The sequence below is a fragment of the Opisthocomus hoazin genome, chromosome 4, assembly GCF_030867145.1.
Source record: "Opisthocomus hoazin isolate bOpiHoa1 chromosome 4, bOpiHoa1.hap1, whole genome shotgun sequence".
Lineage (NCBI taxonomy): Eukaryota > Metazoa > Chordata > Aves > Opisthocomiformes > Opisthocomidae > Opisthocomus > Opisthocomus hoazin.
Window position 1 is genome coordinate 18,897,292 of NC_134417.1, and position 51,288 is coordinate 18,948,579.

The 51,288-nt window shown below is 57.7% G+C and overlaps 1 long non-coding RNA gene across 1 annotated transcript; it reads right to left on the minus strand.

Moving 5' to 3' along the window:
- Positions 1-24,623: 24,623 nt before the first annotated feature.
- LOC142361023 (uncharacterized) lies at positions 24,624-29,532 on the minus strand. The gene is made up of 3 exons (XR_012763563.1): positions 29,436-29,532; positions 28,343-28,496; positions 24,624-27,355 (listed from the first exon to the last, which is right to left on the minus strand). It is a non-coding gene; the product is annotated as an uncharacterized LOC142361023 (long non-coding RNA).
- Between the last annotated feature and the right edge of the window lie 21,756 nt (positions 29,533-51,288).

Below are 51,288 nucleotides of genomic sequence, written 5' to 3' on the forward strand. Positions count from 1 at the left end.
GGCTCCCCAGGCGCTCGCCCCTCCGGGCGCTCCTCCCTGCGCTGCTGGGTGCTCGGCGCTGCCAGCGGGACCGGGACGGCTGGCAGCGCCCGTGCCATCCCGGCTGGGCCCCGGCGAGGCGGCCATGTCCCGCCGCTCCTGGTCTCCACTTCAAAACCCTCTCCCGTCCCACCCACATCCACCACCCCTCACCTCTGGCAGCTTCAGGATGCAGTTAAACACTTCAGCACTTAAAATTTCAGGTGCTAATTGCTTAGTAATGAAAACTTTAATCACAGGGCAATTAAAACCTTAAGTAGCTGTGGGAGATCCATTCCATGTCAACAAAAAATGAGTGCCGTCACTGCTCCAGCACCGCCCTAGCATGGTGTGACCAGGAGACCCCATCCTGCAGCCCCCGCTGCCCCCCGTTCTGGGGATCCAGGGAGCCTCCCCCCCCTTCCCATGCTGGGCTGGAGGTGGCCGAGGAATGATCAGCTACCACTGTAAAACTTAAAACCCAGCTAATTTCGGATTAAGCACCATATGAAAGGGTTTTGTTATTTTAAATCTCCTACTTTCCAAATTCCCAGGATTAAAATTCCCTGCATTTATTTTAACCACATAACATTTGCAGACAAATCACTTCTCCCAGTGCAAAGTTTGAAGCAGGCTTAGGATATCAAGCCCAGCCACAAGCTTCAGGGTGGAATTGCTGCAAGCTCCTGCCCGCGGCTGCCAGCACCGTTCGCCGGCGCGTGCTGGCAGGAGAGCTCAGCCACCATTTCTGCAGGGGGAAAGGACCCAGCCTGCCGGGTGCCGGAGCCCTGGAAGGCATCGCGAGGAGGAAGGGTGGCTGGAAACCTGGCTCCTGGGCTGATTGCTGCACTGGGGATGAGGTCTTGGGGAAAATCTGATGAGGTCTGTGCGTTTGCAGAGCCGGCCCTATCCGTCTGCCGTGGGGTGCGTGCTGCAGCCATGCTGATGCTGTCCAGGTGACACTGTCCACTTTTGTCTCAGCCCTGTCTCATCAGATGCTGATGAACGCTACATAAAAGAAAACAAATAAATTAGTGATTGTGCCCTTTTCCCCTCTGCTCCGCAGTGTGCCAGGTCCAAAAGGGAAAGGAGGTGACCGGCTGCCAGGACAGCCCCGGGGGGGCAGGAGGGAAAGCCTCTGGGGCCAGGGGCTGAGGCTCGGCCCCAGCTGCTGGGAGGTGTGGGAAACATGGGTGCCTGCGGGCAGCAAACTGCCCCCCGCTCTTTATCAAAAGCAGCATCGGTGTCTGGCAAATGTCACTCTCCGGCGTGGTTCCTGGCTGGGAGGTCCTTTTCCCCCCCCCGCCTCCCATCACCTCCTTCCCCTCACTGCCCCCAGCCCACGGCAGGATGGGGCATGGTGGGACGGGGCGCGGTGGGACACACACACGAGCGGGTGGCCATGGGGCTGGGGGGCAAGGCGAGGACACCAGTCGGCCATGTCCCATGGTGCGGTCCTCACTCTGCCCACCAACCCCATAGGCAACTTTGCTGACGAGGCAATTAGCAGCCTGGCCCCATTAGTGACATTTGAGGGGGCAGCAGCTGAAATGTCATCTCAGACACCCTTTCCGTGCCTAGCCCTGACCTGGGGGCAGCCCGGTGCCCACCTTACTCACCGGGAGCGGACGCTCTCCCAACACAGAGTGATTTAGGAGCTGAATCCTGCCCTGTGTCCCAGCCTGATGCCACAGAGCCATTCCCAAGTGGGGGGATAATGACACCCAAGTGGGGTGACAAGATTTTTGGTGTTCATGCTCATATCTGAAGCATGCAGAGATGCTCGGCAGACCCTCCTGGCTGCAAAAGGCAGGGAGGCCTCGCTTGACACAGCGTGTCCCGCAGAGCCGGTCGCTCCCCTGGGCCGAGCGTGCAGGCACTGGCACCACATCCCACCGAGGCTGCCTGGGAGTGGCCGGAGGTGACGGTGATGGTGGTCACAGTGGGTCCACGGCAGAGTCAAGCACAGGGCCTGGACCCCACCAGGCCCCGCCTGTCCAGCCCCTCCAGGCGCTGCGGGCCAGGGGCAGCCCTCAGAGGAGGGGGCTTTCCCGGACCCCGAGCAGCGGCTTTGGCATCCCTCAGCCCCAGGGGTACCCCGGTCCTGCCTCCCACCCCACCTGGAGCATCCCTCGCCCAAAGCAGGCTCCGGATGCTGCGCCTCCCGTCGCCATGGCAACCCCCATCCTTGCCGGGTTGCCATGGCTCCCTGGCCCCCAGCCGCAGCCGCATCCTCAGCGTGGAGAGGACCCAGCATTTCGGGTCCTCAGAGGCTGCCACCACGGGGGATGTCGCGTGGGGCCTGGGAATGCAGGGGCGAGCTGGGGCCAGGAGGAGGGCTGGTGGTGTGCTGGCATCTCCACATCACCCTGGTACCGTGGGGGGACGAGCTCTGGGACCACCCGGGACCTCGGGGGGTTGGTGGGGATGGGGTCCCCCAGGAGCATCACTGATGGCAAGCATCACTCACGCTTTCCAGACTTGGCTCCTTCCTGCTCAGGGTTTCTCCGCTCGGTGCAGCCGCCCTGGCTCCGCAGGGCTGTGTTGGTGGGAAGACAGGTGGGTGCCAAAGCCCTTTGGTGTGGCTGCATGCTGGCAACACCAACAGCACGAAGCACGTGTGACCACCAGCCTGTACCCTGTTGTCCCCTGCCCACTGTCCCCTTGAAACACCGTCCCACCCGCTGCGAACTCCCCGCCAGGCGCTGGAGAAACCTCAGTGCGGGGCTCCTGTCGCTGCACTTGCCGCACCGGGGTTACGGCTCTGCTCGGCAGCAGCGCGCTAGCCCGGCGGGCTCCAGGCTAGCCGTGCTAAATAAACACAGCCACCGTGAGAAAAAGGCAGCCAGGAATAAATAGTCAAACAAAATAATAAGCTGAAGGAATAAACAAAGCGGGGACGTGTCCAGGCATGGCACACGCCTCCGACTTTGCGCTTCCAAGCCGGGCTCTGGCCCAGCCCCGGTGCCCTGCGGGCGGTGGAGCCCAGCTCGCTGGCAGTGCCCCAGTCGGCAGTGCCCCCCAGCCCCCCCAGTCCCTAGCCGCGGGGATCCCCTCTCCCGGCTGTGCCGCATTCCTGGGGCGCCCGAGGACGACGGCGCAAACACCCCGGGAGAGGTGCCAGGCAGCGGCCGGCTGGCCTCGGGTTTGCATCCGCTGCCCGGGCGCTCGGCTGGGGAGGGATGAGCCCAGGCTTGGCTACCGCTTCCCTCGGGGCTGGCTCCCAGTTCCCAACCAGTTTTGCTGTAGCCCTTTCCTACACTGACTGGCGTCAAGGGAGCTGCATGGCCTCCATCCCCCCTCTCCCCTCCAGCGCTCGGGAGCTTTCGTCGTTCAAAAAGTTTGCTGCAAAGCAGGCAGTGGGAGAGTGGGAAAGGGGTGGCCCCGCGGACAGGGGTCTGTGGTCCGGGGGACTGGCAGGAGTCCCCGGGGGACGTGGTGCGGCAGGGGGACCCACCGGCAGGCTGCAAATCTGGGGCGCAGACCTGCGGCTGCTCCCCCCGGACGCTGCGTGAGGTTTGGGTGGTGGTGTGGGGGCCGGCTGAGAACCTGCAAGCTCAGTGCTTCCCTGGGAGGGCAGGGGCAGCTCTCAGGACCCGGGGTGTGACACGCTGTCCCCAGCACCACAAACCTCCTTGAAAACTCTCTGCAGGGCCCTGACACTTCACCTCCCTCCCTCTCCAGCTGGCAGCCAGCGGTGCTCAGCCGGGGAACAAAGCAACACGGTTTAAAGTAGCCAGTTATTTTAAGAGCCTGCACTCGCAGTAAGAGACAAAAAATAGAAAGAAAATCAGAATAAGCGACAGAAGAGCATTCCCCGATACATACTTTCGCAGCAGTGCTTCCACGCATTTGGTGTAAAATCTGCCGCAGGCAAAAATAACTTGAAATAAAAGGAAAAATGCTGTAAAGTCCATCTGCAAAGCAGTACCTGGGTGTCCCGGTGGGGCAGGACACCAGCGACGCAGCGCTGCCAGCAGCCGGGCGCTCAGCCGATGGGATTTCGCATGCAAACTTCTCTTGTGCAGTTCCCCTTGGCTTTTCCAGCCTGAAAGCCCGAGCACAAAACAAACCGCTGGCACGCCGTGCTCTGCTCCAGCAGCCGGAGCAGCCACGGCCCCGGCACAGCCCGACTCGCCCCGGGAGCCAGCGACAGTGGAGCTGCAGCTTTGGCTTGGCCCGGACATCCTCTGTGTCCTCTGGCACAATTTTGCTGAGATTTCCAAGTGAGCCGTGTTTGATCTTTGCCTCCACACGTCTGGAGGAGCAGCCGGGCTTCTCCCCGGCCGTGGCGGGACGCTTTCCCATGCCGCTCAGCGGTGAGGCTCCAGGGACACAGCTAGCTGCAAAGAGACCGGCAATGTAAGACTTATCTCCTCGTGAGCACTATATTCCTAAAAAAAACCTGTCACGGTGCAGCCTCTCCACCGTACACCAGCTGGGATGCTGTACCAGCCACCCTGGCTGCCGTTGCGCAGGAAACGGCACCCAAAGCTGGCAGCAGCGTGGGCTTTTGCTAAAAGCCTTTGTATGCACCTTTATATTGGGGAAAACCTCAAAAGGAGAGGTAGAGGAATGCGGGATGGATTGCTCCAGCAGCCTGTGGGTGCCAGGGCCAGTTCAGCGGGCCCATGGCCGGGTGACCCTGGTGTGCCCCTGCCCACCACCTCCATGGAGCCAAGGGGGGCAGGGAGGGGCAGGGTGGTGAGGGAGGACCTGCCCACCCCACGCCAGCGCAGAGGAGGGGGCAGGGAAAGCAGATGGTCAGAGAGATGCACCTGGGGCCTCACTCAGTGCCTGGGAAGTCCTGAGATGCCCCTGGGCTGAGAGCTGGTGGCCCTGCCACAGAAGGGGACCTGCTGTCCTTCAGCAGGCGGCTGGATCTGATCCCCTTGGCCACGGTGCAGAGCAGGGAGGTTGCCACAGCTCAGCTGGCCCGGAGCTGGGGGTTATGGGTGGTCCCCAAACCAGCTGCACGCCATCAGAGAGCAGCAGCTCCTGACACAACCAGGTACTGCTTTGTCCCCTGCGATGGCTACCCAGGATGCTGCGGCACATCCCTGAAGCTTGAAGACCAGCATGCTTTTTTCCTCCGAACTGCATACCGGCCCCCAAAACACCACGGAAAACTCTCCCCACTCTGCTGGGATGCTGTCAGGCTGGGCTGGCAGGAACACCCCTGCTCAGCCCTTGCTGGGGTCCTGAACTACCCCCATGCCATGCCTGGCACTGTCCTCTCCTGCAGCAGGGACGGCAGAGCGTGGGATGGGATGGAGCCGCGGGGAACGGGGACAGGGACCAAGGAGGGGACACAGACCCAACCCTCACCCTTGGCACCCACAGAGACTCCCAAACGATGCCCTGAAGGCAAAGGCCAGGCTGGAGAGGTGCTGGGCGCAGCCCCCAGGACAAGCAGCACCCGCTCACAGTGTTTGGGGCAGGGACTCCCAGGGTGCCAGGGACCCCTCAGCCAGGGGTTCAGCAGGTGCAGCCACGGGTGCCCCATGTGCCCCCCCCCAGGTTCCTGGCCTCCAGCAGAGCATCTGGGGGAAGGTCAAGTGTTTTCTTCTTTCTCTCCCCCCTCCCTTTCCAAGATGAAGAATTTAATTTTAGTTTTTACAGCTCCTCCTAGGTGGATAAATCCCTTCCTGGCGAGTCCAAGCCCTGGAAAATTTTGTGAATCTAATGCTGGCCCTTCTGGCAGTCACTGCAGCAATTCCTGTTTCTCTCCAGCCGCACTCTGTAAAGTTTTATAGTTTCCTGGTTGTAGCTGCAAGGCCCCAGCCATGCCGAGGAGGGTGGCGGGGGGAGAGCCCGGCACTCAGGAAACTCGAGGCCAGGGAGGCGAAGCGGGGAACCGCGGCCAGGTGGGATGTGCTGGGGAGCTGGGGAGCTGCCGGGTCCCTCCATGGGCTAATCCGGGCAGGGATGTCCTGCGCGTGGGGACTGAGTCCATCGCAGCCGCCATCCCATCCCGGGGCGGATCTGGCCAGCTCTGCCTGTGTGCTGTGGGGTGGTGGCAGGGAGATGCCGTCCATCGCCCGGCATGGGGCACGTGCCTTGGGAGAGGGCAGAGCTGCTGGCGTCGCAGCCCCGCTGGGTGCCAGCGGGGCCCCACGGCAAGAACCGGCGCTCCTCTGAGACGGCTCCCTAATGAAAATCAGCTTTATATCTGCTTTATATCAGCTCGGCGCTGCTCCGGCCCCCGGGGGGGGAGGAAGACCGTGGATAGCAAGCGGTGCTACGGCACCACCCATCACCTTGCTCAGCCCCATCGGCAGTGTGGTGTGCCAGGACGGGTAAAGTGGCACCTTCGCAGGTTGGAAAGTAAGGCATGGAGGTGCTCCAGCTGGGACCAGCTTCCTCCTAAAGCAGGAGTCGGTACTTTGCTGCCCAAGTGATGGGGAGCCCGCTCCGCTCACTCCCCGCTCCTCCGGCTTTGCAGTGGCAGCTGTGCTCCCCATGGTGCCACAAGGGTGGCAGCCTTGGGAGCTGCGGGTGCCTGTGCATGGGGCAGATGAAGAGTCAGACCACCAAACCTCTTGATTTTCTTACTGAGCCTTACCTGTATTTAGCACCTTTGTATGGAAAATTTGGTCCCCGCTGAGGTCAGGGGTGAGAGGATGGGTCTGGTGGCTGTGGGAGGCAGCGAGAAGCCCCTGCTAAATGCACTATCACGGCTAAAAATCCTGGCTGGCGTTAGGCTGAATTAGGGAAGCCGTGAGAGAGAGAAGTGCCAATATTGTAATGCCATCAGCTCCGCTGGTGCTTACGCTCTGCCTCTGAATGCCGAAGTCACCGTGCTTGGCTCTGTCTGCTCCGTCGCCGAAAGGATACAGTAAAAATAGCTCAGAGAAAGGCAGGGAGCATGATGGGTGGGAAGGTGATTTCTGGAGGAAAAAACAGAGGATTAAAGCAGAGAAGAGAGGAATGAAAGGGATGTGACAGTGGTCCGCAGCCGCCCACACCAGCCCAGCGCCCCACCACAGGGTCTCATGGGGCTGCAGGAGCCAGGAGATTGCGACTGGGATGAGGACAGCTGGGTGGGAAGCAGCTTTTCTGCTGCTGACCTTGCACCGGGGCTTTCCCACATCCTCCCAGGTCACTCAGCATCCGGGACCATAGGGTGCCTGTGGATACCGGGGCACCCATGGGTGCTGGGGAGGGCTGCGGCACAAGGGGCACCCAGGGATGGGGATGCTCTTGAGTGAGAGGCACACGGGGAAATCGCTCCTCTTCTTCCCGCAGCAGCCAGGCTGGAACGTCCCCGTCCCCTCTGCCAGCGCCGTGTTGCTGGAGGACATCATGGGTCACCGAGCAGCAGAGAGACCTGTCTCACCCCTCGCGCCCTTCCCAGAAACAAGGGGCCGGGGGGAGGCGGCGAGGGGGGCCGTAAACTCTGCATTACCGCTAATTAAGCACTTGGCTGTCACCGAGGCTTCCCAACACGCCTCTTTCCCTGACACTTTTACTGTTTGGGGAAATGGTGTCTCGGGCCTTTGATGAACTCGCTATGAAGTTGAAAGGAGCTCGTGGCACAGTGCCAGGGCCCGTCACAATTGTCTCTCAGGCTGAGGATGGGAAATGACCCATTTATAAAAAAAGTGAGGTGATAAACTAGACCTGGGAAACGGGAGCCACCGACTCTGCGGATAACAGGCAGGATGGGCTGGACCGGCCGCCTCTGCCTGCCCCCAGCCCTGGCGGGCACAGCTACAGCCGGGCTGGGGTGAACCCGAGGAGGGGCAAACCCTGTCGTGCTGTCAGTGCCAGCCCAGCATCCCGTCCCTGCTGCGGTGGGGGCATGAGGGGAAGGTGGCAGGCACGGGACAGGGCATCATGCAGAGGAGGACTCCAGCAGGGCCATTTGCGAGAGGGTATTTTGGGGATGAAGCAGATTCAAAAGCTGGAAATCCAGGGCAGGGACGAGGAGGAGGAGGAAAACGCCCCGCTCTCAGGCTGTCGGGAGGAGCAGCTGCAGTCTGTGTCCCGCCATGAAGCCAGCTCGTGGCTGAGGCTGCAGCATGGCCCTGCGTGCTTTGCCTGAGGAAGATGCGGCTGAGAGGGCTATCTGAGCCCTGCCGCCCATTGCTCAAAGTGCCACCAGGATGCAGGGGCTGGCTGGGGTGCAGGTGACAGCACGTACAGCCGTGCACCCCTGCCATCCCCCCGTGGGGACCCCACACACCCCGCCTGCACAGACCCTCCTGTCACAGGGGCCAAGTCCACCCCTTGGGACAGGGTGGGCCACAGGGGCCAACTCCTGCTGGAGTGCAGAGAACCTACAACTTCGTTTCATGCAACGCAAGACACTGCCATGGGGGACTCCCAGGCTCCCCACGCCCGGAGCAAGTGAAGGTGTGACCATGCTGATGCCCGAGCTCAGGAGCCATCACCGGCAGCTACACCACCAGCCACCTTCAGGGTTCTCCCTGTCCCCCACATCTGACCCTCGCCCTACCTCCGTCTGGCCGTGGACTGCAGCTCAGCTCCGGGGTGGAAAAGCAGCCGAGGGGCTGCACCGCAGCATGGCCCTGGGTTAGCTCAGGGCAGCTCCCGGGAAGGCGGCTGGTTCCCAGTGCCCGACCCCAGGGAGTCAGGGCTGCAAAACGACGGCAGCAGCCATCCCTGTCCCCATCAGGCTGGGACGATGCTGAAGGGTTCTCCCCTCCTCAGGGCTGGCTCCAGCACCTGTCGTGGGATGGGGGACACCAGCTCTCTTCTTGCAGTGGCCGATTGCAATGCACTCCCCACTACTGGCGAGACTGCAGGAAGGTTAATGACCCCCCGTTAGCGCTCGTCAGGCCTGACGCAGCAGGTGATGGGCTCTGCTGCGCAGCTGGAGGGAGACTCTCTGGATTTCACACGTCCAAACACAACACAGCCACTTGCTAGTTAGCCTTGGTGTGTGCGAGAGGCTCAACCCTGCACAGAAGCAGCAGCAGCCACGCAGGGCTTGGGCTGCTGCCGAGGGGCTGGCGAGGGCAGTTTTGTCAGGGCTGCGAGACCCTGGGGCCCAGAGATGTCGTTTCTCACCCATTCTTGGGCGTCACCTCCCACTGCAGCATAGGCGCCCACCAGGATCTTGCCCCTTCCCTGAGGTGACACAGGAGCAGCCCTGGGCATCGCCCTCTCCTCGGAGGAGCGCAGCCCTGCACACCTCCGGGGAAGGAGCTGCGGGAGATGCCTCTGCCTGGGGCGAGCTCCCGGGCCAGGTGGGAGGGCTGGGGGTCCCTGCTGCTGGACCCCACGGGCTCTGCAGGGCAGCCTGCTTGGGCCTTTCCCTCTGCAGAAGACAGCACCTATATCCCATCCTCTAGATCCCTCAAAACCTCTCCACCTGCCTTTAAGGACTGTCCCCCTCACCCCTGCTCTTTGCCCCACGTTTTCATGGCCGCCATACTGCAACATCCCCCATACATTTGAGCCTTAATTCTTTTTAACACTATATCTATGTCTGTGTGTGAGTATACATATACATATATTTTCATCTTATCCTCCCTGCATTGTGTTTCTCATTAATTATTCACATCTCATGAAATAGGAATGAAAACAGATTGCACGATGCTGGCCGGAGTGTTCCAGGAGGGAAATCAGCCCCAAGGTTTCCTGCAGTCACTGCTGGGCTCGGGCACGAAACCCTTTGCCCCAGGCGCAGGGTGCCTGGTGCCAGGGTGCCCTGCTGAGCATCACAGAACCTGGGGACAGGGACCCTGGCTGGAGGGAGGCTGCGGGGAGCCCCTTGGCTATGTGGGGCTGGGGACGGAGAGCTCTCCCGGCCCCCAGTGCGTTTCTGCTGTGGTATGAGACCTGCTCCAGACCCCGGCCGCTGGGTTTCATTACGTGCTTTTGACTGAAAGAAATCCCTTCCCCATGGAGGTACGTGCTGACTGCGATGGAGTCACATCCTAACCTCGCCTGCGATAGACTAAATAGACAGGGGGCTGCCTCAGCCTCCCACTCCAAGGCAGTTTCCCGTATTCCTGAGCCCTCTCCAATTTTTCCACGTCCTTTCTTGAGCTGGGATGCAACGTCCGCTCCTGGTCTCATCTACCGTATACAGAAGTGGGCGCATCCTTCTCCTCTTCCACACCTTTTCTCCTTGGGCATGCACGCCCCGGCTGGCACACGTGATGTGCCCTGGGGTCACTGCCCTGCACAGACGGGAACCGCTGCTCCTGCCTCACCCAAATAGCACTTGCTTTTTAAAATAGCCCTTTTTCTCCCCTCACCTCCCTTGTTATTTAAAAATCTGCTGCATATACTTGATCTCTTCCATTTTTAAGAGGTTATCAGGAAGAGAGGGCTGAAGCAGGTCCCTCTGTGCCCTTTTAGCCTCTCACCACACCACCCTGTGCCCATCACACTTGCCCTCCGCTCCTCCACATGCTGGTGGAGCCCTGTTGATTTAAACAGGGATATTGCAATATTTCCACCACCTTGCTCCATACTCTCTGCCCATTGTAATCTTTTCTTTGCTCTTTTGACCATCAGCGTATATTGAATAAGAGCTCTTAATTGAGCTGTCTGCATTGACATGTTGGGCTTGTACTTAGTGGCTATAATTAATTTAGGACAATGTGTGTGAATTATCTTGATTAGTCTATCCAAGATGCATCATCTTGCATGGGCCCATGGTGAACGTCATATATCTTCACGCAATCCTTTCCCACAGCAGCAGAGTCCTTCAGCCTTAACTAACCTAAATATGTCACGTTTTTGCTAACATGCTGCCTTCTCCACATCATTAATGAGCTTAACAAACCACCCCGATGTTGATGCTCAGCAGCCCTCCCAGCCCTCCGCTAACCTCCTGCCACAGGGAGTAGTGACTCTGTTCCCACAGACTGGAGGTAGAAGCCAGGACCTGGTGAGGTGGAAGTGCCTGGATGCCCAGACAGATGCCGGGATGGGGGTGGCTCTGCGCGGTGGACGCTGCAGAGGGCTTTCCCACCTCCTCGTTGGGCTGGCCAGTGAAGAAACCTGCCCATGAAAGGTCTAGCCAGATCTCCTCGGTGGACTGCCCTACGGTCGGCACATGGACCTTGAGATGCACAGCCACATTTGCATTTCTTTGGGGTCTTTTTCTATGGGGGAGGTCTTTGTCAGCTTTCCATGACTGAGGAAATGCGATGGTGCATCTACTCAGCCCCGCTCCTGTTGACTCCCCTGCTCCCCCTGATGCTCTACAGCCACGTGTTGGCCACATCCTTCTGCACCCACCACTTGCCCCCTGCAGAAAGCCATTCCCGGGGCTCTCCTGGAAGCACTCAGCAGTGTCGGAGCCTGTTTTCAGGCACGGCAGGCGATCCCCTGCTCCCGCGGGAATGCTGGCACGCCTCCGGAGCCGCCACTGGTAGGACCGGTTATGCTTATGGGGACGTGTAGTGGCTCGACCTGGAGAAGGGCTGGTGCTGGCTCCCGGGCAGGCCCTTTTTTAGAAGCGGTGTGCATCACCACTGAGGCCTCCTTTGATAGTTGTGCTACAAACAAACACGCAAACAAACACACCAACCCTTCAGATATCACTCGGGCAGAAAAATACAATTACAGGGCTCAGGTTTCCAGCATCAACCTCACCCCGGTGCTTTGGAGAGCCCCAAAACCAGCAGCTGCTCAACTCTGCATCCATTTGCAGGTCTCTCTGAATCTCCCAAGCGCTGCAGAGGTATTTACCCAGTGCAACAGCGCACCGAGATGGAGGGAACTCAGTGGCCCCAGCGATGCCTGAGCTCAAGGCAGTGGGGAGATGCGGCACACAAACCTCGGCACGCTGGCAGCCTGACCTTGCCCAAACAACCGCACACTGCAGGATCCTGTTTGGGACAGACGGAGCAAGAGGAGAGAGATGTTTAGGCTAAGTCCTCGGTATTTAGCCATCGGAATTTAACCCCGCTGGTTCTGATTATGGCTCAAGAAGTTCAGTTTCCATCCCAGACCACCAGTTTTGCCCACTTAAGAGCAGTCGGTATCACCTCTGACCCCCTGGCAAGCTTTATTGCTACAGCCTGTGAGAAAGCAGCCGCATTGGCTGCCTTGTAAACCCCAGGGCCGCGGAGGGCTGGTCCCAGCAAATAAAAGCCTCACAGATGCCCTCAGCCCCTGTGCACTCCCTGGGGTCCCCCAGGGCCACCCAACATCGCCGTCCCCATCACAGGATCCCCTGTGAGTGCGTGGGAGAGGGGAAGGGCCGAAGGCAGCTGGAGCCATGTCGCTCAGCAGCGTGGTGGCTGGTCCCTGGGGAAGGCTCCCACAGGGACAGGCTGTCCCAGCTCCCACGGGGACACCCCTCGCTGGCACGGGGCTGCAGTGACATTTCCTTGCAGCAGCTTCAGTCCAGGTGTGAGCTGGTATGGTGCCATTCTCTGCCCTGCGAGCGCTTTGATTGCAGCCCCCAGCAAGCTTTCCTATGTTTCTTCTGTGACTGCTGTGTGGGGGACATCACAGTTCTCCTCCGCTCCCCGGCCCTTGGTTGAATTACCGACAGCCAGCAGAGATGGGAGGGGAGCTAACCCCAGAAGTAACACACCCCTTCCCCGCTTTGGGGGTCCCCCACCTCCTGGCCTTACTTGCAGCCTTGGCAGAGGCATGTGGGCTATGGAGGGGAGCAGCCCTATTCCTTAGAGTCTCTGTCCCCACTGCCTGGTGGGCTGGGGGCCAGTGAGGTGGCCCCAAGTAGTCCCCATTCCCGCTGGGGTCTCTCCTCACTTGCTCACCATCATCCCAGCTCCTTCTCTCCTCGAAGCCGCTCCCAGGCACAACGTGGTCCCAGGGGCTGCCCTGGCTCACCCGGGCCCTCGGCTCCACAGTGTGTCCCAGGGCACGTGGCTCAGGGATTTCTCTGCTGGCCTGGGACTTCCCTGAGGACACCACTGCTGGCACCCACCGTGCTCTCGGCACATGAGCCAGCATGAGCCTGCCCGGCTTCCCCTCTGCCAGCACCTCCTCCTCTGCATCCAGAAGTTCCCAGCTGCATCTGCTCCTCCTGCCATGGCTTCAGGGTCAGTGACCAGCACTGGTGACACCTTGGCTCCCGTGTCCCTCACCCTGGCTGCAATGCTGCTGGGGATCCTCCTCCAGACAAGCTGAAGGAAAACCTCCAGGAGCTTTCCCATTTCTGTGTGGTGAGCCAAGGCTCAGAATTTGTTTTGGAAACTCTCCCAGGGGAGGCTTTTTGGCTTGAATCTCCACCCCCCCCCTTAGAAGGATGAGGTGTGCCCAGTCTGGGCTCCCTGGTCCTGCCTGGGGTAGCTTTGGGTTTCTTCCAGGATGTTGAGTGAAGATCATGGGGACAAAACCACATACCCAGGCTGGCTTGCAGGTCCAAGGTGACATGGTACCATACATGGCCAGGATCCTCCAGGAGGGTCGAAACCCACATTGCTAACATGCACAGCATACAAATGCATGGGTGTTTAAATTAAGGAAGTTAGTCTTCCAGGTCTCCCCATGCCTCATAAAGCACCGCAAAAAGGGCACGGTTTCCCCTTTCCAGGCTGTCCCTGGAGAAGGTGCCTGGTACCAACCCACCGTGTGCTCCCCAGAACCCAGTGCTGCCCGAAATAGGGTGCAAGAGCCCCGACCTGCTGCTGCAGCCATCCCCACCTTCCTGAGGCAAGGAAGCTGCATCCCTCCCTGCATGAAAGCCAGGGGACAGAGGCACCCTGGGGCGCTTGGGGAAGGAGGCAGACCCAGCTGCTGATACCCAAAGGGGCTCAGGGCCCCAAAGCCCCCTTGGGATGCTCTTGCTGCCAGGGCTGAATCCTCCATCCCCATCGCACGGCTGGCCCCAGGACGCTCTGCCCGGGGACGCAACGCTGACGCTGATGCTCAAGACACTTCAAACGGTACCGGCCAAAGCCCCTGAGAGCAGACTGCAGGCAAGGCTGCTGGCGCCGACCCCAGACGGGCTCCTCGGGTCCGAGGAGGGCTGCGAGCGCTTGCCTCTCTATTTACATTACCAGGAATGCACAAAACAGGGGGGCTCAGGCTTGGGGGGGGGGGCGTGGGGGTATTGGCTGATTGTTCCCAGGATCCCCTTGTCAGAAACCCTCCCTGCTCCGTTAGTGTCTCTTGATATATGGCTTGCATTAGGGGATGAAAGTGAGGCATAGCTTGGGGTTTTGGCACGACAAACCCCATTAAACTCTCTCTGGGAAAATGAGTCCAAAAAGCATTTCGGGGGGTTGAGTCACCGACGGAGCTGTGAGCAGCGCTTACCCGCACCTCTGCCAGGCTGGCCCGAAAACCCAGCCAGGGCAGGCGAGGGGGGGGTACGGGGTACCAGCAAGCAGCCACAGCACCGTGCTTCACCCGCTGCCCCCCAGCACCCAATGTCCTGCCAGGACCTGGGAGTGCTGCCAGGCCCAGCCCTCCCAGGGGTGTTGGTCTCCCATCCACACACCCCTCCACCACCTGGAAATCTGGGACCTACAGGGTTGGGGTGATCTTCCCTGCTCTCCTAAAGCTGTTTTTGGGGAGGGGATGGGGACAGGACCTTTCCCCACTGTGGCAGCCCGACCTCGGGGTCACCCCGTGCCCTCCTCCCTGGGGTGCTCAAAGGGCAGCAGGATGCACCCTCTCAGCACCGTACATCCCTGGCTGCTTTTCGTTTCCCCAGGGCCAGCGGGCCAAACCAGGGGGGAGCCGGCTGAGCCCCACTCCCATGCACGGACCCGGCTCAGGACCACTGGAGACCTTGGTCCTGCCTTGCTCGGAGGTCGGACGGAGCAGGAGCAAGCTGTGTTGAGACCGAGCGATGGCAGCTCTCACAGCGTGAGCCGCTGGGTAATCCCTCTTCTCCCTCCCTGGCAGCTCAGGAATCAAAGCCATGCAGGGGGAGGCAGGGTCAGCACAGCCCTGAGCCCCCCGGCCCCTTCGCCTGTCGTTCCCAGCCCAGGGGGGCCAGGCAGCACAGCCACCTGCCTGCAACCCCCAGCCCCACAGAGACCACTCTGCAGGTGATCCGCTCCAGGGCGGGAGGAGGGGGCTACTGAAAACTTCCCGTCACCTGCCAAGGGAGAACAAAAATCCCTGCAGAGGTTGACGCAGGGGTCAAAGCAGCAGCAGGTATGGCTGAGCACAGGGGAAAGGAAAATTGCTCCCCCCCAGAGAAGACAATCCCCTCCAAAGCCAGCCCTGCTGCCTCCTGGGGCGAACCCATTCCCGCTCACCTTCCCCTCCCCAGCAGCTCTGTGTTTGCTGCTCCCCATGATAAGAAGCCACATAAATCCTTAAAAAAGTGCCCGTCGTGCAGCAGCTAGCTCATTCCTGACCACAGATGCCAAGAACAAGCAATAGGAGGGGTGGAAAGAGGGGCAGAGAAGACCCCATTTGCCCTCCTGCCCCTGCCTCACACTGTGCTGTCCTTGTCCCCAGTTTTCCTACTAAGGGACCAGGAATTTGCCAGGAACCAGGGGCAATGGGCAAGGGCAGGAGACAGAGCGGCAGCCATTGTGGTGAGCATCACAGAAACCTCTGGCTGCTCCCGAGGCCCCTTCCCAGAGAAAAGGGTGGGATCCTGGCCCCAGACCCACAGGACCTATCATGCTCCATGGGTCCAGGGACAGCATCCCAGGACAGACAGCACGAAAGCACATGGGGACTGCAAGTGACACTCAGGTCACCATCCTGTAGGACATCAGACCACAGCTTGCCACTCCTGCCCAGTGCCCGAGGCACCCTCAGCATGGTGACGCCATGCGGGTGCCCATGGCAGCTCTGCCTGGGTCCTGGCGGGGAGGGGGCGGCTGTCAGAAATGAGAAGCGAGGCCCTGGAAGATGTCCAGCTCTCTTTTAATTAACCTGAACAAGCCAGAGCTTAAGTTTCGGAGCCAAGCCGAAGTCTCCCTGTTAGGAAAAGCCTGCAGTACCTGGCAGTAATTTAATAACTTTCATTTCAAGCTTTCTAATAGCAGTGCTGTGGAACGGCTCCAAAACCGCCGGTCTCCTTGCCTTTCCGCAATCAAGTTACCTTTATTGCTTTATAGCAATATTAACAGAGATACCAGTGTTAATGCCTCACCTCGAGCTCAGCTGGCAGGGAAGGGCCTGGCACGGCTGAGAGGAAACCCAGCAGCACGTGGTGGGGTCGGGACGGCTGGCTCCCAGCCCTCACGCCGGCACCCAGCCCTCACGCCGGTGAACACGCCACCGTGCCCCAGCCCCAGGTGCCGAGCATGTGGCTGGGTGAGTTGTCAGCCCCAGGGACAGGGACCAGCTCGGTGGCACCCTGCGATGCCCATCCTTGGGTGTCCCGGGCACACATCTTCACCCCTGGATCCAGCTCTTCTTGGGGAGAGGTTTGCATCGCTGCAGTGGAGCAGGATGCAGCCCCTTCCCTGCTGGGATCCACAGGGGTTGGGGCCCCAGCCCCCCACTCCAGCAGGCTCATCCCTGCAGAGCGGCAGGAGCTCGGGGGTCCTGCATGGCAGGCACTGCCTGCCTGCCTGCCCTCCCCCCCACCCCTGCCCCGAGGCTGCAATTACTTCGATTGCACTAACCTAGAGGAGGGCTCCACGGCTTGAGGTGCTTCAGAAATTCTTCTCCCTCTTTCCCCAGGGAGGGCAGGATGCCTTTCACCCTTCAAATCCACAAGCAGCATGAGGACAGGAGGATCAAGTAGGAGACAAGTCCCTCCTTCACCTCCAGCCCAGAGCTTGCTGGTCTATGGGGGAAACCCCCCAGCACACAGCTAGGGCCATGCAAGCTGTTTATAAAAGCCCCCACCCCTCCATCCCTCACAGGTGTCCTTCTGCAGTGCTTTCCCCGGCTTTGGTCTCCCCCAGCTGAATCCTGTCACCCAGGGGCTGAAGCTTTAGGGGGGGTCGCCCTGGGGACCCCCATCTCTGCCGTAGGTTTGCAGTACAACCTGTGTGCTCTCAGTACATGTTCGGAGGGCGTGCGTCCTCCTCACTGGCTGGGCGATGCAAGGAAAGCTTGTCCTACAACGCAGCCCTGAGCAGGGATGCCATGCAGGCACGGGGAGGGGGTCACCCTGTCCTGGGCTGGGGGGAGCGGCTAGCTAGCCCGGGTGGCAATGGGCAGGTTTGTCTCCTCTGCCATGAGCGCGATGCTGCAGTGAGGGAGAGGAAGGGCTGCGGGAGCAGCCGGCGCATGGCATCTCGGCTCTCCAGAACCTCATGGTGACGTGAGCGGAGCGGGGTGCCGGTGCGGGGACAGCATATGCACCCTTGCCCCACTGCAGGGGTGACCCCGGGGAGAGCGGGGTTGTGTAAAAGCCCCCCGGCCGCTGCCTGCTGCCGGCGCGGGAGCTGACAAAGCAGCGCTGTTCCAGTTTATGGGATTGGAAACAGCTGCCTGTGGGACATGGACAACCTGACATGGCGGGACAGGACAGGCTGCCCCGGGGGGACAGGTTGACACAGAGCATGGCCTGCTGGGGCTTGCCCAAACTCTACTGGTCCCCACTGGTTTGGGCTGGGAGCCGGGATGGGGGCAGCGGAGGGTCCTAGCAGCAGCCGTGGTTTCCTTGTGCATCTCCCAGCTCTGGTGGGAGGTTTCTCCCCAAGCTGGGGGAGCGGAGCCGAGTGTCAGTCTGTGTGTGGAGCTGCTGCTAATACCTTCTTTGTTATTTTTAGCTCAGCAGCCTCGTGCTGTTGGTTTCAGCGTATTTTTTTCCCTCCCAGTAAATTCCAAATCTTTTCCCTCTTTCGCCTTCTATTCTGGGATGCTGCCTGTACCATTCGGCTTTGATCTGCACTGATGCCAAGTGTGTTTTGAAACTCTAAGTATAGCACATCCCTTGAATTTCTCTTATCTAGTGAAGCAGTAATATCCTCAAAGAGCTCCAGCAGGCTGGTTAAATACCTGACATCGCATGGCTCAGTCCACCCTGGCTACTCCTCAGCCTGGTTCCCAGGTACCCTCCCCTCCAGAGTGCTCCCCGGGCTCGTGACCTGGGCTGTGCTTTGCTGCTGGTGTCTTGAAGTTGCTGTCAATCTTATTTTACAGCTCAGAGACTGAAAAGGGCAGCTAGGAGCAGAGATGGCCAATAATTCAATTTTTTTTTATTTTTTCCCCCAAAGATACCTGAAAGCAGCCTCTAATTTTGCATCTGTAAAATGATTACAGATAAAAATAATAGTATTTAGGACTTCAAAATAACAGATTTTTCATTGTAGGCAGGTAACCAGGTGGCCAAACGCTGTTGTTTGCAACTCACAGCAGATTGTGAGGTCAAAGGAACTGAAGGCTGCTCTTAAATCCGTCCCCAAAATGTCTAGTACTCCATGCACAAATACTGTAACAAATTAATGTCAGATGCTACCCTTGGTATGATTAGACAGGATTTAGTGTGGCAGAGCCAGCAAATTGCTATAATTTATGCGAAGCCCCTACACAGAAATGTGTACCCACTCCTCCTTGCCACCGAAGCCGGTTGGAGGCTGCCCAGGGTGAGCAGCCCGCAAACCAGCTCGGTCCTTCGGGCTGCTCTCTTGCGGGAAAACCAGGCACTTTGCACAACATGGCTGCAAATTTGGTGCCTGGACGGGGCGCTGCCACCAGCTCCTTGCTGTGCCCTTCAGGGTGCGGGGTGTCGGTGGGAACCAGCAGCGCTGATAAACTCTACATGACCTATTACAAACACGTACAGCATCCAGAACCGGAGCACCAATTTACCAATCTTGGTGGTAAATCTCTTTCCTCCTTTCCCCAACACACAGTACAAATTAAAGGGGGGGGGGGGGGGGGGGGGTTGGGAAGAAATCCCTCATTCCCTAGTTCTCATTAAGGGGTAAACCCAATCTGGCCTAACGAAGCCAAGCTCTGGCAGCAGCGGGTGCGTGAGCGGTGCGGGTCGGCTCCAAAGTGGAACCAGCTCCCAGCCCCATGCTTCAGGAAACGTCTCATCCAGCGAACCTCGTATTTTTCCCACAAACTCCCCTCGAGCTGTAAAGCACATCTGGATAATTTTAGGCAGAAAGGGTTTTTCCCAGAAAGTTGGAAGGGGAGGCTGGGGGAGGCGAGGGGCTGGTTATATCTGGAAGCCTCTTTTAAGCACGGAGACCCTGTCGCGGCTGCAGCGTCGTGGGGTGATGCTAAGCGGTGCGGCACAGCGGTGGGATCGGCCGTTGCACCGGCGTGGAGAGAAGTCCCCAGGAACAATTTGTGGACGTGGGTGGGTTTTGCTCCCTGCAGCTGAACTTTGGGATGTGCTGCTGCTCGTCCTCTCTCACCCGCCCTGGGGACCTGGTGAAATCCTCCGGAGATTTGGTCCAGCAGCCCTGGGGCAGCTCCGGACCCAGCCGGGCGTTGCTCGGAGGGGCCGGCATTGAGGGTAAGAGGAGACTGCTCATCAAGGCCTTATTAGCACAGGAACTGCCGAGTGCAAATTAACGCGCCAGGCTCCGGCTCGTCCCAGCCGTACGGCGAGCGCCGCGTGCGCAGCCACGCCGAGCAGTTTAATCAACTCCGAAAGCAATTTGTTCTCTGTTTATAACCTTGACAAGCTAGCGGGTTATTTTTAAGCACGCTGGCAAAGGCAAAGGCAATTCCCAGCAGACGAACCTCCGCCGGGCAGGTGAGCACCCCCCTGCCAGCCCCACCGCTGCAGCCCAGCCTTGGGGCAGCTGCCCGGAGCCGAGTGGGCAAAATCCTTCCCCAAGCCCCAAGCCCTTCGCCCCTGCGCCCCCGGGTCAGGGGCACGCTGCCGTGGGCATCGTCCATCGCCCCTGGGCGACGTGACGCCCTGGTGCCGGTGCCCTGCGGGCACATGGTCACCCCGTTGGCTCTGCTTTGTACGCTGGAGAAGGTCAGAAGGGCTGAGCCCGGCGCAGGGCTCCGTAACTGGGTAAGAACAGCCCAGGCACAGTGTTTCCCCGGAGGGTGGGCGAGTAATGGAGGGGAACAGCGTGGCAGTGACATTGCTCACCCTGCTGAATCCCTTCCCCTCGGAGCGGGCTCTCCCTGGGAAGGGAGGATGAAGGAGATGGTGTGGAGCATGGCAGAGCCCCAGCTCTCCCCTGTGGCATGCACCCTGCTGCCCAGCCCACTTCACCACCGCTCGTGTTTGACCTCCCCGTGAAGCAGGGCAGATGCTGTCAGAGCCTGGGTTGCCCACGTTCTGCCAGGAGCGGTGCCCGCGGCGCAGCGTGCCCATGGTTGCCCAGGCACCGGTGTCGGAGCACCAGCCAGCTTTCAGCCAGGGCAGCTCCCTCCCTCCCTCACCGCCGCAGCATCCCTCCTGCTCCGCAGTGCTGGTCGGGTTTGCCCCACAGAGCTGCCGTCTTCCCAGGGGCCGACAGGACAGGCACGATGGGAGAAGGGGGACCTGGAAACCCGAGAGCAGGCGCAGCTGCCTCCGAAGCACTCCCAGTCCTCGGGGCGCCGGGCTGCGCTTGCTGCCCCAGCAGCTGCTCTGATGTGCTGGTGATAACGTGATTAGCAGCAAATTGGTTAATACTTTCCCAGAGATCCAGACCTCTGCCACAACCACGCTGATCCCCTCAGCCCCAGAAGTGCTGGGTGCTCTCAGGGATGATGCTCCCATGCAGGTCCCCCTCGGCCTGGAGATGGAGAGGACCGGGGAGAGGGACTTCTGCCCCGGCGACAGTATGGTTCAACGCCTGTGCTTCCAGCTGATTTAAAGCAATGCTCAAGTTTATAGAGAATTAGCCAGACTAAGGAACATTATTTTTCTTTATTAGGTTAAAGGGTAAGCAAATACAATCAATCTTGTCATGTATCACAAGATGTCAGCAACTTCCCACCTCAGCCAGAAAATTAGCGGCTCCTGAGTGTGTTGTGGAATCACATTCATAACCGCAGAAAACAAATATATACATGTATATTTTAATGAAAACACCAAAGGTCGTTACATCACATCGTCATCAGAAGTAGACTACTTCTGAGCTAATTTAATCAACAACCAAACCCAGGCCCTGGAGGAACCCCCACTTGGACGAAGAAGCAGCCTAGGGAGAAGAAGCTGTTGGTGAAGGGATCTGCAAGGGACACAGCTGGCAAGCACGATACCAAACCCCAGCCAGGGCTAGTGCCCACGGGGAGCTGCGGGGCCCCAGCCCGGCCCCAGCCCCGGCGCGGTGCTCTGCCCTGTGTTTTAGAGCTGTGGCCATCTTGCATTGTCCCCGCTTTGGCTTCTTCATTTAACAGCTTCCTAATTCAATTGCTTTCATCCCTGTCCTTCCCTCGCCATTGCTGGTGCAGATAGCCTCACTGAGATCCTCTTGGAGATTTACCAGCAGGAGGGAGCTTATTAACCGATCTAAGCTTCAGAGTCGCTAATCGAAGCTAATGAATTAACCAAGCGGGTGTTGATTTTCAATCTGAACCTTTAGGAGAAAAGACAGGAGCTCCTCTCCCTTCCACCCCACCTCCTGCATCCCCTGCGATGCCCTACCCTGGCAGCACGGGATGCTCCCTGCTCCCCTCGCTCCATGCTCAGTCCCTCCTGGCTTGGGGCCAGTCGGAAGCGAGGCGAGAGGAGAGCCCATTTGAGCTGGGAAAACAAAAACAATCATTGTAATAACGGCTGGTAAGACCCCGAGCTGCCTGCCAAGATCACGAGCTGCTCAGAGAGCCTGAAGAGCAGTGAGGCTGGAAGTCAGCTGGCAGGCATGGAGCTGCCCGCAGCGGTGGCAGGGCAGAGGGCAGCGGACACATAGAGGCGAGGAGGAGTGTGGGGCCAAAGGCTTTCCTGCCTGGCAGGATGAGGGATGTGGCCCAGCAGGGCCAGTCTCACCGGTGCGGGCACCGTGCCACGAAGGAAGCTGTGTGTGCCGACCGGAGAGCTGGAGGGCTGCGTCTGCCCCGTGCCTGACCCAGCTTTAACCCTGCTCTCCCCACGGTCTGGGCCGCAAAGTTTACCCAGTACCAGGCTGTTTGTGTTGCTAAACATAAACTGGTCCTCTCCTCGCTCAGCGACAGACAGGACCACGTCACCCCCTCGGCAGCACTGGGCTGGCTCTGGGGCCCTGGCTCCCCTGTGTCCACACATCAGAGACAAATCCAAAAGCAAAAAAGTTAGGTGACGCTCAGCAAGGTGCCCTGGACTGCAGGCAGCAGGAGGAGGGGGGTGGCCTGGGCAAGCCCTGCTGTCCTCATGCTGGGGGGAGACATGGCAGGGTTTTCCCCCGCCAGAGCAGTGCACCGTCCAAGAGCCGTTGTGCAGGGTCAGTGCCGATGGCGATGCTGCCTCACATCACTGTGGCACTGTGGCTGAGCCGACTGGTGCCGTGGTGGAGCAGGACTGAACCTTGCTTGGACATGCTCGTGGGCAGGCTGTCTTGGATGCACGTCCTTCCTGGAGATGATGAGCACATGAAGCTGGCGATGCCCATCGTCCCCTGTCAGGTCCCCGTCCCACATCCACCTGCCTGCAGAGCCGCACTGCGAGGTCTCCCTCGCCCCGTCACCCAGCAGGCAGGCACCATGTTTCCCAGCCCTCCAGCAGCGTTCCCCCAGCAGTTACTCCCCCAACCTGCCGAGGGGGCCCAGCCGCCCACCCCGGGGTGTGCAGGCAGCCCGAGTCCCGGCTGGCAGAGCAGCTGCTACGCTGCAGATCTCAGCCAGCGCCCAGACCATGGCGACAGGTACTATAAAACACATCTGCACCAGCGGACGCGTGGTGCTGCTGAGGACTGCCTTGCCTGCTGGCTGCCTGCTCCACAGAGCATCTTCCCTGATTGAGAAAGCGACCGGGGCTGCTCTGCCTGTCCGAGGCTCCTCTGGCAGAGCTGGGAGCTCTGGTGCAGCCCCGGTGAATTGCAGGGAAGCTGCGGTGGGCTTGGAGCTGCGGGAAGGTCACTGTGTTACTGAGGTCACACAACTTGCTTCTTGCCCAGCTGATGTGGACTGGCAGCTGCTGAGCACACGCTGATGCTTGCCAGGACCTGCAGCAGAACGCTGCTTGTGTTCCCTGCCCTGAGCCTGCCTGCATCACCCGCTGCCCGTCAGACACCGACGGCTCAAGCATGCCAAACCCCGGAGCATGCCGCCGGCACGCAGCACAGCCGTCACAGCGAGCAGCGTGCCCGGGAAGCAGCTCTGCTGAGACCCCACCGGGAGTCCTGCGTCCAGACAGACCTGAAGCTGTTGGAGCGGGCCAGAGGAGGCCACAGAAATGATCCATGGTCTGGAGGACCTCTCCTGCGACGAAAGGCTGAGAGAGTTGGGGCTGTTCAACCTGGAGAAGAGAAGGCTGCGGGGAGACCTTACTGCAGCCTTTCAGTACTTAAAGAAGATTTACAAGAAAGATGGGGACAAACTTCTTAGCAGAGCCTGCTGCGATAAGACAAGGGGTAAAGGTTTTAAACTAGGAGAGGGTAGATTTAGACTGGATATAAGGAAGAAATTTTTTACAATGAGGGTGGTGAAACACTGCACACATTGCCCAGAGAGGTGGTAGATGCCCCATCCCTGGAAAGGTTCACGGTCAGGTTGGACGGGCCTCTGAGCAACCTGGTCTGGTTGAAGATGTCCCTGCTCACTGCAGAAGGGTTGGACTGGATGACCTCTAACGGTCCCTTCCAACCCAAAGCATTCTATGATTTCATGTGCAGGCACAGACACCCGCGATGGGCAGAGCCCTGCACCCGGCGGCACACGCAGACACCCAGCCTCAAGCCAGACTCCGCCACCTGAACCTAGGGCTTTTCAACCAAACCCAAACAGCCTTAAAAAAACCCACAAGAGTGTGTTTTTTTCAGCAGGATACAGGGCTGCGCATGTGCACGAGGACTGCGGTGAGCTGGCTTCACCTGGGGCTGCAGGCACCCCATGTTTGCAGCTCCAGCATGCTGCCTCTGCAGCCCGAGCCTGCCCTGATTCATCTCCTCTCCAAATTGTGAATGAATGAACTTTCTCCCAGAATAAATAACAAAAAAAAAAAAAAAAAAAAAAAAGTTATTTTAGGGCTGGTCTTGGTCGCTGGAGTTTCCGCGCCTGCCGAGGCCCATCACATTGTTTTCTGCTGCTTTCCTTGGCACGGCCCCAATTCAGGGTTCAGAAGTTATTACTATAAAAGTCAAACTGCTCTGAGGGGGGGAGCCTGGGGAAGGAAGGGTCGCGGGAGAGAGAGGGGATGGGATTCCTGGAAAGTCTCCAGCCTGGGATAATTGGAGCTGCGCAGGGCTGGACCGGTGTCCGCCGCGCTTGGAGGAGCCTTTTGCCTGGCCCGCGGCCAGCGTGAGCCGGGGCGACGAGGAGGGCTGGGACATTGCAGGCGTGTCCCCCCAGCGAGACGGGTGCTGGCAGGGCTTGGTGTGCTGGAGGGGTCTTGGGGGGCTTCAGGCTCGGGACTCAGTCTCTGCCTCCTCCTGGAGAGCCCCTGCCCATCCTCCTCCTCACCGCCCATTCAGCCTGCCCTTGCCCTGCTTCCATTTAACGCTGGTTGCTTCCCCACCTACAGCACTAATTACTTTCCTGCCTTGGCACCGAGGATTGCCTTAAGCCCAGAGGTGTTAAGGTTTTATTTCCCTTCCAAAACTTCCTCTTTCAGTGTTTGTCACCACAACTCGCGATAAATTTTGGCCATCCCTAAAAGGAAACATCCTGCCCCTCCGCACCAGGCACCGCACTCAGTGGCAGTACAGCTGGTGACAAGGTGCCAGTCCCCATCCCACACCAAGCAGCTTCTCCCTCCGTCCTTCGTGCCCGTTTCCCACCCGCTCTGCAGCCAGGGTTTGCCCTGGACCTTCCCCAGCACAGAGGGGCAGGAGCAGCTCACAGGTGTGGGACCTTGGTGGGGACGGGGGCACAGGCCACCTCCATGGCCTCGTGGGACTGTGCCCTGGCTGCTGTGTTCCACACCCTTCAACCTGAACTTGATGCTTTTCTTCCTTTTTTAAATGATTTCCATGAAATGATCATGCTGATGCGTCTGTGCAACCTCATTAGGATTCCGTTTGCTCTCTCCTTCCCTCCAGGCTGCCTTGTTCTTATTATTCCCGTTATTTAAGGTTGACCTTACAGCAGTGACCAGCATCCTCCTTGCAGCCAGGGCCCTTGCTCTGCTGGCCCCTCTGACCTGCACCCCGGAGACCTGCCCTGGGGCTCCCCCCGCCAAAACTGGCACCTCAAATCCACCTCAACACACGGAGCTGGGGAGCTGCAGTGAGCACCCCGCAGCTGGGACTCCCAGGCTGAGAGCAGGCAGGAACACAGCCAGGAGATAAGATGTGGCTCAGCTTTGATACGTGCAGCTCGTACGCCTGGAGCAAAATCATCAAACGTGGGTATCTGCTTGGTGAGACGACTGCTGGGCAGCGTCTGCAGGGGAAGTGAGGCTTTGGGGGACAGGGAGCAGCACAGGACGTTACCTGGCAGTGGGACGTGGCAGCAGATGTGACCTGCGAGAGCACTTCAGAGAGGACATCTTCGGTGTATCACCACCGGGAAGAGCCCGGCACTGCTCCCAGTGCTTCGGTCCCACTGGTGCTCCAGTCCGGCCCAGCCACCCTGGCATGGCACAGGGCACATCCCCAGTCACCCCCTGCCAGGGCAATGGGATGCTGTGCTACCAGCGATGCTCAGCATGAGCAAATATAGAAGCATTAACTGAGTATAAAGAAGAAAAATGAGGAACGCAGAGCAAGCAGGGTGAATCCCAGCTGCCGTGGCAGCTAGGAGGGCAGGCACCCTGCGGTGCTCACCAGGGACCTTCCTGCCTGTGGCACGCAGGAAACCCCTTGCCCACGTCTGTGAGTCTGCTCTTCCACAGCTTAAAGCCATCAGAAAGCACCCCCTGGGCCACAACCGGCTGGGCCCATGGGGAAGGTGGGCTCCCGGCCCCTCCAGACCCTCTTTCCACCAAACCCTTCCTTTTAATCCCCTGGTGCCTACGAGCCCGTACCGCCCTGGCAGCCCCTCCACCACCCCTCTCCCACGCTAGCCGCCCACCAGGCATGGCTGGTTCCTTCCCTAATGCATCCGGCAGCTGCTCCCTGCGCTGAGCCGGGTTTCGGTTTCCCCACGCTGAGGTTTTGTTGCACAGTCTGCTGCAAAGCGAGAGCTGGGGCCGGCTCGGCCAGGCGGCAGCGATGCTTCCCTCGCCCCGACGCGGCCGCCTTGCCGGTGGGTCACCCCGCCGGTACCCTTGCAGGCGGCCACCGGCACTCCGGGGAGAGGAAGGAAGAAATAAGAGTCGCAGGAATCAGCTTATGAACCGAGTAATATCATACGCGGAAGAGCCCGTGGGGAAGGGGCTTCCAGGGCTATTTTCGCCCAACGAAAGTTGCAATTAATTTGCAAAGGAAGTCATTCGGCATTAAGAAACACCCCCAGGCAAAGCCCGGACCCAGGGCTGCATGTCATATTATTTTCTCATTTAAAAACCATCGTGGTGGTGAAGGGAGGTGCTCCCCCGGGCTGGGGGGGCTGGGAGAGAGGGGAAGCTGGCTCCAGAGGGGCAGGCGCGTTTGGAGAGAGAGAGGGAGCAGAAATTAACCTTGGAAAGCATTCAGATGAGGCTGTGTAATAAGAGACCCACTTCTCTGGGTAAATTTGTTAGGATTAGGGCTCACTGAGCTGTTGAGGAGAATTCGGTGTGGCTCAGAGCCAGGGCAAAATGAAGCTCCTGGCTAGGTCGGCTGCAGGAAAGTCCAGGCTAATGGGCTTTGGTTCAAACTTTGATAGGAAAAAAATCCAGGAACAAAGGCACTAATTCTTCCAAAAGCCCCAAAATCTCAGTTTATACATTTCTGTTTATGTTCATTCATAATAGATATACACAGCTGTTCTTATCATTCATATTCAAATTCCATATGCATCTTTAGCAGTTATTACTCCTGCCTCAAAATGAAAAAAAAAAAAAAAAAAGCCATGTGGAAGATTAAAAAACACCCCCAAACCAGCCTGGCTTGGGGCATGAATTCTCCCAGCATCTGTCTCCAAACTCAGGTCCTTGCACTGGAGTCCAGCCTCAGGGCAGGAGAGGAGCCCGCTGCTAGCCCAGGTTGGACATTTTAGGGACTTCTTTGATGCTCTTTGTCGTCTGCCATGGACCCATCTGCTGAGCTCCCTCTGCCCTGGGCAGCGAAGTGGCTGGCTGGGGTTCACCCTGTGCCTCTGCTCCCGGCACCTGCGAGGGCATGGCTTCCCCCCGGCGACGCTCTGCAAACCGGGGAGGAGTGGACGAACCCGACCTGCTCCCCAGGACTGGGGCAGCTGTGCTCACACTGCCCTGAGCAAGCGGAACGGAACTTATCCAAATTCATTTGGTTTCAGGTAAAAATAAAAATAATTGTGTTTGGGGTTTTTTTCGTTGATGTTGTTCTTTCTTTTAAAAAGGTTTCTCTGTCTCACATTCTGGAGCATCTTTCCTCACTTCCTTTACAAGTTATCCCTGGACTCCAGGCTAAGAAACAAACAAAAAAAAGACATTTAAATCTGGGTACCTCACAGAATATTTGCATCTTTAAACTTTACTTCTTGATCCCTGGAAGTTGCTTTAACAGACAAATCTAGTGCTGCCGAGTAAAGCTCATTAGTAAGAGCTAGCTGCTAGAATGAGCAGCATGGACACAAATAGCACAGCTACTTAAAGTGTTGTCACTAGGTTTCAGAGTTAATCCTGCTGAGAAGCTCCGCTCCAACTCCAAGCTGTTGTTCTGCACATCTGGGGGGACCTAGACACATTGCTGTTGGTTCTTAGGATTATTGAGGGCAGCTGAGACTCCATCCCTCTGCCACTGGACGTGCAACCCGTGGTACCTTGCTGCAGAGAGCAGGAGCAGCGACAGGGGGACTGGGCTGCTGCAACAGTCCGCGACCCTCCTCCTCCTCACGTTCTCACAGTGCCCAGACAAGATGAGGGCTCTGCCGTTCCGTGGCACAGCCGAGGCCTGAGCTGTCGCAGGTGGCTCTCGCCCTGGTCCCAGGCCTGGGGGTGGGGGGGAGGTGTGTGTGATGCACCCCACGGAGCAGCGTGCCGCTGCCGTATTTACATTTCGGCGTAAATCGGCTTCTCCTCTCATCTCTCACGAGTCCTGCCCGCATCCCCTCCTGCTGCGTGTTCCCCCACCACCGCAGCCCCTCCATCTGGTCGAAATACCCTTTAATCGGGAGCTGATGTCTTCCAGCCGCAGCAGAAGGGGAGCATCAGCCTGGGGACAGGGGACAACTCATGCCCACCCAGCCAGGACCCCTGGCCGGTGCCCCATGCCCCCCACACACTGTCCCCCAACATGGTCCTCAGTGCGCAGGGGGTGCACAGAGTGGTACCAGCATCTACACCCCAGAGCCAAATCGTCCCCATTGCCCAGAGCACAGGTTTGGCGCTGAACAGGGGCATGGGGACATGTCTGACGGAGCATCACCCCACGCGGATGTGTCCCCCACTCACCCAGCCCCGCCGGCTGTTTGGGTGCCTGTCAGAAGTGAAGGGAGGCATCGTCCCGAGGCTGAAGGACTCCCTCCGGGCTGAAGGAGGGGGGCCAGAGGAGTGGAAAGCAGGCTCACCCAGCCGTCTTTCATTTAATGAACAAACACACCAAGACCTGGAAGCAATAAATCCAAACTTTGGAGTACAAAATCAAACACGGCTGGAGCTCCCCCTTGGAACAGAGGAGCGAAAGGAAGAGGACGGTCACAGGCACCCTGTCCCCTCCTGCAACCACCCCTGGCAGCGGGGCTGCCTGCTGAGCAACCAGGATGCTTTACAGGGGCCTGAGCAGGATGCTCTGGCCAAAAACGCACCCCCGAAAGCTGGGTGCACTGGGTCTTTTGGGCTGTCAGTCCCCGCGCCCGAGGGCTGCACGGAGCATCCGTGGAAGCAGCCGGGGCTGGGAGGTCCCAGAGCGGGCGGCCGACCCTTACCCTCCCGGGAGCAGGGCCCGGGGGCGCGGAGGGTGCAGGGGGAGGACGCGCACCCTCGGGGTCCACGGCTTCGCCCGCACCCCACGTGGGCAGCCGGAGCCCCTCGGGATCCGTGGGCTGGGCACGCTGCACCGGCGGGGCGTCCGCTGCTGCCCCGACACGGGGGTCACCGGGGGGAGCGGCATGGGGGGGGAGGGGCAGGACGAGCCCCCACCTCCCCCCAGAGAACAAGACCCCGCTGCTACAGGCTCCCGTCGGGGGTCCCCCCCTCCCGCCGCCAACCCCCCCCCCTCCCCCCCCTTCCCCCGGAACTGACCGCCCGGGCGTGCACCGGGGCCCTCGGGGTTGCCCCCAGGCCAACACAGCTCGCTTTAGGAAGCCCTGATCCCCGCGCAGGGGGGGACACCCCATCACCCCATCTTTGGGGACTCCCGCTCACCCCGGGCTGGAGACCCGGCGGGGAGGAGGAGGATGGAGAGGCGGCAGCACAACCGACGGGTAGCACAAGCCCTCCGCGGGCTGCGGTCTCCCCTCCCCACGGCCACCCCGCAGCGGTCCCAGCTGCCCCCCCGGTGCGATGAGGGGCTGGGCGCCCCCCGTCCCCCCCCGGCCCCGCTCACCTGGCTGCCGGCCCCCGGGGGACCCGCGCCTCTCCCCTCGCAGCCGGGGAAGCCGCAGCGGCAGCGGAGCCGCCTTCTCCTTCCAGCGCTCGGGCAAAGTGCTGTTGGTAAAACAAAGGTGAAAACACCAAATCAAAGGGATGAGTCAGAGGAGAAGTTCCAAAAAGGGGAGCGCGGGGGGGGGGGGGGGGGAAGCGGGATCTCCCTCTCCCCTCCCACCTGGCAGAAGGCAGCCCAGCACCGCTTCAAAGCGGGCACGGATAGGACCGAGCAGCCGGAGATGGCTCCCGATAAACCAACGTGCGAACTCCCGGCTTTAAATTAACTAATGACTTCAGATGCTGCCGATAGTCTGCAGGGGATGGGGAGGAGTGATTTATGGGGGAAGATTAAGCCGGCTAATTAGGCCAGCCTCACCGCTCCGGAGGTTTCCAAGCCGGGCTGGGGCTGTGCCAGGGAGGACCCGCTGTGCCCCAGCCTGGTGGGCAGGGATGGGGACCAACCCCAGCCCCCCCGGTAGCCTCCATTCCCAGCAGCACTGATGCCGCATGCGTGAGCACGGAGGATCCCCCCGCGCACCCCAGCCCTCGCCCACAGCCGCCTGCAGTTGGGTGCAAACACGAGGTGCTTGTGGGCTCTCTCCCACTGCGTGACCTGTACCTCCCCACGCTCCCCACCCAGCACGGGGTGGGTCTGAGTCTCCGCTCAGCCCACGCCAGGCTGCTTTATGGCCACTGTAAATTACAGCCCGGCTTCCTACCCGAGCTAAACACCTCTCGTCTCCCAGGTGGTTTTCCTATTAGTGGATCATTTTTATTGTTCCTAGACAGCCGTCTGCTGTTCAAATATGAAGCCAGGGCACGTGTGCAGCTCGGCTCTGCCCTGCGCGTACCTGCTGGTACAGGGGCATGAAGGGGGGACGTGCCCACCACCCATCCGCGCTCATGCTGCTGTCTGCGGCCACCATGCACCAGGCAGCAGGTGGACCAGGCAGCTGCCAGGTCTCGGAGGCAGAGTGCAAGGTCAACAGGATTCGTACCAAGGCTTTTCCAAATCCCAGTTCCATACACCCCAAGAACCAGTGATTTCCAGTGGCTGGGCAAGCGCTGAGCTCAGCCCCACGCTGCACTGACTCATGGCTCTCACGTGTAACAAGCTGCCACGGTCTCAGCCAGGAGAGCTTTTTATCATGTTATGGGAAAGCACTTGCAGTTCCCTTTTCCAGGAGCCCTGGATATAATAAAAAGGCCTCCTCAGGCTTCAAAGCAGGAGGATTTTCATTGCTTCCCAGGCTGAGAACAAAGCACTATTGAGCATGGCCAACAGTTGTTGTCTCTGTCCCTTGATGTGCATCAAGCATCCCATCCTCAGGGCTCGGCGGCAGCATGGAGGGCTGAGTTCACAGGGATGGAGACGGGTTCATCATGCCCTTGCGCTGGACTGGCAGCTCTCTGAGATGGGATTGAACCACCCAGGTTTCACCACCAGCTGCTGGGTGGTCGTGGGCAAGGCAAGAGGAGCGCCGGTGGCCTGACCCCGGGGCTGGCGTCACCTCCCCACCAGGTACCTGCGAGACAGCGGGTCGTTGCTGCAGCGAGTAATGCGGTTTTCAGCAGGGATTGTGTGCATGACTGTGTAAATAACACAGTTAGAAGTACCATGAAACCAGCTGCTTTCATGTTAAAATGGAAATTTAATAGAGTAACAAGCAGGAGCTGCAGGGGATGCAGGGTGGGCTTCCTCCAGGAGCCCACATGAGCCGCAGCTTCACGCCGGGTGCGAACTCCCCGTTGTGCCTCCAGCTCAGCCCTGCTGCGATGTGCACCCGGAGCCGTGCCGGGAAGCGCGGGGGCTTCCTGCCCCTTGCCCCGGGGCGTCCATGGGACGCCAGAGCCCTGCTTTCAGCCCGCCGCCTCTGGCACCGCCATACGCCAGGGACAGACAGGCAGTCGGGGACATTTCCCAGACCCCCATGGAGAAACAGAAGTCCCTTGTCACCGCTATCGGCACGAGGCTCCTGGGCCCTTCCCCTGCCCACGGCTGGATCTGGGACAGGATGCCTGGAGCTCTTTGTCACCAGCTTGTGGGGACCAGCTGGGGAGGGCTCTGCCTGGCATGGGGCCACCAGTCCCATCTGCTGGAAACAGGGTTTGGGGGGAAGGAACTGCTGCCGTCCCCATGGCCCTGTCTGTCCCACAGGCAATGCAAAGAGCTGCGCCGAGTGGGGCTGCAGTGCTCCCGTGAGCCCCTGCCTGCTCCCCACATCCCATGCCGCCAGCCCACGATCCGGTCCCACCACCACAACCCAGTTCCCTAGGAAACAAAAGGCCTTCATATTTGTGCGGAGACAGAGGCAGGAAAGTTTATGTGGAAAGGAAAAAAAAGATGAAAAAGGAATAACAAAATCAGAGGAAACAGTCTGCGCCGTGCTGCACCACTAACGCCGCGCTGCTGCAGCCACCCGTGACCTGCTCGAGCAATGCACAACGTTCTTCGCAAGCAATTACTCACTACACAATATTTTTATTTCCCCAAACCATTAATGAATTATTTAGGCATCTCTAGCAGTCACATGGAGGATGATCAACCGCTGCTCATCCCCGGCTGTCGGTGCGGGCTGCCTCAGCACCTGCTGGGAAGCAGCTTTGGGGAAAGGCACCCCCATTCCCGCGACGCTCTGCGTGCCTGAGCACAGCCACAGCATGGCAGAGCTCGCCGCTGCGCTGCCAGCAGGGCGAAACAACGCCGGCTCTCCCCTCAAAGGCTATCCGACCACGAGGAAGGAGATTTTTTCCAGACCTGGCAGGGTGAAGTTCACCTGCTCCTTCCTTCTCCTCCACCTCCCCCAGCCCTTCCCCCCCCCCCCCCCCCCCCCCGCAACGTGCTGCCCGCACCTGCCTGCTGCCAAAACCGTGGAGAGATTCGGCACTGATTTGTAGCGTGTGAAGGTAATCTGCTGCTGGAACAAGCCACCACATCAAGTCATGGGCTAACCTTGGCTATCTGCTAACAAACACACGGCTGGGACACCTCAAACCTGCGGAGAAAGCCCGGGCTGTGGCTAGCTGGCGTGCAGCCACCCCATGGGGAGAGCTTCGGCCGCTGCAGATTGCAGCCGTAAAACTTTGCAGGGGTAATGCCGATCCCTGACGAAACAGCCCCCATGAACATGTGCACGGGTTTTCGGTGTCTCATTGACCGAGCCCAGGTTCTCCAAGCAAGGCACTGCTCGGCATCCTGCGCTAGGGCTAACGGATGCAAGCAGAAGGCTCGTGAACCCTGGCAAGCCCCAGGCAAGGAGGTTTTCCCAGCTGCTCCCAAGAAGCATCTTTAAACGTGCAGATACAAGCACCGAACACGGAGCAATGCGAGGATAAAAAGCACTCCTTAAGAAAACTTCGGAAGGACGTGAATCCTTTCCTAAAATCATCTTGCCCTGCTGGAGAGGCGCACGGTGAGCAAGGACTGCTGCTGCTGCAGCGCTGGGTAGCACTCCGGAGGGGAGCACAGGACCTCCGGCTTGCCTGGTGCCTGCTAATGGGAAAACTGAGGAGCTGGTGCCAGCTTGCAGCGTGGGGAAGCTGCAGGGCGCTCTGCCTCCGAGATAAGGAAGAAGGCTACATTTTAAAACCAAAATCCCTAGCAAGGGATGGGAAGCCGTGCTCCCAGCTCTCCCTTTCCTGTCGGTACAGCCAGCAGGTTACCGGTGCCGGGACGCTGGCCCCATGGAATGACAGAGGAGCCCCGGGGGCTTCCAGCTCATCCCTTCCCTCCCTCGCTCCTCCCCGTGCTCTCACACCAACTTTACAACCTCCGCCGCAAACCCATCTTCAGGCTCGTCCTGGCCAGGCTCCAGGCTGCGCAGGGGCCCTGGTTGGGGTCAGCCTTGCCGGCCACCGTGGACCCCCCAGCCCCCTCCCCCGGGCGAGCCCAGCGTCCCTCCCGGTGGCCCCCGGCCCTCTCGGCCACGGGGCTCTCCCAGCTCTTTGCCGTCTGCCCTTTCCCCAGCGCAGCTCCCTGCGTGGCTTCACTTACCGGTGCAGTCTCCCACCACCCCTGGCCTCTACCTGGTGGGGCAAAGCCCCTGGCCACTTGCAGCTGATTGCAACACTCTTCTCAGACCTGAGGACCATCAGCAGCCTCCCTTGCTTCCAGGTCCTGAATAATGTCCAAATCCTCTCGATCACAGCTTCACAGCTGCCCAATGTCCCCGCTGCCCCCAGCCCAGCCTGCCCAGTTCACGGCATCCCCAGCACACCCAGCCTCCTTCTATCCCAGTCCCCACGAGGACCCAAAGGCTACTCAGAAGACAAAAACTTTCATCTTTGGGGACCTTTTCTGGTGTTCCCTGCCCCAAGGCAACCCCCATGACTGCTCTGCTAGCCCTGCAGCCCCTTGCTCCTGCAAGGGCAGCATCAGCAGGGGCGAGCCCCATGTGCAGGGGCACCCCAGAACCCCATGAGCCTGTCAGCCTCCTGTCTTTTACCTTACGAATGACCTCCCCTATCCCGAGGGATGGGACAGAAAGAGATGACGGGTGTGGGTAAGGATGGAGCAGGGACCCACGCAAGCTTGAGCCTGGGTACGAATGCCTGGGTGCTCAGCTGCTGTGATTTCCAGGGGACAGTCCCCTCCCCAGGGAATGCACTCAGCCCAGTTCGGCCGCTGCTGGATTTAGCAAGCACCTCGCCCAGGCTTGATGGTTTGGGCAATTAGCCCTTTTCCACAACGCTGGGCTCCCCCCCTTGCTGGTACCTCTGATGTCTCAGCAATGAAAGCCAAGACTAGACCCGGAGGGAGGGACCCCCCATAAGTGAGAGGGAGTTCACAGACATTGCCACAGCTCCAGCTTCCCTTCCTTCACCCCCAGCCCCAGCCACGCACGGTGCAGCTCTTCGCCTGCAGCGGGGCCTCAAACCAGAGAAACACTCGCTTTTTTGTTGGGGCTGGTCTCCTCATGTTTATTTCCCTTTGCCGCGCGAGCAATTTCCCCTTCCCACACAAGGAGCGACGGCCCGTAGCCGTTATCAAACGTGGCTGCGGGGATGGGGCCAGCCCTTCCCCAGGCCGGCCGAGCCAGGCAGGGACGTGCGGCCGTATCTCATCCGCCGGCATGCAGCACGCCGCCGCGCCGGCAGGAAACATATGTCACCGGTTAAACAGATCGTGAAAGCTTCAATCACTTCCTTATGGCAGAGCCGGGCTGAAGTCGTACCAACAGCCGGCATCTCCCGCACCCTTTCCCCCGAGTGGGACCTGCCCTCACCCCCGCAGGGTGCTTCCCTTGCCCCGCGGAGACGGGGCAGCCCTGTGGGGAGCTGCGAAGCACCATCCGGAAAGACAGACTGGTTCTTGTCAGCACCTTGTTACCTCCCCAGCGCGCTCCCCTCTGTCTGCAAACCTGCCCCGCAGGGAGCTCAGGGGTGGAGAAAGCCTCCCCCAAAATCACACAGAATCACAGAATGGTAGGGGTCGGAAGGGACCTCTGTGGGTCACCTAGTCCAACCCTCCTGCCGAAGCAGAGTCACCTACAGCAGGCTGCACAGGACCTTGTCCAGGTGGGTCTTGAATATCTCCAGAGAAGGAGACTCCACAGCCTCCCTGGGCAGCCTGTTCCAGTGCTCCATCACCCTCAGAGGGAAGAAGTTCTTCCTCATGTTCAGACGGAACTTCCTGTGCTTCAGTTTGTGCCCGTTGACCCTTGTCCTGTCGCTGGGCACCACTGAAAAGAGTTTGGCCCCATCCTCCTGACACCCATCCTTGAGATATTGATAAGCATATATTAGGTCCCGTCGCACGATCCATCCCCCGGCTCTCTCTGGCAAGTAACGTCCAGAGCCTCTGCACAGGCGCCGCGGTTCGGGCACCCTGCGCCTGCTGGCAGCACGCGGCCAGAGCCCAGTTACAGCCTTGCTGGTCCCCAGCCCCTCGCTGTCCCCTGGGACAGCCTTGCAGGAGCTCGGCACACGCTGTAGACACGGGCTGCACATGGAGGAAGGGACCCCCTGGCTCTGCCCATCCCCAAGCGGCTTCATGGAAAGCTTTCCCAGGGATCTTCAGCATCTCCCGTAGCAATCTGCTCCGGAGGGACTTTAATCACAGTCTCTTCCAGTCTGCTGGTGGGGTTATGAGTGCTCCCAGTGCCAATAAAGCAGGCAGCCAGGGCCAGACCCCCCCACCCTCCATCCCCTGCGGCGGGGGTCCGGGGCTGCCTGGCCGGGACGCCTGCCCAGGCAGGTCCCTCCTCCTGCAGACGTGGGTAGGTGTTGGTGAGACGATGCATCATCGCAGCGTCTCTGCTGTTACGCTCGGCTTTCTCCCGTGGGCTGGAAGTTGCTTTTTTTGGAAGAGAGGCAAGCAGGAAAGCTCACGTGGGCCTAAGTGATGAGACTGGCGGCTGCCGTCATCTAAGCCCGGCAGCAGGGAGAAGCTGGTGGGTCAGGCCAGCCTGGCCACGGGTGCCGTTGTGGTGGCAGACCACATGCCAAGGAGCTCCCTCAGCTTCCCTGCTGCCACCCTGCCCTGCCCAGGGGTGCCCCAGCTCCCTCTGCCTCCCTGCAGCCTCTGGCCACCTCCGCAGCTCTGCCGGGATGCGGTGGAGCACTTGACAATAACGTCTTCCTTATGTGCCTGAAACTACATCCAAAATCCCAGGCCTTTCCCGGGATTGCATTTCAGCGAAACCCCCTCACCCTCACAACGGGGCAGAGCAAGGCGACAGTGTCATTTCTGCAAACGCAAACACCCACAGAGACCCCTGCCCGCTCCGGGCTCCGGAGACGGGGGCACGTAGGCTGGTGCCATGTCTGCGTGGCTCCCACCTCCCCGAGCTCTGCTCACCGAGACGTCACCTCCCGTAATGACCGGTTTGCTGGGGACAGTTCTCCTGCCTCCCTGCTCGGGAGCAGCATCGCTCCCAGCACCGCAGCGCCCGCTCGTCGGCTCCGGCTCCTCGCTGCGGGATGGCGTTTGCTTTGCGATCCAGCTCTCCCTCTGTTTCTCCTCCACACAGCCGTTTTCCTTAGCTTCTCCCCCACGGTCGCCAGCAGGGTCCTCCCCTCTGCTCGTGAAGGACAAGGACCGGATCCCTGCCTGATCCCAGGACCGTGCGCTGTGTTGGCAGTCCCAGTTCTGTCAGTGTTGGCAAATCCAATCCCAGCCAGAGCGGTGCCTCCTGCCAGCTCGTCAAGGAAGGGAGTACGTAACAGAAACCTCCCCACCAGCCCCTGCAAGCTGCCTCTGGGATGCTCTCCTCGCCAGGCTGCGAGCACACACGTGGCAGTGAGCCGGTCCCTCCGCACGGCCACAGCCCAACGTGAACGCTGGAAGTGACCGTGGCTGTGGCAGACCTTAAGCCTGTCTTGGGCAAGAAGCAGGGTGGCTGCAGCTCTCTCCCACTCCTACACACCCATCCTGGACCCCAAAACCCTCGGGGTGGGGTTTGCCCGCAGAAGCCAGGGCAGCAGCACCCAGCCTGCGCTGGCTGTGTCCCTGAGCAGCCGCCTTTCCCCAGCACGCAGGCTTTGGAGGAGGTGGAGGAGCAAGCAAAGGCGCAGGAGGGTTCGCGTGGATGGTTCCTGACGCCTTGACTGACGTTCCCAAGGAAGACACCTTCACTCTGGTTCATCTGCCCCCTTTTATTCCCAGGGCCTGGGGACCACCTCCCCACCATGGCACCTCTTACCTGTCGGGGTCAACTACCTGGCTCCACAGGTAATTTGTACAAATTACACTAATTTTAAGGGGAAGAGGAGATGCAGACTCGCTACCTATACACGCTTCATTATGTGCTCTGTGACCTGCTCGAATCACACAGCTACTCATGGTTGTAAACAACTCCCATTTCTGGTTCCCAGCCTGTGTTTCCAAAAGCCTTTTTGGGCCAGACCCTCCATCCCTCCCAGTCCACCCACATGTCCAGCCACCGGAATTTACCAACACTTAAAAATATTTTATGCATCCCTGTAAAATCACACACATTTAAAACCAGTTAAGGCCTGAATTATGTTTTAAGATGTTGTCCAATTTGTAAGCACCATAAAAACCTGAAATAAGTTATCTTAGAAATAACCGCAGGGAAATTGCAGTCCCGACTCCCAGCTGAGGAGGCCATGACCCGGGTGCACGAGCAAACTGCTCTCCCCACGACGAATGCAGCCAGCCAGCGGGAGGGCTGCCGGGGCTTTCGGGGGCTGTATTTTAGCCATCAAATTTCCCATAACCCTGGGCAGCTTTAGAGCAATCGTTACGTGGCTCTCCTCCTACCACAAGAGCCTGGCCTTCCTCCGAGCACATACTTGCCAGCAGCACGGGCAGAGCTGAGTCACGCTGCACCAGGGAACCCCGTGGGTGCTGGGTGCTGCCAGGCAGCAGCAGCGAGGGATGGAGGCATCGGACGGGGAGCCTGAGGAGGCAGGTGTCGGGACCCTCCGCTGCCCTGGACCTGTTTGGGAGCACAGAGGGAAGCAGAGCTTGGGCTGACAGGTTTTTAATCACAAAAATATTACCCAGTGAGCCATGCAGGGTGGGATCTTGCCCATGCAAATCTTTCCTGTCTAGCCATACCAGGGCTCAGTCTCATGCTTTGCATTTCATCAGCATACACAGGGCTTTGTGAAGCGGACTATAGACCCTCAGCAGCACTAAGTACCAGCCAGCAGACAGGGTGGCTGCCACCTCCCAAGTCTCCTCCAACTCATCTCTGAAAGGGATCTCTGCTACACGACCATTTTCTCCACCTTTCTTCCTTTCCAGCAAGCACCCAGTTACATTTTTATTTTTCTGTGAAGTCCCCTTGGTTTTGCTGCCAGCTTCCAGACAGGGAGAGGCACCTTGGAGCAGGATGCACCAGTTCTGCTGGGCAAGGGGACACCTCACTGGGCTCCCGGCCACCCTCGGCATGTCCCGTGGCAGGTCTGGGATATTGGCTTTCCACCACCCCCATGCAGGCGTCGAACATCATGGAGGTGCACGAAAGGTGAATCATGAAATTAAACTACCGGGAGAAAGATGTGGAGCAGGACCCTCACCCATGAGTGAGCCAGCCCCTGGCACAGGGGGTACAGCCGACCTCCTTCCCTGCTTTTCGCACTCTCCATCTGTCTCCAATGCAAGGCAGGAGCCCAGCCTGGAAACCCACTGATTCTTTCCAGAGCTGCAAGATGAAGCTTTTTCATCCCAAGGACAGGGGTTGCTCTGCATGCTGCCCTTCTGCCTCCCTAAACTCCGACCAGATTTCACGCCGAGCCTTCAAAGGGAAGGAGCCGGCGCAGCATCCCTGGCAGGCAGCACCGCGGGGACCAGCCAGCTGAGCCCCCCAGGGCTCCTGAGAGGACCATGGAGCCAGCGGTCCCCAGGGCAGGGTGGCAGGTTCCCATGGCAGAAAGGTGTTAGCAAAGGCCGCCCGAGCAGGCTGCAACTCAGCCGCTGGCAGGGAATCAGAGAGCCCAGGTCTGTTTTGCTGCCAGGTTATCAGTGGATCCATCAAGCGATGCCTGTGAGACGCCGAATCTATCAACTCTCCCATATGGATGCCATCCACGCTGAGCCATTTCCTGCTTAATCGGTATCAGCCCCGCTCCTCCCTCCCCAAAATCACTCTTTACAGCCTGCCCCAAGTCTACAAATATTTTTACAACAGGTAAAAAAAAGGCACCAAGCGCAATCCCGCTGCCCAAACCTCCCCCCAGGGCGCACGCTCTGCGCCATCGCTGCACCAACTGGGATGCAGGTGCGGGAAGGCATCCTCCGGGTCTGATGTTATTTTGCACTCCGAATTTTCCCTGGTGGGTGCCAGAGGCCTTGCACGTACCCAGGAATAGGGACGCAGGTGACTTGTGCTGGACAGGACCTCCCCGGGTGCCCGGGCAGAGCCCCGGTGTCTGTCCTGGCCAGGGTGTGCCTTATTTACTGGTGGAGAGCAGCTCACCTTGCGAAGGATTCTGTGCCTGATAGCCTGGGATTATTTTGGCTTTCATGTGGTCCCTAATGAAAGGGAGTCTGGAACAGATGCAGATTTGAAAGAAAAGAGGAGGAGTAGGAAATTTCTTACCATAGGGTTTCGGTTCCCCTGCCTATAAACAGTGCTGACAGCAAGAGGCGGCGGTGATAAACGCCGAGATAAGAGCCCAGCTAGACAGGTAATTTGGCACAAAAGGTTTGTCTGGAGAAACTTAGGCAAAAGTCGCCACACACTGTTTAAAAAACACAAAACCTCAAGCCCTGGCCAGGGCAGGTGGGAATTCCCCAGCTGCTCGGGCCTGGGATGCCCTGGCAGGAACAGGGGGGTTTACCCCGTTATTAATTCTGGTTGGTTTTCCTGCCTGGCAGCTGCCCAGGGCTGCTGTGGGAGCTCCCAGCCGAGGGGCTGCTCCTGGCGAAGGCGCTCGCCATTCCCTCCACCACCCCAAATCCAGCTCGCTTCCTTGTCTGATGAGCTGTCACATATTCTTAGAGTTAAATGTCTTCAGCGACGCGTGCTATTAGGGGAGATAATTCCTCCTGTTTAAAGATTCATGGATGTTGGTGTTGGAGAGAAAAACAGCGGTTTTCCCATCCCCGTGGTCAGAAATCACTGCAGCAGAGCAGGATGGTTTCTGATAACGATAAATAGCATCTTAGCCCTGGGATCGCCCTGCCAGTGGTGCCATTCCCAGGGTCCCAGGTAAAGGGAGCGTAAATCCTCAAGCCTTGAATAAAGAGCGTAAATGTTTCAAAGCAGGAGCAGCAGGTATAAATCGTGCAGAACTTCATAAAAGCTGCGGAAAATACAGCCTTGCTGCGCGAGTGGTGTAAACCTTACACAGCAGCCAGGATGATTCACGAGAGCAAAGCGGCATGAATCGCAAGGCGGCAGGCGAAACAGGTTTCTACCCAGTACCTTTAATGCAGAGACAGCCCAGCTTCGGCCGGGATCTTATCAGCCCCATTCTCCTCCCTCGGCACCTGGTGCATGACTCGACTCCCCGGCATTGCTGGGGTGCGATGGGAAGAGCTGGGGCAGGCAAAGGCATCACAGAACAGCCGAGGAGGGTTTGTTTTAAGCCAGCTGGTGCCTAGCAGGGACAGCAGAGAGGGGCTTATTATTTTCAGGTGATAGCAATGAAGTATTTCTACAAAGAGCAATGCCAAAGGAGCAGAGATTGCATGAGTCTGTCCAGCACAAAGCTTCTGGAGTTGAAAGGGAAACACCCAAAGGCTCTGACGGCTCTCACTCGCCAAGTGACCTGGATGCTAACAAAAGAGCCGGCGAGGGAAATCGTCCGCTCTCCAGCAGGTGTGGAGACATCTCTTTTTAAGGCTGCAAGAATTGAATTGGTGGATACAGATGAAGGCACTCATAAGAAACTGAATTTAAAAACCCATAAATTAACTAAGTAAGAGGGGGGCGAGCTGCCCCAGCTCTTCCTGAAAGGAAGTTCACACCTTTAACCTGCTGGTGTGCTTTCTCCCATCATCAGGGGGGCAAAGTAAGGAGAACTACTTGACATAATGTGTTCGGGGTTTCAAAGCTTTTTGACAAGGTCCTGGTATCAGAGGCTATTAAGAGAATTAAACATTTGCAAAGCAAATGGAAAAACAAAGATCACTTTAATGATTGGAAACAAAGAGGCAAACCAGTGTATATCAGTGAGGGCTACCTTCCAGAAGGCTACGGTGCTCACGGGGAGGCTCCCCAAGTTTTTATGTTAATATCAATGCTCAAAGAGATGCCTTAATGATCTGGAAAAGGAGAACAAAAAATGTCATAAGAAAAATCTGGCAGAGGACCCAAATTGCACAGAGCGTTCAGAACAAGAGAAGACTACGGGGAACTTCAAAAGACCTGAAGAGAGCTTGATGGATGGGCCAGTCAATGGCAGATGAAATCCAAAGTAGACAAATGCGTAGTCATGCACACTGCGAGGAACAGGCCCCACTAATTCAAACAAAATGTTAAAATGCAAAGGAGCAGGAGAGATAACAGTGGGAACACTCTGGTGCTAATACCTCCATCGATAGCAGCCCCTCATCAAGGGTGCTTGTGCTCAGCCCTGGTTGCTTCACTTTGGTTAATGGCACTTTTAAGCCCCACTTTCCCCTGGCAGAAGCCCAGGAGGACCCTGCTCATCATTTGGCACTGGGATCGGTGCAGATGGAGAAAGTCCCCAGTGACTTTCTGTGGTCAGGGGAGTCTGAGCATCTCCTCCAGCAGGAATTGCCAAGCAAGAGCCTGATTTTAGGGGCTGGGATTGCCCTTGGAGGGACCCTTCCCATCCGCTGGAGGAAAAGCCTGCTGAGGCCAGCCAGGCTTTTATCCAGCCAAATAACCTCCCGACAGCAAGGTAAGGTGAATCCCCCCACCTCCCTCCCCAGGGATCTGTCATTCCAGAGGACAGCCACTCAGAAGCAGCCAGGGAAAGTGGGAAGTCCCATGCTGAGCCCAGGTCTGACAGGATCAGCCGGTCTGACAAGGTCCATACGGTGCCTGACCCTGATGCCACTTCTCTCCTGGGACAGAGCTCACCGCTTGTTTGCTCAGTTGGGGATGGCCCCAGCTCCCCACTTCGCCACGCTCCTCCCTGGTGTGCCGAAACCAGCACAGAGGAGCTGGGGCTGGGCTTCATCAGCAGGCGCTTGAAAGTGATAAACATCTATGGTGCCTTTGAAATAGACGCAGATGTTGGGAGGTGGCAGCTGGGAGGTGCGGGTGCTTGGCCAGGCAGGGGGTCCCTCCAGGGGCTGGGGCACAGATGCCAGCAGGGTCCCACCATGGCACCCCAGCAGGGGCTCCTTTTGGCATGGCTTTGACACTTGAGAGATACCAGGCTTCAGTCGGGGCTTTGCCTTGAAAGCCAGACAGCCCAGCCCCAGCGCTGGCTTTGGTGACTTCCCCGTCACAGGCTGGGGGGACAGCCATAAAGCTGAACACCGCCAGGCAGCCTGGGGTGAGCAGGGACCTTGCGAGGAGAAGGTGGGGAAGACCTGGTGGAAACAGCACTGAGGAGGCAATGCACACACAGTGAGGAGTGGGCACAGGGAACGGAGCGCTTTTCCCTGCAGAGGAAAGCAAGCGGAGATGCCTGAAGAGCCCTGCTGTGTTTTCTCCCGGCCATTCACAGTTTCGTCAATGGCCACTTTTCCGCAAATAAATTCAATATTTATTTCCAACAAGTGGCTGGCAGGAGGTAGAGGAAGGAAAGACACTTATTGAATAATTGCACAACCCTCAAGAAAAGCCATAAATTACCCAAGTCTATCCATCACTATAATTTCCAGCCAAAGTCCTAATGAATCTTTCCCAACAATAGTGTAAGGACAGGTCTGAAAATGTATTGAACAGTCTAAGCACTTGGGTAAGCAAAGCAGAGGCATTAATAACCACCACGAGACAACCCACACTGCAGCAGGGACTGAGCATCTCTGACTGCCTTCGCTCCGTGGCCTCTGCCACAGCCCTCGTCACCCCGGCACGAGATGAGGGCAGCTCTGAGGGTCACCAGCCCAAAAGAGCAACTGGAGGCTTAAACAATTAAAAAGTTTTGATCGTTATAGGGAAGAAAACTCACCAGAGAAAGGCATCACTAACTGAAACCCGTGCTTGAGGTATGTCTGTTTATTGGCGGGAGAGATGCAACAGCTTTGCTGGTTGGCCCTGTAGTTTTGGTCCACAAAGCAATAAGAACATGAGAGGTTTGTCCGCACAGTGAATCATGTCTCACCTACAGGCTTAAGTCCAGCACATTAACGTAAGGGCAGATGAAAAATGCAGGCAATTTTTTGCTAGACAATAACAAAATACAGAAAAAATTGCTGCCATGAGCTGCTTTTCCAAGCAGTGTTTCTTAATTCAAACACATCTTTCTGCCTTTCCTCCTGAAACTCTTCCAGCAACCAGCATAAGGCAAGATTTAAAAAAATAAGAAAAATAAAATACTTGGGCAGTGTCAGGTGGGATGTGCAAACCCCAGCTCTCACTGGGTTTACTCCCGCCCCACAGCTGGGGCACACCAGCACCCCGATGGCCAGGGGCTGCTGGGGGCCGTGGCAGCCAAACCCCCACTCTCCCAGACAAGCCCAGCCCGCAGCTGCCCAGCGCTGGGCTGCGAGTCCAGTCATGCTCCAAAGTCCCCTCTACACCGTATGCTCTCCCTTCACGTTCCACTTCTGCACTTCAAATGCTATTCCCACAGTGAGGATTTACTGCTGCCGGGTTTGCAGGCAGCTCTCCTCCATGTATCGCGTAATGCCATCTCCAAACGGCCGGCGCGGCTCTCTCCAGTGCTTACAGGACCCTGGTTACTCTGATGCCCGAGCACTTCACAAACACTAATGGATTTAAGCCTGCAGCCTCCAGCTGAAGCAGGGAGAGTTATTACTCCTGTTTACAGAGGGGGAACCACGGCACAGCGGGGCTGGCTTGTCCAAATCCATGGCGAAATCTGTAGCGAAGCAGGCGAGGGGACGTGGTTTCTTGTCTCTCGGATTAGCATCCTAATACCGAATCTGCCTTTCCCTTCCATTCCCATGAGCATCCTTCCTCCACGAGGATTTCAGCCATTACTGCTTGCCCAGCCACATTGGACCTTTAAAGACAGAGGGATGTACCCCAGTCCCACTCCTGCCAGAGGGTCTGCTCGCAGGACCCCCCCTCCCACGAGAGACCGCAGCCTCCCGGGAGCGGACAGATTAACGTTTCAGCTTGGCTCGGTGTGACATTTCCATCTGGTTTGACAAACTAAACATTGGAGTTTGCAAATGTCAAAGTATTTCCATCAAAAATGTCGGCAATGAAGTCTGACATTTCTTAATCTTTTTTTTGTTCCCATTCTGTGAACATTTTTGATATTTCAACTTTGTCTTGATTTGAGAGGGAAAACACTGCAATTTTTGACCAGTTTAAGCAATTACATATTTTTAGCATAAGCCATTAGATACGTCCTGTGGCTATTCCTGCCAGGAATAGACATTGACAGTGGCACCAGGCAGTCCCTCCATGAGCACATGGTTATTTACAGAGCGGGTCCAAAGTTACACAGCCCAGAGCGTGCCAGGAAGCAAGCGGCTGAAGCCACATCCAACCAGCCCTTCACCCCCAACTTCTTGCCCAGCACTTTCACAGGATCAAGCTGAGGTCCATCTCCAGGGGCCTGGGCAAGGGGCTCCCCACCATCTCCCCGTGCTTTAGTGGAAGAAGGAGCCGGAAAGTCAATGCAGAAGAGCACGTACCATACAGAAATCTATAGTCAGCTGCATTTTGATACAGTCCCCAAAGTACCTAATTATGCAGCTCGGATTTCTCCCTGCTCCTCATTCCAGCAATACCTCACCCTGAATCTTTATCAGGCCTTCGGGCTTTGCAGACATAAAGGAGACGTTCGGCTGTCCCATCTTCCCAGCAGGACGGGAGGGCAGAGGTAGAAGGGCGACAAACTGCTCTTGTCGGATTTGCAGAAAGCGATGTCAGGGAGGAGGCGTCTAAGTGCACGCAACACCTAAATGAATGCCTGGCTTCCCCGTGGCGCTGGGGCTCTGCCGGGGAGGGATGGTGCCGAGCCAAGCAGGCAGCTGCAGCAGCGCAGGAACACGCTCTGAGGGGGTCTTAGAGGAATTTGGGAGAGGGAGAGTGTGAACGAATGTTGCATCAGAGCAAGAGCTAATTGCTAAGATTAACAGGCTCCAACAAGTGAAGAGTGAGCACTTGAAGTATGAAGTGTTGACTGAGACGTGAGCGTTACCCACGGAGCCAAGCCGGGCTGACGCAGAGAGGGATAGAGCTGTATTGGAGTGGCGAGTGGGTTACAGAGTCCCAGCTGCTCCCAGTTCCTAGGGGACGGGCAGAGGGACTGAATGGCTGACTTACCACCCCTGAGGCACAGCGGGGAGGATGGCTTTGGGTCGCAAGTCTCCAGGCGGGCAGATGTAAGGGAGCACAAGGGAGAAGGGAGCCACATGCCCCTGCCCTGGGGCTTGCATATTGATGGTTTCCCATGAAAGATGGGGCCCAGGATGGGCAGCATCTCTGCCAAGACTCCATTGGGTGTTGCCCACATCATGTCCTCACTGTTATGTCCCAAGGAAGGTGTAGAAATGTTATTTGCAATTAGGAACTGGCGACCTAACTGGAGAGGCTTAAGCCACTGGGAGGGAGCAGACAGCGGGGCGCAGGTGGATGCCTGCTTGGAAAACCAGGGCCAGCTGCAAGCAAAATAAATAAAACCAGCCAGCTCTGACACTCAGCCAACCCAGGGACACATTAACTGCAGAGCCAGTGAGAGTTGTGAGGTGGCTGCACGAATTGGACAGCTCAAGATGGATGAACACCATGGCAGGAGAATTTGTCGGTGTTTAAATTAAATAAGGATGGACATGGAGGTACTCTGGCTTTGGCAGAAACACCTGGGACCATGTACCTAGCACAAGGCAGAGGCTGAGGATGGTGGTGTGCTGCGAGAGGAGATGAACTGCCTACAGAAAAGGGCAAGAAATGCCACCTCTACCTCTGTGGATGAGGGGAGTGAAGAGGGGCAAGGGCTGCAGCCCAAGTTCAGAAGCAGCTTTGCAGCAAGATGCTGCCACAAGGAGGGAGGAGATGGACCAGAGTTGCTTGGGAGCACAGGGCAGGTTGCAGAGCGCACACCAGCCTTGCAATGGCAAAGCTGGCAGCACAAGGATCCAAGAGAAACGCCAAGCTACAGAAGGAAAACTCAAAGGAGGAGTTGTGGGGAGTGCCTGCTCCCTCAAACAGGGGTGGTGGGAGTGAGGAAGGTGCCTAGCCCTGCACCAAGCTCCGAGGCATCATATTAAGACATGGGGTCTGCTGTCACGTGCCATAAGCGGCCGATACCGCAGAGGGGTTGAGAGATCCAGTCATTAAAGACCTGCAGAAGGACAGTGCCCACATGAATTTTCACCTCTGGGCTCTGGATGTGGGATGCAAAAAGCCCTGGGAGTCAGTGGCTCTCCTGCTCAACCCCCCAAAAAAAGAGGAGAGGGACGTACCTGCATGTGGCTCAAAGGCAGGGGTGCCACAGAGGAGGATGATGATGATGTGACTCACACCACGTCCCACAGGAAACCTGTGCGGGAGCTGGGAGCGAAGCCTGGTTTTCCCAGCTGGCCAGTGGCATGCCATGGGGCACCCACTCCTCCTTATGAGGACATCCCCCAAAACCAGGTTTGGGGCAGGAGTGATTTACGAACCAGAGAGATAAACTTCTAACCAATATTATTTGCAAATGTATCATTCAGCCAATCCTGTTTCTAGGTTACACAGCTGACAATTTTGTAATGCGGAAAGGAAAAAGATCAAAACCAGCCGACATGTCAAGGAACATAAGCCACAGAAGACAAAACACGGGGGGGGGGGGGGGGGGGGGCGGGGCAGGAAGACGCATTTTCAAAGAGGAGAGAGAAAGAAAACATTAAACCGTGGGGTGCCTGGAGATCTCTGCCAGAATCAGGCTTGCCTCCTTCCCTACCACGGCTGGGGAAGTCAGTGGCAAAGTGAAAAAAACTTGCAAAACTATTTGGGGTGGGTTAATGGAGGGCAACAAACGCAGCACAGGACTCGAGATTGACCCCGGCACGGCTGAGTCGTGGTGCGGAGGAAAGCGCTGCCTAACCAGTGCCTGTCGTGGGAATGTCGTGGGCTGTTCATGCACAATAAAGGCTTCGAATGCAGCCAAGGTGAAAAGGAAAATGCCTGAACATCACTGCAGATATTCCCCCAAATGTGTCTATGCATCATGCAGCAGCATTCAAAACCCAGATACAACATTATAGAATATATAAAGGGTGGTATAGAAAATATTATTGTATAAACCTGTCTTCGCTTCAAGACTGGGGGCCTTTCCAAAAAGATACACTTCAGCCAAACAAATTACAGAGCTCGGTACGGGGATAACCAGATGAAGTTTAATGGCCTGTAATACGCAGGAGGTCAGGCGAAGTGAGCTAATAGTTTCTCCTGGCCTTAAAGCCTATGAACGTATAAATAAATCAAGGGAATACTTGTTTAGTTCCAGTCTCCCAGCCTGCAAAAATATGATGCAGCAGGAAGAAGGGGAAATTAGAGACGGGCAGCGGAAGCAGCACAGGAAGATGAAGGGGATGAGGGGAGTTCAGGGAGCACAGCGCTGAGCAAACCCAAAGGCCACCTTAAGGTGCTGGTTTTTGCACAGCGTGTGACCAACCTTGGGGCTGGTGACTGGGACCAATTGCTGGAGAGAAGCGATTTGCAGAAGTGAGAGGACAGCCAGGAAGGAGGTTGCTGGGGTGGGAGGGAACATCTGCCTTGGACCAGGATCAGCCCCACAGCCAGCGGGACCCGGGAGGAGATGCAAGATGGGAGCACGGAGCAGGGGAAGAGGCAGTGTCACTCCCCATTCCCTAATGCCCATGTACGGAGGAAGAAATCGCACTGCCAAATACCGCAGCCTTGGTGGGGCTGGGGCTGAGAAACCGCAGAATAAGCATGGTCAGCAAGGAGGGGGGAAGCCCCCAGCCCAGGGACGAGAGGCAGGTGAAGCTGCAGGGATGGCAGCCGACGAGTGGAATAAGTTAGAGCTGATAAAGTGTTCCGGGGAATACGAAGGATTTTAAAGACATCAGGGAAAAGAAGTGCTAGCGAGACAGAAGGATAATAATAAATGAGAAAGGGGCTGGAAGGAATGAAGAGCTTTAAAATGGCTGTTGCTGAATTGCTTTTTTAAATTGCTCTTTAAGGCGATAACTAAAGAGAAGAGGCATGGTCAATTAGGAAGTAATGAAGACCTTGTAAATACACTTAGTGATAAAAAGCACGTAAGGGAACACTTGACAAACCCAACATACACAAATCAGCCAGGGTGAGCAACATGCATTTTGAATTATTAAGGGAATTTGCTAACGAACTTAGCAAGCCGCTGCCACTTCAAAACCCACCACCATCAACAAAAATAAAATTGCAGTCGGCCAAATTCCGAGCTGCCGTAACAAATCAATGGAGGGCTCGGGAGGGGCGGCGGGGACTGGCAGGGAAGGACATAAATACAAAGCAAAATTAAAAAGATAAAAAAAAAAGAAGGAGACTGGAAAAGGAGACTGACAATTAGTAGCCAGGAAATTCGTCTCATCCGCCAGGCGAGGAATGCCACAAAAATCAGGGATTAAGGAAAAGGCATTTGCTGGCTCCCGGAGGAGAGCAAAGCCACGAGCAACGCAAAGGAAGAGTTTATTCAGGACGAACCATGGCGGTCAAAGCTGACTAGTGCTTTAGAGGGCATCGCACCCTCTCTGGGGGCAGGGACTGGTGGATAAAAGCTGGCAGGACAGACAGCATTTTATCCCATGTTTCGGAGATCTTTCTTGGAGGCTTTAACTGGCTGCACAGTGAGGCCAGCTCAGGAGCCCGCCTGGTGCAGCGGCCGGCTCAGGAACCGGTACTAGGCCTGGTCTTGCTTGGGATGAATGTTAGCAATGGAGAAGATAAATGGCAAAGTAATTGCATTTGCAGATGATGCTTAATTAAGTCATGCTGCAAACAGAAATAACGCAACAAGAGCTGGATGGTTTGAAACAGGGGTAGAACCAGGAAAATGATGAGCCTAGAAGGATGGAGGGACCTCGGAGCAGAAGGTGTCCTCAACATAGGTGGTGGTGACAAGCTGGGAGGCAGCCCTGGGATGGGAGGTGGCTGGAAGCAGCAGTTTAGGTGGGATTTCTCAACGCATCTGTCCTGCACTCTCACCATTCTGAAAGGCATAAGAGTCCCGCAAAATAGTCACTGGCATGGCAGGGTTTGCCCAGCCATTTTGCAGCACAAGGAGGAGACTGCCTGCTGTCTTGCCTAGAGATTTTGGGGCAGAAAGGGTGGTTTTGGGGACCAGGAGAGAGCTGCTCCCTTGGGTCCAAGGGACTTCGGCACTAGCTGCCTCCTGTGGTATGGCCAGGGCTGGACAGGCATCCGAGGGAGATGACTCCTCTGCTCTGGGAAAGGGCACACAGATTTCTTCAGCATGGGAAGAAGCCCCCTCCCACCCCCCTCCAAACAGGCGAATATAAGCAGGGAGCCCCGGGAAAACGGGTGTTATTTGGGAGACCTGTCAGAGTGCTCACTCCCGGGGCATCTCTGCTTCTCATCTGCCTGATGGAAGCTGACGTTGTGTGAACCTTTCCGAGCAAACCCAAATTATTTTAATTTCTAAATCCAAACAGCTCCAATTATATCATTTCCCCTGTGCGAAGCTGGTTAATGCTCTCCCTCTGCTTCCCTGGCAGGGCTACAGCAGCCCTGAGTGCTGGCAGCACTGGCGGGGGGGGGCTCTGGACTGGTTTGGGGAAGCCAGGGGCTCACACCCCTGCCCAGGCACCCCTCCTGTGCAGGGACAGCTCAAGGGGCACATTGGGACAGACCCCAGCAGCCAAGGTGAGGTGGAGAGATGGTTTCAATACACAGAGGGAATTTCCAAGGTTCAGCTTTGCACATGTATCAGAAAAAAATCAGGCTTTTCACAGAAATTAAAAATCTTTCGGGTGAGCTATCATTTTGACAGCAAAGCTGTTTGGTTTTCCGCCTTTTGCTCCACAAAGAGCAGCCTCCCATGGCAGGCTTGGGGGGTGTTTCACTTTAAGGATGAGCAACAAACGATTTGATAGTTACAGAAATAGAGGGGGGGAAAAAGCAAGTAGAGGAAACATTTCCTAAAGAGCTCTGATTAACTAATTAACTGAGTTTCTTCCTACACCAGCCTTCCCTCACAGATTCGGTGCCATCCATTTGCAGAGGGTATATTGCACTAACACTTAACATATCGTAATTGTAATTATACACCTCCAGCTGCCTTTGGTAATTTTTTTCCTCCCATAAGCAGCCCTCCCCCTTTTCTCTAGGGCTGCCTCAGCACCCTTTTCCCACCCTTGTTTTACCCACGGGCTGTGCAGGGCAAGCAGAGCGAACCCTGGATGCAACTCCTGCCTTTCATCCCCAGCCCCTCCATGTCTTTTTTCACCTCTACCCCAAACCCCATGGCCCCCAGCATCACCTTTTTCTCCTCCTTTCCACTCGCTGCCTGCTCTACCATTTCTCCCTGTGCTATTTTTAACAGGGTCTCAAAGTGTTTGCTTCCAGCAGCTCACAGAGCCTCTTCTCTGGTTCAGCCATGCCCAAATCCAGGCACATCCCCCTCCTTGCACCCACCGTCAGCTCCCTGAGCCAACGAGGGGCTTCTGCCTAGCCACCCCAGCCCCTCCAGTGCCACACAGTCCCAGCAAACCTTGTCTTGCAGGAACAAGCCATCCTGGTTCTGTCACACACTGGAGACACTGACCATGCCACCTCTAGCATCCCTCCCACAGCCCTGGCCTTGCTGCCTTTTAGCACCTCCGGTCCCGCTCCAGCATCACCTGGGTGCGGCAGCACCTGAGCCCCCCACCCTCCACACCCCCCCTGCACACAGCTGGGCGCATGGCCAGGGATGAGCTGTTCTCGCTCCCACCTGGAATCCCTTTGCTCTGGGAACCGCAGCTCTCCAGCACCATCTCCCTCCTTGGCTTCACCAGCACACCCGAAATGCCCCCCCAAGCCCCTCCATTTCTGGTTTAAATTCCCAGCCTGTTATCATATTACAAAGTAACCGGGATGCCTCTATGCTCCTCTAAACTTAAACACCTTTTATTCTCATTAAAGGGGTCCGTGTCTCTCTCCTGCTTCTCTATCTTCCAGTTAAAAGCTTATTAATTACAGTTGACTTTCCCAGCAGATGTTCTCGCTCCGGCGCTGGTCGGAAGCGCGGTGGTTTGCGAACCGCAGGGCTCCGCTGCGGAGGAGCAAGGACCAGGGTGTGCGGGCTGGCGGGGAGAGGAGCCCTTCCCAGCCAGCCCTGCTTCTGAAGAG